The 70,549-nt window shown below is 37.2% G+C and overlaps 9 protein-coding genes and 2 pseudogenes across 9 annotated transcripts in view; 4 read left to right on the top strand and 7 right to left on the bottom strand.

Moving 5' to 3' along the window:
• The window catches only part of LOC107646032 (Transducin family protein / WD-40 repeat family protein), an 8,677-nt gene extending 1,528 nt beyond the window's left edge, over window positions 1–7,149 (bottom strand). The window contains exons 1-17 of the mRNA XM_016350217.3: window positions 6,591–7,149; window positions 6,364–6,481; window positions 6,187–6,269; window positions 5,810–6,030; window positions 5,598–5,712; window positions 5,418–5,500; window positions 4,863–5,063; window positions 4,383–4,742; window positions 3,719–3,890; window positions 2,719–2,910; window positions 2,394–2,600; window positions 2,182–2,274; window positions 1,820–2,034; window positions 1,179–1,745; window positions 990–1,070; window positions 807–892; window positions 1–476 (exon numbers count right to left, since the gene is read on the bottom strand). The exon at window positions 1–476 is cut by the window's left edge and continues 265 nt beyond it. Of these exons, the coding sequence (XP_016205703.1) occupies window positions 1–476; window positions 807–892; window positions 990–1,070; window positions 1,179–1,745; window positions 1,820–2,034; window positions 2,182–2,274; window positions 2,394–2,600; window positions 2,719–2,910; window positions 3,719–3,890; window positions 4,383–4,742; window positions 4,863–5,063; window positions 5,418–5,500; window positions 5,598–5,712; window positions 5,810–6,030; window positions 6,187–6,269; window positions 6,364–6,481; window positions 6,591–6,971 (3,651 nt within the window). The 5' untranslated portion in view covers window positions 6,972–7,149. The remainder of the gene's footprint in view (window positions 477–806; window positions 893–989; window positions 1,071–1,178; window positions 1,746–1,819; window positions 2,035–2,181; window positions 2,275–2,393; window positions 2,601–2,718; window positions 2,911–3,718; window positions 3,891–4,382; window positions 4,743–4,862; window positions 5,064–5,417; window positions 5,501–5,597; window positions 5,713–5,809; window positions 6,031–6,186; window positions 6,270–6,363; window positions 6,482–6,590) is intronic.
• Window positions 7,150–9,168: 2,019 nt separating this feature from the next.
• LOC107646033 (RING/U-box superfamily protein) lies at window positions 9,169–14,372 on the bottom strand. The gene is made up of 8 exons (XM_016350218.3): window positions 14,323–14,372; window positions 13,128–13,575; window positions 12,316–12,618; window positions 11,984–12,192; window positions 11,829–11,877; window positions 11,624–11,713; window positions 11,392–11,454; window positions 9,169–11,265 (listed from the first exon to the last, which is right to left on the bottom strand). The coding sequence occupies exons 2-8, from the start codon at window positions 13,293–13,295 to the stop codon at window positions 9,661–9,663; spliced, it is 2,487 nt and encodes an 828-aa protein (XP_016205704.1). The 5' UTR covers window positions 13,296–13,575; window positions 14,323–14,372; the 3' UTR covers window positions 9,169–9,660.
• A 9,963-nt stretch (window positions 14,373–24,335) lies between these two features.
• LOC107648035 (protein rolling protein) lies at window positions 24,336–26,858 on the bottom strand. Its single transcript, XM_016352063.3, has 8 exons — window positions 26,417–26,858; window positions 26,089–26,122; window positions 25,824–25,991; window positions 25,494–25,583; window positions 25,275–25,340; window positions 25,081–25,172; window positions 24,833–24,880; window positions 24,336–24,684 (listed from the first exon to the last, which is right to left on the bottom strand). The coding sequence occupies exons 1-8, from the start codon at window positions 26,755–26,757 to the stop codon at window positions 24,567–24,569; spliced, it is 957 nt and encodes a 318-aa protein (XP_016207549.1). The 5' UTR covers window positions 26,758–26,858; the 3' UTR covers window positions 24,336–24,566.
• A 761-nt stretch (window positions 26,859–27,619) lies between these two features.
• LOC107646585 (uncharacterized) lies at window positions 27,620–29,551 on the top strand (annotated as a pseudogene).
• Window positions 29,552–29,716: 165 nt separating this feature from the next.
• On the top strand, window positions 29,717–32,895 carry LOC148554608 (uncharacterized). Its single transcript, XM_088490402.1, has 3 exons — window positions 29,717–30,542; window positions 30,783–32,081; window positions 32,303–32,895. Exons 1-3 carry the CDS (start codon window positions 29,717–29,719, stop codon window positions 32,893–32,895), a joined length of 2,718 nt encoding a protein of 905 aa, XP_088346528.1.
• Window positions 32,896–38,029: 5,134 nt separating this feature from the next.
• Window positions 38,030–38,925, top strand: LOC148554607 (uncharacterized; annotated as a pseudogene).
• A 340-nt stretch (window positions 38,926–39,265) lies between these two features.
• On the bottom strand, window positions 39,266–39,955 carry LOC148554606 (uncharacterized). Its single transcript, XM_088490401.1, has one exon. It carries the CDS (start codon window positions 39,953–39,955, stop codon window positions 39,266–39,268), a length of 690 nt encoding a protein of 229 aa, XP_088346527.1.
• A 30-nt stretch (window positions 39,956–39,985) lies between these two features.
• On the bottom strand, window positions 39,986–41,754 carry LOC148554605 (uncharacterized). Its single transcript, XM_088490400.1, has 5 exons — window positions 41,735–41,754; window positions 41,057–41,525; window positions 40,860–41,008; window positions 40,340–40,607; window positions 39,986–40,285 (listed from the first exon to the last, which is right to left on the bottom strand). Exons 1-5 carry the CDS (start codon window positions 41,752–41,754, stop codon window positions 39,986–39,988), a joined length of 1,206 nt encoding a protein of 401 aa, XP_088346526.1.
• Window positions 41,755–43,376: 1,622 nt separating this feature from the next.
• Window positions 43,377–44,732, bottom strand: LOC107646034 (short-chain dehydrogenase reductase 3b). The gene is made up of 2 exons (XM_016350219.3): window positions 44,427–44,732; window positions 43,377–44,348 (listed from the first exon to the last, which is right to left on the bottom strand). The coding sequence occupies exons 1-2, from the start codon at window positions 44,438–44,440 to the stop codon at window positions 43,553–43,555; spliced, it is 810 nt and encodes a 269-aa protein (XP_016205705.2). The 5' UTR covers window positions 44,441–44,732; the 3' UTR covers window positions 43,377–43,552.
• A 17,401-nt stretch (window positions 44,733–62,133) lies between these two features.
• Window positions 62,134–63,120, top strand: LOC148554604 (uncharacterized). The gene has a single exon (XM_088489667.1). The coding sequence runs from the start codon at window positions 62,134–62,136 to the stop codon at window positions 63,118–63,120; it is 987 nt and encodes a 328-aa protein (XP_088345793.1).
• A 6,700-nt stretch (window positions 63,121–69,820) lies between these two features.
• Window positions 69,821–70,549, bottom strand: part of LOC107646035 (short-chain dehydrogenase reductase 3b) — a 1,455-nt gene continuing 726 nt past the window's right edge. Inside the window, exon 2 of the mRNA XM_021103934.2 lies at window positions 69,821–70,549. This exon is cut by the window's right edge and continues 334 nt beyond it. Coding sequence (XP_020959593.1) covers window positions 70,103–70,549 — 447 coding nt within the window. The 3' untranslated portion in view covers window positions 69,821–70,102.

Raw genomic sequence — 70,549 nt, 5'->3', positions numbered from 1 at the left:
TGAAACATGGAGACAATTGACTCCAGATTGGTGAATATTTTGCAAAAGGCGTAGAGGCTGTATTTCACATATTTCCGCCACGGAATTATCAGTTTTAATCTCCGACTTAGGGGAAGCTGTTTGCGTGGTTTGGGAACAACCCATTTTGCTGTCTTCAGATCCATTTGTTATTGAAGAGTCACCACTAACAGTGTCAGCATGACAGATGCTCTTGGTTTCATCTTTGGCTTTTGAGGTTACCTGATCACTGTGCTGCCTTTTCTTTGACAAACCACTGCTCAATGATCTCCACCATCTACCACCCTGACTTCCTCTCCCTGATTGTGGGCGTTTCTGACCATCAAAGAAATTCTCTACATTACAAACAGAAATCCTCTGCATAAAAGCTTCAACGCTATCAGTCAGGTCCCAAAAAGCAATACTCCCATCAGTAGATCCACTGATTGCAATATAAGCATTTCCAAATTGAGTGTTTTCTGCAGAAGAAAGTAAAGACACAACGCAAGCAAAATTAAACCAGGAAATTAGATATTTGACAAAAAGTTGTACAAGGACATCTAAAATTATTCTAGTGTGCAGAGTGAAATGTGAGATAGGAATGCCATAATCTTCTTAATTCTAGTTTGGCATTGTCACACACTAAACATGCCACAAAATAATACCTAATTACAAAACAACTGCCTAAATATTTATAAAAGACAAACTAATAAAGAGTATTGTAATAAACAAACTTCCAGATTCACAATAAAAGAAATGAAACAGGTGGTACAGAACATTTTCCAGCCTCACATCAAGAAAATACTCACCTTTAAAAGGCCTAGATATGGGGAAAATGATATGCTGCAATGACAAAACTGGGGATAGTAAAGGAACTAACAAAGCAACATCAAACCTGCCAACGGAAAGGGAGCCATGTTAAAACATAACAAATGATTAAAAAGCATGGAACAACATTATGATAAGAGTTAGGTAGGAGCAACTGTATATACCATAGGCGGAAGGGCAAAACTAAAGCCCGTAACACAAGTGTAGCATCTGAACAGGCAACAACAACAAAACAAACAGATGTCCTGAAAAGTATACAACATGGAAGTAAGTTTGAGATTTTTTTTCCCCATGAAATTATGTTCAGAGTTCAGCTGAAATAGAATCAAGTATCAAATTGGTGTTTCTTCTACCTGGAACCCACACATTTAACAAGAAAAGCAGTAACAGCAAGATATCTCCAGTCATCCTCATGTTTATCTTTGATTGAGTTCATCATTCCCCTTTCATCCAACAGAGATCCAGGTCTACCATCAACCTCTGTATTAGAAACTTGTTCAGCAGCACTTACTACATTCTTGAGAGCATTTTCTGGATATTTCTGGGTAATCGAATATCTTGCTGGCATATCAGTAGAAAGCCACTGAAATGTCATTGATGAGGGCAAGCTTGACAAAAATTGATCATCAACTCCTTTTGAATTATACTGATGATCAATTAAAAGGTCATTTTTGTCACTCTGCTTCTGATATTTCAGTAGCCAAGAAGTTACCACACGCTTTGCACCCACAGATATGAGTAAGGTTAGATTATCTTCACTCTCAGCAGCATTCAGTTCACCATTTCCACCAGGTACATCAGTAGTACTTGGTGAAAAGGTATGCAGTTTTGACACACAACTAATTGATCTTACAGCTGATCCTCCGACATGTTCACCAAGCAGTTTTGACATGGACCAATTTTCAATATCTGGAGAGTACCTAAATCAAATAGACACATTAGGTGTTTAATAAGGTATTCAATCCAGCTCAACCAGACAGCAGACAGTACTTACAAAGTCAATCTCACAGTTCCATCTTCACATCCAGTTGCAATCCAACTTAATTTAGAAAATAAGGTATGCTTATAAGAATCTCCAGGGAGTATATCTTCAGAGATAAAGCACAAGGAATGTATCTCTCTCCCATGAAATTGCAAATGTAACCTCTGAGGATATATCTTCTCATCTTTATCATGAGTCCAGTGTCTATGGATATGTATCATTTCATCCTGTAATAATTGTCATCGTTGACTGATATGTTTAAAGAAAGATCTGATGGCCATATTCAGGTGCTTTAAGACACAAAAATGTTTAAAGATACGTAAGTTGTTTAGTTGTGTTTCTCAATAATTAAGAGTTCAAAGCATCAAGAAAACCTTGACAAAGGCAAAGCAATTTTCCTTCTCCGGTATATCACCTAGATAGTAGGAGTGAGGACGGCGCCATCCACCGCATGGAATTTTCACCACCTGCAGACAATGTATGCAGTTGATCATAACAGCTAGAGCAAGAAGTAATGTCATGCGAAACAGAGAAACAAAAGCAAATATTAATTGACCAGACTAGAGGAAAAAGATAGTCAAAGTACCTTACTCTCGTTAACTAAGTTCCACACTATGAAATCAACTGATGCAAAACCAGCTGCATAACCGCCAGATAATGTACCAACAGAGTTGTTATTCACAGAAACATTTTCAATCAAACTCAACTCTTTCACCTGTTTCAACCCCATGAATTGCAAAGTACGCATATCTCTATCATATTCTAGATAGCATATACATCCGTCTGCTCCGGTCTGAACATGAATAAAAATCAGAAATTGTATTCAAATTATGGCTAGTCAATATTTGCAGTTGTGTTTGGTCTGCATATTAACAATACTCTTCAATAGGAACCTGAATAATCAAACTTACTGAGCTTATCTCAAGCTGATTGTGACCAAGCTTAGTCACAGAAACACTAGACACACTTGATATACCATGAATCCCTTTGAAATGATTTACCGGAGTTATCTTCCCTTCTTGTACTAATGCTGTGCCAAGCACCAGATTCTTTGGCAAGGGGAACACAACCATATTACCACGTACATCTCCACACACTAGGATCTGCATAAAATTTGATATTCAGATTCCAGATGAATTTTCTATTTTTAAATTTGGTAACATCTCAGTGAAAATGAAAAATATCCGACGATGTCCCAATTCCTTATGGTTCTTGAAATTTTGAAAATGTCATATAAGGTACATTTGTTTTCAGATCCTGGGACTCAGTATTGTGTTTGGTGGTCAGAGACTGGAAATAAACTTTCAGTCCCGAGACACAATTTCAGTCCCTTCAGTATCTCCAGAAAGTGGGGAACACAGGAAACTGAAATTTTTGGGAACGGAGAATGAAACTTTAATAACATTTCTTCTAAAAAATACTCTCATTTAACTTTTCAAATTTCAAATCTATCATTCAATCTCCATATTTATCTTAAAGTAAACATGATACTAAGACATAACTCAGTCTAATATATTTTACATCAAACACAATACAGAAACTTAATTTAGTCTCTGTCTCCCAGTCTCAGTCTCTTAGTCTCTGTCTCCCTTCCAAACGCAACCTAAAAGTCCATCTCCATCTCTACCCAAAAGTTGTTATTTTCATTTAATGCATTAAGGGTCACATTCTTATTATATATATATAAGAAAAAGGGAGACCAAATAAATGCTTTCCTCATAAGTTATAAGAGTTCGACGGAAAAGCTATATCATAAAAGCACTATTTAAAAGCTTAAACAAATGAAGACGAAGTCAGAATGTCAGATTCTACCAATTAGCTTATATTCTACCAGACAACATGAAGAAGCAATGCTGAACACTTCAAACTCCACCAAGTTACCCCTGGAAGACAGGAGACAGATAATCATACCTCTTCTTCCACGCAAGCATCCAAACACATTATCCGCATTCCAAAATTTGATATGAAATCTGCTATATGTGACGCACTATTACTCTTCATGGAGCCTGTGAGGCTAGATTGTGGGGGATCAGGCAACCTCCATAGTTTCAATGTTCCTCTAGGATCAGCTGTGAAGACATACCTACAAATTTTTGTATCATCATGTAAAGATAATCCTTTTATTAACTTGAATTTGAAACACAGTGAAAGGAATAGGAACACAAACAATATAAGTATTTATGCACAAGTATATGCAAAACCAGAAGGGGTAAACTAAGAATATTATAATGTTATCAGGATCTCCAATCTAATTGCACTACACAATATGCATGGTAAGATGAAACCATGGGATGACTATGTAGCTTAACACATATGATACCAGGGCCTGTTAAGTGTGAACCAAAGAAATTAATGAAGTCATGCAAGTTAACTTATCAAAAAGTAAATTTCTATTCCCTCATTGAAGTTTCTTAATATAGGTTATTCCTAATAAATTGCAAGGCCAGGATACTTGTCAAGGAGTGACCAAAGAAGCAATGGTTAACACCTCATTAACTAGATTCATGTATCTCTGCACTGGCTCCTAATCTTGTCAGTAGTTTACACAGTATTGTTTAAAGATACAGGTCATTACCTGCATCCCAGAGATTTGCACCAATAGGTACCCAAGAGCCGTCTCTCCATGTCAGCTGACCAGGTGAAGTTTAGTCTCACTGTAGGAGTACAACCATTATCAGTAACTCCAATAACTGTCATATTTCCTTTACCATCTCCAATAGCAACCCAATTGTCAGCACCGCAGTCAAGTTCAATTGAGTCCTTAGACAATAAATCCATACAGATAATTTGAGCCCCATTGCTGACCTGAACAAGTTGCTTCCACTGAGCACCTCTTGCACCAATGAATTTAGCATGGTAAAGAAAACCATGATTTGTGGCAACATAAAGACTGTCCTGAGAGGCAAGATGTAAACAACGTACATATTCACTCTTGCTGCAACAAACAAGATAGGAAAAGTTAAACAATACTAAAATTGGTAACAAAGGTGTCCCAAATTGAGTTGACAATTCTGAAGTAGGTATCTAAGGTGAGCATCACATTTAACAACCCTACCTGTCCATGAGTCCAATACGATCCAACACATTAGGGATGCAAATGGAAAATGTCTCTGCCCTGTCAGGAGGGCCTGGTGCTGCTGCCAAGCCCCTGGATACAGAAGCATGAGGCTGATGCACTCTGATAGCTGAGTCAAACCCAGCAGTTATGAGAAGTGCCGAATTTGGGTCATACATACATCTCCATATACCCCTCCCTCTACATAACAAAGAATTCACACACTCCATTATTGCCCTATCTTCATTAAATAATAACATAAGAATTTGAAAGGCATGCATGAAAGGAAGGAAAAATTTGGTTTCATAAAAACCAAATAGATAAGGCAACCTAAGTAGTAGTGTAGCGCTCATGTATAATTTTTTGTGAAGCGGTTGCATGCTAATATTGCAGGGTATAACCACTAAGGGTTATGGAAATACTACAGTTCACAGAATTCAGGAGTTAAGATAATCAATTATCTTCAATGGCTGTTTGTTTAGAGCCACACAAAACCCAAAAGGCAACAATTAGAAATTTAACTTACAAAGATCAAGGATTGGTGTTTTAACTTACATGTGCTCCTTAATGACTTGCAGTTGTTCACCATCAACTCCCCATAGACGACACGTACAATCCTCACTGGCAGTGACAATCAACTGCACAAACCCATACAAAAAAAGGACCATTGCATTAATTTGCTTTGCCTATGTAGCTTGAGAAAGATTGAAAACTGAACAACAATGATTAGTTTACGTGATCAGCAATACAACAATCCCAAACTCGAGCATTATGTCCGAATAAGACAAGGGCAGTGGGATCATGCCGCGTAAAATCTTCCACTTCAATAGGAACAGCCCAGACACGTGCACTACATTAAAGAACAGATAGACTAATCATGAAGTGCATTGTTTTCAAAGAATAAACATAAAAACGTCCCACAATAGGACTTAAAGAGACAAACTCACCTACGGTCATCAGAGACAGATACCAGTTTAGAGCCACAAGACGACCATGCTATTCGGAAGATTGAACCTTCATGTCCAATAAGTTTACATACATGAACAGCCCCATAAAGTTGATCTTTGAACATACAGCAATTGCATAATGAAATGCTCTGACGATCATTGTCTTCTCTGAAGCTTGATGAACACTTATCAAGCTGAGGGGCCACTTTCCAAACAATAATCTTCCCGAACCAAACATTTTAGAGTAGTTAAAATAAAATAAAAATCCAAAAACATTAAGCAACATGCCAAAAGAAATTTTCATCAGGATAGTAGCATGCTTTATGCGAGATTTTGCGATCATGAATGTTCAACATGAATCAATCCCTGATCCTTACCTCATTAAATATTGTGCCAGATGCAACACGGAGAGCTTGAAGATTGTGACCCCATAGTCGCATCGAGTACAAAAGGCACCGCACTATGATCCAATTACAGATATAATCTCATTAGCTAAAAACCAAAGTCAATAAAGAAAGGAATCAAAGCCATGTCGTAGTAGTAAACAAACCAACCTGAAGATTGAACCTTGAGAACCGTACAAGAGTTGGAGATGTCCCAAACGTGAACTGAATTGTCGCTAGATCCTACAGCAAGAAAATGGCTTCCCACATTGGAATGAGCTAAACAACCCTACTACCCAATTACAAAGAGGCAAGCAAGCAAGAAAGGAAGATAAGTAAGAATAACAGAAATAACTACGAAGACATTAACGAAATGCTAGAAATGTGGTGGAGAGTACCGTGAGAAAGCAAACATCCAAAACCCAGTGAGGAAACTTGGGCAACAACTGAATCAGGTTCAGCTGCGGGGACTCAGAAACGGCGTCGTATGAGAAGCTGAAAAGCTTGAGCCTCGTTTCGCCAAACACGGCAACTACAGAGGGAAGAGTGTCTTGAGAGGTGGCGATGCCATGGACGCGGATGCCTTGGAAGACAGAGAAGGATCTCAGAATCTTTGCGAGTTCTAAGTCGTAGAGAAGAATCTCAGATCCTAAACCAGCTAGAAGAAGAGGAAGAGAGTGATTGGGGATGCGAAGTAAACACAGAGCCGAAATGTCTCCGAGGTAAGGGCCACGCTCCAAGCGCCATTTGCTCAAGTTCTGATGCTCCTCTTCCACCATTGATGAGTTTCAGAACCAAGCTTTAAGCGTAGTAAGTTTTCTTATTTCTTTTATTGCTCAGGGGCTTAGAAAGGGTTTTAAGAGCGAGTGAATTGAAGAATTCAGGGTTTTACAAGTTTGGACCATTTTTCCCTCGGCCATGAATTTGTAAGGTGGCTCCGGTTACGAAGCAAGGAGCGACTTTTTTTTTTTGTGTTTGGGGGCACATACTTGTTTTTAATTTTTTATATTTTTAAAAATAATTCTGATATATGTATATTTTTTATAGTAATATACTAAAATTTATTTTGATATTATTTTTTTAGTAATTAAATGGGTTTTTTAATTTTGTTAATTAAAAATAATTTAAGAATACAATTAATTTGTACTAACTATATTTTTATACAAATGTCAAAATTGTTTGGTATATGAATAATATTTTTTTTTAAATATTTTAATCCCATAAATTTCTCATATTCTTATAATGACCCTTCAAATAGATTTTGTTCTCACAAATCAGTTGCAATGTTATATTTGTTTCTTCTATTTTTTCAGTTTAATTCTGCGACCCCAAATTTCTCCTTGCATGTTATACTATGTAAGTTAATTTTCATTTTATATATAATAGTAAATACTAGAATGGATTTAGGATATACATTTGCAAGTAAAAACTATCTTTTATCTGATATAATTTGTAATGTTGTAGATGCAGGGAAAATCATGTTACTCTGGGTAATAACTCAAATTTAAAGAGCCAACATTTGAAATAACAAAATCTAAAGACACAATAGTTATGATCCAAAATTTATAGATTTGGATAAATTGGTTTTTTTACTGAAATGCGCATGGAAAATTTTTTAATTCCTAAAATGCGCATATATGAAAACATTTCTCAAAATGCGCCGTGCCAATTCTAGTATGGCAGGCACGAAATGGGTTTTCACACCATTTCTGACATGGTGGCCACGAAATGGGAGGACCATTTCACTTAGGGCAGACACGAAATGGAAAAACCATTTTAAGTTTGTCAGCAGCAAAATGGACAGACCAAATCAGGGACAACAGACACGAATTGAGGGCACGGCAGTGATAAAAACCATTTCAAGTTTGTCAACAACCATTTTAATAATATTATTTAATTTATTATTTAATAATAAATTATTATTTAATAAATTATTATTTAATAATAAATTAAATTTTTTATTTATAATGTATGCATATAATGAATTTTCTATTTATTTTCTATTTATGTTTGTTAAAAGTTGAGTCCGAATTGCAAGTCAGAGTACAGTACAGTATATCACAGAGTACGTAGTGAGTACTAAATCATATAAGTTAAGACTATTTTTTTTTCTCTTCATCCCTTCTAAAGTATACCTTTTTTTTTTACCTTAAAAATCGCTTCATTCTTAATTTTTTTATGTAAACCATATGAATGCAAAAAAATATATACTCCATTTACTCTTAATCTTTCTTTGAGTGCCTTAATCCAGTATAAATAAACATCTTTCATACTATCACAAATTGTTAAAAAAAGTTATAACCACTTTTCTTATAATTATCATAAAAATGGAAGAATTTTTGGCATGGTTAATTATGAGTCATTTTTTCTTGCAATTTTATAAAGAAAAAAATAAAAGTAATACATAATTAATTTAATAAATGGAAAAAGTTATAACCAAGAAGATCCAAGAAAGCAACATAAGAGATTATGGGAGAGATTATGGGTCCATTTCGTGTGCGTGTGCTTCATATATGTATTCCACTATTTCGTGTGTGTCATAGGCGAGGTCTCCCATCTCGTGCCTGCCTTCATATATGTATTCCACTATTTCGTGTGTGTCATAGGTGAGGTCTCCCATCTCGTGCCTGCCTGCTACAGAAGATATGCACTCAATGCACCATTTCGTGTTCACCATGCTTGACTTGTACATATAATGGGAATTAAAGATTTTTCATGCGCATTTCAGTAAAAAAGCCTGGGTAAATTTGCATAATTAGTGTTCTAAGTTCTAACAATTTGTAATCTGAACATTACTCTAATATGAAAAGATTAAGTCCTCAAATAATTCTATTTCTTAAATTACAATGTTATAAATAAGTGATCTCATCCATTAAAACTTTCAAACAAAAAAGTGAAAACAAACAAGAGAGATAAAAATTAATAGGTGAATGATGTAGAGAAAGGAAAATATTTACTCTATGGAGAAGATAAGAATTTCTCTGAACAAAAATCCAAACATAGAAGTATCATCATCTCGTAATTTTGGTTCCAACAATATATTCACCGTTCTTAACTACTCAAAAAATCCAGGCATTTATCTACTAGTTCTACAGAGTGTACAGAACTGTAGATGACAATTCGATGGCAGAAGATAAGAGGAGGCTGCTGCAAATTGCCACACCAAAAAAAAAAACGGCACCCCACTTACATACCCAAGTATAGAGGGCACTCGCCATTCCCCCATTTCGATCAAAATGTATACCCTAAACGGCCAAACCAAACAAAAAGGGCTCACCCATTAAGGCAATGGTATTAAACCTTCAACAAAAACAAGAGTCATATCCCAGCGTGCTATACTTGGGAATCCCACTCAAATTGGACCATTGAAATCATCACTCCTGAAACTAAAACTGGAGTCTCTGTTTATTCCAGTTTTATGCTTGGAGATACTTCACATTATAAGGCCTTGGAGAAACAGACGAGTATTCAGTTGAAGAGCCTCTGGCCTCCCCCCTTTCGCCAAACACCTCGCACAGGCAGACCTCCGGAGTCATTCTTGTTACCTGGCAAAGGGTCTGTTCCAGGATCTGGCTCAGTCTGAGAGTTATCAAAATCAAGAAGGGCTGAAGCAGAACCATCGCCAAGTCGCACTCTAAGAAATTTGGAAGTTTTTTTACGTTGTTTACTGCCAACACCAGCATCCTCCTTTTTCTGATTTGATAAAATTCCACCCGATGCCTCTGTCTGCCCACTGATTCTCAAAGGTTGATTTCCCGAATTGGTATCAATCTGCTGATTGATTTTTGACTTGCCCTTGTTAGTTCGATAATCACCCCTTGATAGCACCTCCAAATTCTCTTCTGAAGATTTATAGCTTGACTGTAGTTGATGTACTGTGCTTAAGAAGCTATCTGCTAATCTATTTGTGGAGTTACTACCACTACCATCTACAGACTTACCTTTACCCTTCTTGGAAGCATTACTACCTTTAGACGGTATGCCAGAACCACCATGGACCCATCCATTTTCTGGAAAAGCATTCCTTTGCAAACTACTGTTGTACGACAAAATGAGCTCTTCCTTCTTCTGAGGATCAGGCAATAAATTAGCCATTTCGGGTACAAGATGAGACAAACCAAACTGCTGCACACAGTCCAGATATGTCTCCGTATCAAGTGTGCCTTGACGATATTGACCAGATATGTCTTTAAACAAAGTGTATCTATCTTCATCAAAATCAAGAGCTCCACGAATCTTTTCAACCAATGACTTGTTAGCAGACTGAACATTTTCCACATTCAACGGAGTCTGAGTGCTTGCAGATAACTTGCTCACTAGTGAAGCAGAAACAGGAGGAAACTCGGAAATTGAAGCTTCAATGGGGTTGCTCTCAATGAGATTTGGAGCAGATGCAGAGTGAACCATTCTTCCGTTATCACGTGTATCCCGCGAAGAACCAACAGATGATTGTGCAAGGGCAGTTCTGGGTGTAGGTTGAATAGAACTAGCATAAGTTGAGGGTGAAGGTCCAATGTTATTTGCTGTCTTCATCTGACCAGAATTACGTGGCACTCCAGGAGCAGCATTTGATTGCAGTCTAGCTTGGGTAGAATTACGACCTGGTGCAGGCCAAGCATTACCAGCATTAATTACAGAAACATTTCTGTTCCCATGCCGACGCAAGCGTGCTGCCATGGTATTACTGGATGAACCTTCCAACTCCTGTTTGGACCTTTGCTGGTCATTGCTGGAAGCTAGTGGGAGTGGAGGGAATGATGAATCTGCTAGTGCTGCATTCCTCGAGTTAGGTCCTAAGGCTTGGAGGTATCGTGCAGATGCTTCAGATCCCGATGTAGCTACTGATTCAAATGGCTGAATAATAGAATCAACATCAGCATTACCATCATCAACTGCAACTTGCCCACTACTTGAAGATGATGGATCATGAAATGTTTCCGCTGCATTAGCCATCTGCAGGCTGGCTTCAATGGCCATAGAAAGTTGATTTTCAGAAAAATCACGACGAAAGGAGCGGCCTCTTCCACGGCGTTGGTCTTGATCATTACGCTTATACCGAAAGCTGGTCGGTATCTGCAGGGGAAGAACAAAAAGCTAGCTTAGAGGAGTAACAAAGAAAGGAATATACTATTTGCCGTAGCAACGCCAGATTGCCATTGAGAAACAACAACAAACAGAATCGATTGTCACTGTACATGCCTGAAGAGCAGCATTACGCTTTGACCGTGACATTCGCCCTCCATGTTCAATAGCATTATGCCTCTAAGCCAAAAACAAAGAAACAGAGATTTAACAATGAGAAATAATCTCACAACAGTAAAGCAACTTATAATTTTATTTACAATGTTAGATAGAAATAGCAGAGCCAACCACCCTAAATAAAACCTTGGGATAAAAAACAGAAAAAAGATCTATTTGTCATAGGAATCACCTTCATTTCTGCTTCAGATTGAAACACAATAAACTTCTTAGCAAGGCAAGCTTCATCTTCACATAAGAAGTGCTCATTACGGAAATGGATCTGCACCAGCAGACATTTGATCATACAAATTCTTAAGATTGAAGCAACAAAAAAAATATTGTCAAGTCACCTTAATTAGAAAGAACATAAAACAAAAAAATAACAAATATCTTACCTCCAGGTCATCATAATTCTTATAGTATTCATATTGTCCTGGATGCTGCCTGCATTGAACATACAAATTGCATGAAACTTATATTTCAATCCATTCAGACCAATATAAAGGCAGGGATATTCCCCACTTGAATGGCATAGTTCCTAGTTTCCTACCTTTGGCATATATGACAAGTATAATGTTCTGTAGACATGTGTGTGTATAATTCATTATCCCCATAAAATGGGGTTCTACAGAACTCACACATAGGATGCCCCATAAAACCACCTCTCTCACTCTCACTTCCATCCACTTCTGAATCACCTGTGCTTATATGCTGATTCAATTGTGCTCTGGTATAAAGCTTTTGCTCGCATATAAATACCTATGCCATAGACATGATGGTCAAAAACTTCAATATGAAAACAGATTACAAATTCTTCCATCAGACTACACATGTTCACGTTTACAAACATTTATATGAACCCAATAGTATTTTATAGTTCACCTTCCTCCCCTCCAAACATAAGCTACACATAAGCAACTTATGACGGTGGAATAAGTGACCCTTCAGCTGCTCTATATTCCTAAACCTCTGCCGGCGCTTTGAGGCATCATGTGGTTGCTCCTCCATCCTGTCACATACACTGCAGGAGAGCCTGCACATAGCCTTGATCATCCTGTAATGGTCCATATCATCGAAATATGCATTTGTATCCTCATGGTACCAATATGATCCAACCTTACCCTCCCTTGGGTCGGAGGGTAAGGATGAAAAATCATTAATCGTCCGTGTATAGTCTCCTAGAGCCTGGAAGAATGCAGTAAAAATGAGTATCAACAACATCGTCAAACTCAAAAGGTAACAACACTTAAAAGAGCATGGAATTAACAAATCAATCCCCATATTTGAAGTACATAATTTCCAATAAAAAACGGCAGTGTCAATCTATCTCTTCCGAACAGTAACAGCAAATATTACTTAAAATTTTACTACATTAGTTCAACGGCAGAAATCCATAAAACAATAATGCCATGTTTGAATTTCTCATCAGATGCTCATTAACAAAAATTAGCTGAGAACAAGTCATGACAGCAACAACGGAAGTGGCAGTGATCATAGTAGACAATGTACTTGGAACTTAGAGACTTGACTAGCATTTGAATTGCAACCAAAACATGCCAATGTGGCGCAATTAAGATCTTAATTCAGTGAACAGAGACGAACGAAAAAGAAGCAATACGATAATACGGCAACAGACGGAAAATTCAAGATTCATCCAGTTCATGGAGGAGTGGCAATACTAATTTTATGTATACCTTGGTAACGAATACGGTGTCGCATTCGGTCTTGCAGATGCAGCAACGGCGATCGTGGCATATGAATCGGAGGCGAGAGACGCACGTGGAGCAGACATCGCGGTGCATGCAAGGTCCATAAGCAACCCATTCCAAGGGCTCGGCGCAAACGGCACAACAATCCTCCATCGCGAAGAAAGATAGAAACCCTAAATCTGCTTGATCACAAAGCAAGGTTAGGTGCGTTTTTTCTAGGGTTTGAAATTGAAGGGGAAGCTTTATGTTCTTGGTTGGAATATTTTAATTCAGAGATAGGCGTGGGGGCGAAGAAAATTTTGACGAGGAAAGGAACAGAGAAATTGAAAATTCCGAGAAGGACCTTCTTGTTCTGTGGTTGGTACTTGGTACCAAAACGCAACGCTCTGTATTGGGGAATTGCCACCGCCACAGTAGACCCAAACCCAACTTACTATTTGTATGGCACTTGATAAAAAAAAAGATATTTTTTATTAATTTTTTTTTTAGCGTGTTTGACCAATTTTTAGTAATAAAAATAAAAACACTAAAAAAATTAAAAATAATATATTTTTTTGAGAAATTGTAATTTATATATTTTTTTAAAAAATCTTTTTTTCTTAAAAAAAAGATATTTTTCATATAATAAATAAACAAAAAAATATTTTTATATTATTATACCCAAACATAGAGCTTGTTTGGGTGAATTTTTAAGAAAAGATTTTTTTTTAATTATCTTTTTTTTAAAAGATCTTATGGAAAAGTAAAAATAATTTTATGTTTGGGTATCCCATGTAAAAAGATCTTTTTATCTATTAATTATGTTTGGGTATAACGATATAAAAGTACTTTTTTGTTTATTTATTAGATAAAAAATATCTTTTTTTTTTAAGAGAAAAATATCTTTTATAAAAAGATGTAAATTACAGCTTCTCAAAAAAGATATTTTTTTTTATTTTTCTAGTGCTTTTATTTTTACTACTAGAAATTTGCCAAATACGCTAAAAAATAAAAAAAGATCTTTTTTATTGAAAAAGATCTTTTTTTTATCAAAATAATGACGTCCAAACAAGCACATAATTAATAAATAAAAAGATTTTTTGTATAAGATATCTAAACATAAAATTACTTTTATTTTTTTATGAGATTTTTTAAAAAAAGATAACTCAACAAAAATCTTTTCCTGATTCACCAAACAAACCATGAGCTTAAATAGATTTTTATTAAATATTTAATCCATCATTTATGGGTTGGTTCGATTGATCTTCTATTCTATTTCTATCCACTAAAAAGTAAAAATGACTCAAACATCCATATGGGAAAGTACTGAAAATTAATTTTTAATTAGTTAATAATTATTTTTTTATTATAAAAGTTTTTATTTTTTAATAATAATAATAATAATAATAATAATAATAATAATAATAATATGCATCGTGATCTAGATTCGATTAGATTAATTTAATCTAAATTATTTAAGTCATAATCTAATATAATTTCGTTCTCTATTGATTTTGGATGGTTTTAACTGGTTTTTTATAAAATAATACATTTTATATTTAGAATATTAAAAATAAAAAATGCCAAAAAATAAAATAAATATAAATAATTCATTATATATACCTTTTAATAAGGAATTTCTTTAGTATCATGTTTGTTTTTGTAATGGTTATATCTTTCGTATATTTAATGGAAAAATTTTAATGTGAATTTCTTTCTATATGGTTTTAAATATATTAAAAATACTTCAAGGTTTTAGAAAATATAATTTATTTTTTTCCTCAAATTTTCTAATAAATCACAACCATGAATTGTTTGTTATTATGAAACAAGAAAATTGCAACACCGCTTTTCTTAAATTGGTTAAAACTAAAAATTTGTAGTAGTTCGATGCAATTTATAACTTAATAAACTGTGGCCTATTAACTAACGATGGAAATAAACCGAGCTGAGTTGAGCTTTAGTTTTGATGAATATATAAATAAAGGATCCATCTAGTGTACAGATGCATTTTGGTACAGATTTATAGATTTTTTTTTTATTTGGTTGTTTATTAATTTAAAAGTGTATCACTAAAAGTGTTGCTTAGAGAAAAAAGTATTACCCTTAATCGTTAATTTGGCTCTGATACCAATTTTTTAACATTCGACTTTTCTTTCTTTTTTGAAATTAATTCTTCGTATTTTACTTCAAATAAGATTATAATTTGTATAGATTCAATTGGTGGTGCAAATTTATAATCTAAAGTATTGATCATTTCTATTATTTTTCTTGTGTGATTATTTATTATTAGTCCTTGATTTATAATTCTGATTTTTATAGTTTTTCAATCTTGTTTTAGTTTATAATATTCTTTTTTGCATGGATTATTGTATATAAAATCTTTTATCTGTTTGTCTTTTTTTTTAATATAATTTCTCAAATCCTCAAGAACTTCTTTTATTTCTACACTTTCTGTTGTTTCTAAATATCTTTTTAATTTTTCAACTTCATTCTCCATTTTTTCTTTCAACAGTTTTAATTCTTTTAAGTCATAATATGGTTTTCCAGGCATTTATAAATTTTTTAAGTTTAATTCCAACTTGTTTATATTTATTCTTATTTTTATCCTTTTTATTATAAGGTCATCAATTTCGATCTGAAGATTATTTAATTCCCTTTTATATTCCTTTATTTTACTTTTTAATTTTTCCGCCCTTTTTCTTTTTATTTTATTTTCTGGTTTTTCAATCTTTTTATGCTTCATTATTTATTTTAGAATTTCTGCAAACTCTATCATCGATTCAACACTATTTTTCAGAGATTCTATTAATTTCTCTAGCTCTTCAACTTCTCTTTTCAACTTGTCATAAATTATTTTTAGAGCTTCAAATGCCCTTTGATTTATTCCAGAAAACTGTAAATAATTTAAACGATTTTCTCTTTCAAAGAGCTCTTGTTTCTTGTCTTGATAAGTTACATATATTTCTTCTTTATTTATTGTCATAATTTAGTGTTTAGGGTTTCATTTAACTTTTCGACTTTTTTTGTTAATTCTTTTATTTCAGAATTTTCTTCTTTAATTTTTAACTTAGATAAACTTAAAGGGCTATTAATTTTAGATTCTTTTATTTGGAAATTCGATGAAACTATTTTTCCTGATGGTTCTTTTAATAATAGAACTGGGTTTTCAATAGCTTTATATTTTGGTATTTCTGTTTTTACAATTTTCTGAAATAATTCATCGACATAAATTCTTTCTCTGTTTTTAAATATTATACTATGATGGCTATTTGTTAAAGCATAATTTATTGCATATGTAATTGAAAATGGTTCATCGTCTTGTTCCATTAGATTCTTTCTGTGAAATTTATAAGCTAAACTTATAGATCTTCCAATATTTTCAGTTGATAAAGGTATAGCATATCCAAGATAAGCATTGAATTTAACATTTACGTTTGCCAAGTTTCCATGAACAATTCCAATTATTTGATCTATTGGATCATCAGTAATTCTTTTGTCACAGATTGCTAAGCTTATTGGTGAATTAATTCCTTTCATATATGTAGATTTGATTAAGACTTGTATAGTACTAATATGAATCCATCCAATTTTAGATCTTTTTTGTTGATCCTTAATTTTCTCAATCTGTTTACTTAATTCTTCATCATTTATCAAAGCTATTTCAAGTTCTCCATTGGCGGATTTTATCTTTATAGGGGCTTCAAGTTGAATTTTTCCATAGTATATTATATTTTTTCTATTAAAAACTTCCTTTAAGAGATTTTGTTTATTAAAGTTTTCATTTGATTTGAGATTTAATTCTGTTTTTAGAACAGCCTGTTTTTCATTATCTAATAAAGCAGTTAATCTATAATAATCAGATTCTTCTGTTAATTCTAAACTTTCTAAATAATTCATAATTTAAAGATTAAGATGAAGATGTACCTTTTTGGAGAAAAACTTCCTTTATTTAGTATATTTTACATAAGGTGTTTTTATCTCCAGAGGGGAGATTGTAGATGCTAACTCCAGAGGGGAGTTTAGAATTATTTTTCTCTAAGGGAATTCTTCCTCAGGCTATAGAATCGCCTTGGCAGCTTCCTCCTTGCTCTCCTAGCATATGAGTGCTCTTAGCCTCCTGCTTTTTATTGTCTGATCCTTTTACAATTGCCTAAGCAACCTATTTATAATAGTTGGGTTTGATGGACAATTCCCATCCTTACCCTTCTTATGACGTCATTGCTTACGTCATTGTTTGTTCTTTTGCACCAGCTACATTGTTGGTGCTCTATGACCTAAGTGCTTACGTCACTATGCAATAATGTTGAGAGATGCTTCGGATGCACTGTCCTCCTCTTTTATCATGTGACCCTCAGATGCATTGTCTCCTTCCTTCATCATGTGAGTTGATTCCGTTTCATTATTGCATTCTTCAGATATCTCTGAGGCACATAGCTGGCACTTGTGGTCTTCTCTGTCTTTTATTAAATAGCAGAGATTCCTTTTTATCCCTTCAGGGAGCTTTTCTAAAAGTCCAGATAAGTTGTAGAATGCTGATTCAAATTCTACCAAGAGTCTCATCTCTCTTTCTTCAATTTCATTTCTTTTACTGGACACAAGCAGAGTATTTCTACTTTTATAATTAATCCTTGTGTGAGATTCCTCGTTATTTTTTGAGTTCTTTCAAAGACCCTTGCTAATGTGCTGGCTAACCTTCCTTCATGACTGTAAATCGTTAAATCTTGAATCTGATCAATTGGTTGAAAATTTCTTGGGAAGACGGACATGAATATTACTTGGTGTGCTGGAACCAAACATTCTTCTTCTTCATTAAAAATAGGTTGACTGTTTATAAATTTTAGGGATATATCCCTTGGATTTACATTGTCAATCATATTTTTAAATCTCTTTACTGCATCAACGAATCCTGCAGGAAACTCACTAATAATTTTTAGATTATTAAAAATTAAAATTGTATCAATTAATCCATATTGGAAAAACTGATAGGTGTCAGATGGGAAAGCATCTGGGAATATAACCAGCTTTGTTAGCTGTTCTTTGGCAATAGGATAATATCCCAAAATTGATCTACAGACCAATTCAGGACTATGTTAAGGGTTTCTCTGAGATTTGATCTACAGACCCTTTTCTTTTCCTTGATTTCAGCCCTTGTAGGAATGTTTCTTATTATCCCTGTTCTCTGGGTTTGAACTGGAGCTTTATCTGCTCTTTTTAAGGTTTGCTCTAGATGGAGAGCTTCATATTCCCTGAAGGATTCCTTTGCCTCTTCCAGTGTTAGAAACCCTCCTTTATGAATTATCCTTGATTGATGTGTGAATGGTGCTGCTTTTTCCCAGGCATCATATACTCCTTTCATGGGGCTATTATAAATTACATAATATTTTTTATCTTGGGTGGATTTTTTAATGATTTCAGCAATTGTTTTATTTTCTGAAATTTTTTCTTCACCTGATTTGTCCACCACGCTTAGCTGGCTGAACTCTGATGGTTTTGCTTGTTGTGTTGATTTCATTGCTTCGATGGCCTTCTTGAGAGATTGGATCTGTGTCCTTATTTGTTGACAATGCTTGCATTTTTCGAGTTCTTGCTCATATTTTTGAATTTCTTGATCTAATGCGTTGTAGACGAACTCCATTCTCTTGTTAATGTATCTGCAATAACATTTTTGTCACCCTTAATATATTCAATTTTTATTGGATATTGTAACAAAAATAATTGCCATCTTATTAATCGTCCATGGTTATAATCAACTTTTAAATTATATCGTATGAAACCTGTTAGGTAACTTGAATTTGTCCTTAATATAAATTCTCTGGGTAGTAAATCAATTTTCCATTTTTTAAGAGATTTAATTGCTGCTAGAGTTTCCTTTTCATGAGTGGTATATCTCTGTTCTGTTGGAGTAAAAGTCCCTGAAATATACCTGCAAAGTAATTCCTTTGGGGAATCTTTAGAATCTAGTGATTCTTTTTCTTGTTCCAAACTTTTTATAGCTTTCTTAGCTTTTAGACATCCTAACCAGGTTATGTCTAAAGCATCTGTTTCTACTATTAAGTAGTCATTTTCTTCTAGAATATAAAGTTCTGGAAGTTTTTCACATAATTCTTTAATCCTTTGAATTTGCATACTATTTTTTTCATCCCATTTCCATTCTTTTTTAGTACTTATTTTTGGAAATAAGCTTTTAGTGCATTCTGTTATATTTTTTAAAAATCCTTTATCAGAAATATAATTTATACACCCTAAAAATCTTTGTAATTGTTTTCTATCTTCTATTTTATTAGGAAATAAATTTACCTTTTCTAGGACATTTGGTTGAAGTTTTAGCTTTCCTTGAGTGGATAGAATTAATCCAAGAAACTCTATTTCTTGTTTTGCTATTCTTGCTTTCTTTTTGCTAAGAACTAATCCTTTTTCTTTACATCTTTCTAAAACTATTAATAATTTTTGAAGATGATATTCTCTATCCTGTTTTGTAAAAATTAGTATATCATCAATGTACACTAAAACAAATTCATTTAACTCTTTTAGATTTTCTTCCATAAATCTTTGATAAATACCTGGGGCTTGTTTTAATCCGAATGGTAATACATTCCATTCATAGAGCAACACACTTGTTGATTCTTTTGTTGGGCAAGTAAAAGCAGTTAATTTCTTTGTTTCTTCGTCTAAACGAAGTTGCCAATATCCTGATTTTGCATCAAGAGATGAAAACCAAGTTGCTCATTTGATTTTTTCTAAAATAGAATCTTTTCTTGGAAGTTTATGAGCATCACCAATAGTTGCTTCATTCATCTTCTTATAGTTAATAACCATTCTTCGTTTTCCCCTTTTAATTTCATTATTGCTTTCGACATAAAAGGCTGGAGCCGCATGAGGACTTTTACTTAATCTTATAATTCCCTTTTCCAAAAGATCTCTACATTCTAGTGAAAACTCTTCTCTATCTCTTGCGGAATAAGGAATTTTATTTGGAACATTTATCTCTTTTGTAGGATCTTTTAATTTAATACTTACTAATTCGTTATTTGTATTTTTAATATCTAAAGGATTTTCAGCACAAATTTCATCCAAAAGTTCTTCTATCTTTATTTCAAGATTATTTTTTGGGATATTTATCTGAAAGTATAAATTTAAATAACATGTCTTTAATATAGAAAATATTTTAAATTTTAAGATATTATCTATAGTAGTAGTCGGTATTTTTATACGTTTTGATTTTTGATTTATTGAAGAATCGTGTGGAGCTTTTAAAACTATATATGTTAATTCTTGAATGAATGGATGATATAGCTTTAAAAAATTATTTCCTATGATAAAATCTATTCCAGAATCTAACATATATATAGATGGAACAATGAACCTATAATTTTGAATAAAAGTTTCAACCATCTCTGCTTTTTGGTTAATTTTATGTATTGATTTGTCTAACTCTTAATGGTTTCTTTAATTTTTTCCAATCAAGTTTTATATTTGAACTAGCAAAGCATTGTGTTGCTCCAGAATCTATGAAAGCATTTATAAACTTTTCTGTTATTTTTATAGTAATAAATGTAGCATTATTACTCAGTCTCTGAGTCTGTTTCCGAGACATATTCAAAAATATAGTCTAAGTTATCATCAGATTCCTCTAAAGGTTCCATGAAACAAGACTTAGCAATTTCTATTTGTTTAGTAAGATCATTTTTATCCTTCTTTTTCGGACATTCATTTGCATAGTGTCATTCTTCTTGGCAATACCAACATTTACAATTTTCTTTTTTATTCGGACAATAGTTATTTCTTTGTCTTTTGTTTTTATTATTATTTTCCTTTCTAAAATATCTCTTTTTTCTCCAGTTTGGATAGTATTTTCTTTTTCTAAATTGATATTTTCTTTTTCTTTGAAAATTTTTATTAAGACCATATTTTTGAGGTATCTCTTCATTATCTTGACAACAAATTCTAATTATGTTTGCAAATCTTTTTTGAGTTGCTTATTGCATACAACGTTCTTTTATTTCCTCTCTTATTGCAAAAGTTGCTCCACCAAAGTTATTTTCAATTGTTCCTCTATTTATTTCTCTTATAAATCTTCCCATTATAAATTCATTAGCAGGATATGGAAGTTTTGTTATATACATACTAAGATAATGATTTTTATCTTCTTCTTTTAATTTGTAATAATGTATTCTATATTCACATATATAAGACTCCACATTACATAGATCATATATCTGAATATTAGCTAAATAGTTTTTTGCTTCTTGATATTCTTTATTAGAAACTTCTTGTCTATGATCTATAATATTTTTTCCAAAAAATTCTTTATATAGAATCATCATTATATATAATATCTTATCATAAGCTGTAGTTTTTGTTGCTAATTCTTCTATTATTTGGTTTTCTATTGATGTCATATAATCTCTTATAGTTCCTTTAGTATGAAACCCTATGTAATTCCAAATATCTCTTCCAGACAATTCACTAAGTTTTGGATTAGTAAAGGCTTCTAATAAAAAGGAATTCAACCAATTTTCGAAAATTTCTTTTTCGTTCTTTTTGCAGTCTAAATCGAGCATTCTTTCTCCTTCCATTTCCTGGATTTTAGGAACATATTTTGATGGTATTTTTGTATATTTTGAATCTTTATTTTTAAACCCTTTTTTAAAAGCATAATTATCAAAACCTGTTTCCCATTTAAATTGAGATTGATTATCCTTAGATGTTCCAGCTTCATTTTTTACTTGTATTGGAATTGCTGGTTCTTCGTCACTTGAATAGTCTAGAATGTGTTTTTCATTTTCTATATTTTCAGAATTTACTAATTCTTCTTCTATTTGAAAACCATGTTCCATAATATTATTTTCTTGAGCCATTTTTAATTGTTTAAAAAGCATTGTAACTTCTTCTAATTTTTTTTCAATATTCATAATTTCAATGGTGGTTTTATTTTTAAGTCTGTTATGTTGATTATATTTTGGAATTTTTCTTCTTTGGGATTCTCTTTTTCCTTATTTCTTTGAAATTTTATGGATATTAATATTTCTTCAAGCATATCTACTATAGAATTTAATTGTGGGTTAAAAGTATGATAAAGATGTAGGGAATCATTTCCATGGTAGCATTTTTTAGAAGTTCCGTGTGAAAAATAAGTTTTTTCAGGTTTTTGAAGTCCTTCAATAAAACTTATAGTAAAATAAAGATTTTGAGAAAAATCATTTTGTATTGATTTTAAGAATTTGGTGTCATTACAGTTAACATTAGTTAAAATCATTAATTTTTGATCTATTAATTTTGATAATTTAATTATTTCTTCTCTTAAATCTTCTAATTTACTTTTTTTCATTAGGTGACGCTTTTCTTTGTAAAGAGTTATGGTTTAAAGTGAAAAGTGTGACTTTTAAAAAGTGTGGTGTAAGCAAATCTTTAAATCTGTATGACTTTTTGATCTGTATACTAAAATTCACCGTAAATAAATGGTATAAATTTAGATCTATTATTTTTTATAGAATTTTTTTTACCAAACTCAAGCCTCGAAATTTAAATCTCGATAAGTCTACAAATCTATTTAAAAAGTTTGTTTTGTGAATTAGAATTCAAAAAATCATAGACTTAAAATATCTAAATTGGTATTAAATAAATTTTAAAATTTATAATTTATAATTTATAAAAAAAGTATTTATATATTAATCTTTAATTATATATTATAACTATATTTATAATTTATAAATTTTTTATTTAAAAAAACTACAGTATTAATTAGTATTATTATTGATTATTTTTAATTTTGTTTAATTTTGTGTTTAAAAAAGATATAAATTACAACTTTTTAAAAAAAATGTTTTTTTTTTTTAATTTTTTTTAGTATTTTTATTTTTACTACTAAAAATCTGTCAATCACGCTAAAGAATAAAAAAAAATATCTTTTTTTATTGAAAAAATATCTTTTTTCTATCAAAATAATAACGCCCAAACAAGCACTATAACCATAATTTATTTGATAATTCAATTAACAGATCGTGTATTCTTACTTTTAAAATAAATTAAATTACCACTCTTTAATGCAACTTAAGTGTTTATTAGTAAATAGGTTGTTGTTATTGTAATTTACTAAAAAAAAATATCTGTACACAAAAATTAATAATAATATATTTATATATAAATATATATTATTTAATTTAATTTTAATACATATTTTATATTAATAATTACTGATTTTAATATACACTTAATATTATTATTGATATTTGATATAATATATTAAAAATAAAACATATACGATTGCATTAGAAGAAAGGTATTTAAAATTTGTAAAAAAAAAAACCTTAAAAACAGATGATTTGATGTATTAGAATATTTTTAATATTAATTTCAATTTTAACTTTATTTTGAACATTTATAGAACTATTTGTTATAAATAGTGATTTAAAATTAAAAATAAAACTTATTCTTTTAATGTTTAGTTTTAATTCAATTAAAATTTTATATTTTTAATTATTTTATTAATATAATTATATGAATATCAAAATTTTAATAGTTATCTATTAAACTAAGATTATATCACTAAGATAATACTAATTTTATTTGATCAATTAATTTTAATATAAATTTTAATTTTAAATTAATTCACTTTTTAAAAATACACCCAATTAAAAATACTCTTAGTTTATTAATCGAGTCAATAACACTTTATATATAAACCCCCCTGTTTGAGACCACTCATATTGAATTCAACGTGTGGAAGTACCTAATAAATTGCAAATATGACCTTTTTGGGGGGATGAAATTGGCGTTGCTTATGAAATAAAAGGACAGTTTGATTTGCGTTCAACTATAAAGCATGGACCATATTTTGAATATGATATTTATTTGATATTTATTTAATATATGTATTTTTTATATTTAATTGTATTTTAATAAAAAATATAAAATATTTTTTAAATATATATTGACATATTTAAATATTATTATATATTAATTATATTTAATTTTATTTTTAATTTATATTTTTAAAATAAATTTAAAAATAATATATTATTATTTATTAATACAAAAAATATTTTAAAATTAACAAAACATTAAAAATAGTTAAAATATATAATTTATATTTTAATATAAATACAATATTAAAATGTTACTATAAATTATTTTAAAAATATTTTATATTTTATACACATGTGATGTTTCTTATCTTAAAAAAAATTAAAATTTGCGCATCCACATATTTCATATTCTATATTGTATTGTATCAGTATCACCGTCCATGCCTGATGGGTGTTTAACCAGCCATAGTTATCAAATTACAACTTTAATATCCATTTTTTCCTCTAAAGGTGTTCGTGAGTTTTGCATGATAATAAATTGCAAGAAAGAAACACCTATCATGTTTACTTGTGCAAGAGTCGATTGCATAAGATCCCCAACTACAAGAGATTCTTGATGTGAGACAACCTAATCGAACTAGTTTGGCCTGAAGAATGCATGAGGGAACAATCTGGAAAGAAGTGTATTTTTGGCTTTCACAATCAAGAAATACACTCCATAACAGGGGATGTGAATTACCGCCAAGCAAAAATACCTGCATTATTGTAAGGATAAAAAATAATGACTGGGTTTATATCAATATAGTATTGGAGAAATGATAATACTACTCAATTAATACTATAATATAATACTATTTACTTAAAATTATGTAGTATCATAAATTCATAATACATGATACTCACCAGAGAGGAGCCCACTTGTTATTTAGCTCAAGAAATGGGTATGGCCACCTGTTATATAAGAAAGAAGATTACAACACAAGATAATAATTTAGTCCAAATTTTTAAATTATTTAATAAATTTTAAATATCAACTTCATATCAAAATAACTATAGGTGATTTTTACTATTTAGATATCATATTTTTAAAAGATGCGACACTAGTTGTAATAATATACAAAAGAGAAAAGACACATCAAATAATAAAGTACCATGGAAAACCACATGCGTGGATGGCCCATTGGAAAATAATGTAACCACAGCTCCAGATTACAAAATATGAGAATCTAAACCAAGGAAATGGCTAAAAATAAAGAATATGAAATATCATTAGTCCTTAGACAAATAAATGATTTGACAATTATAGAATTTCCTTTTCTTTTCTGGGCATATGATATACACTTACGAGATTATTCAGAGCTGTATCCAAGAAGAGGAAAACTACATTTAAAGCATGCATGCAACCCATCAACTGCCAAGCATACAACAACAAAATTATTAAAAAAAAAATATCCTTTATTCAACAGAGATTAATTAAGATGTGCAATGACTAGATAATTCCCAATTAAGATTGAATGCACAAATACACATCAAATGAAAGAAAATTTAAAGTCATCACACTCACCATGTTTAGTCTTAAGTGAGATATAGATAAGAATGGGACTATAACAACCCAAAATACAACGTCTGTTAGGATCACAGCCCCTGCACATGTCTGTTAAAATATGCAGAATATCAGTTCAAAACTATATATATATAATATATTAGCAAACTCATTTAATCACTATGTTTTCAATGTGATTATTTCTGTCAACAGAGTCACGTTTAGATCTTCAAGGGCAATCTAGCATATCATCAAGTATCAATTTTTATTGGAATATTTTCCAAAACAAATATATATATATATATATATATATAAGACCCAATGTATGTTGATTAGTTGACTTTGATCAACCTGATATGTGGTTTGCACTAAGTAACCCAAGAAACCTGCTCTTTGTTGAAACTCCACTTTTGCATAGCGGCTTTCTAACTTAACAGAACCATTTGTTTGTTTCACACTGTCAATGGTTGCTTTGCTACAGAAATTCCAACATCCATGTGCAGAAACTATGGTCCCCATCTAATGCATATGTAAAGTTCAAAGTTAGATGCTAATTAGATGCCTTAATTATCTTACTTCCATTAAACAGATGGGATTGACATTATTCTTGTCATACCCCAAAATATATGATGACCAATGTGAAAGTCCACCTGAAAAAAACATACAATAAGATTCTTTATTTGTCTCAATGCATAGTATAAGAATAATGTAAGACACTAAGATCAGTACTACTATATGCTTGACATGTAATGAATGCATTTCTTAAATTTTTTTATCATAAAAACTCTGATATCATATAATCATAATACTATTTGTCCCAAAAATTTAAGTTCATAAGAACAGATACATGAATGGTTGATCGCTAATTCTTTCAAAATAAATCCAACAATACTTATAAAACATTGGAGTACATAAATTGGAAGGAAAAGAATATAGGAACATACTCAGTGTAGTAAACAAAGATGGTTGCATCGTACGTGACAACATCCCAGGCTAAGAAAAGAACCATGATCACAAACGAAAGGAAACGTGTGAGTAAGAGCCAGAAAGGGTTCAATCCAACCCAACAACTGGTCCATAACTGAGAGGTGCTAACATGGCCGGAGGGCAAAACGGTCACAACAACTTCATTGTCAGGTTGAGTCACAAGAAGGCTCTCATACATGCTCTCAAAAACTCTATTGGAGGCACCTTCATTCATCCACAGCACCCATAATGCACCTACAAAGGCCACACAAACAATACCAAAGCACACTATGTCATACCATTCTATCTCTAGTGCCATCTTTTTGATGAATAAGCATTTTCTTCAACTCAGAGGACTTGGTTTTGTGAGCATGTCTTGGTTCTTGAATTTTCTAAGTGGACTGGTAGATTTGAATTTGACCATCAGGTTTGAGACCTTTCAGTATGAACAAATCAAATAGCAATGTTATATAGTCAGCCAATATTATTATTTTAAATTAATATTTGACTAGTAATAATTTATATTTATATTTATTAGAATTTATATATCTAAATTAACATAATTTTTATCTATATTTATTAAAATTTATATACATAAATTAATTAAATTTATTAATTAAAAATAATATAACATTTATGCTAACTAAATACTAGCTAAAATTACTAAAAACTGCTTGCCAGCAAATTTTTTTTTTCAGATGAAATATTTACTCATAATGGAAAGCAAAATAATAGAGTCGGAAGTTCGACCTTATAAATGGTGATTGATTTTTTTTTGTTTGTCCTTTTTTTTTCCTTTCATTCAATTTATGATAAAAACAGAACAACAGAAATATTCGCCACTTAGAAGTTAAAATACAACACGTAATTCTGTTTTTGTTCATGAAATACAACACGTAATTGATGAAGTGTATGAGAGTTGAATACAGAACTCTCGTTTTCGTCTTTTTGGTAATTTTTGAATACAGAACTCTAAACCCACTAGGCTAGTAAATTGAACTTTGGGCTTATGATTTTAGGCCTTTTTTGACAACTTTTTATTACTCTACATTTGTGACCAAAATTACAATAATTACAGTATTCATTCCAAAAACCAAAAATACAAATACAAGAGTGGAGAAGGTAGAAAATTTCACGAACTTCGTGTGTGAACTGTCGGGGAAAGCACGATTGAAAGGCGGATGCGAGACGGCTTTGTCCGGGGAGGTGCGGCAAGGCCGCATGGACCCAGAGAAGAGGCAAGGTCAGAGGGGGAACTCCTCCACAGGTCCATCAAAAAAGTGAGAAAGCTAGGGGAAGGAGAAGAATTCACAGGAGGCACGGCCCCAGTACCTCGAGTTGAAGAATGGATGGAGGAAGGGGAGTGTCAAGTGGCCAACTCTGCTCCAATCACGTTGAACCCACCAACTGGAGCTTGGGGGGAAGGCGAGAAACTTCGTTCTTTTGCCTAGGCAGTTAAAGCGGAAAAAAGTGTTGATAAAGTCGAACAGGAGGCAAGAGCCATGGAAGAAGAATCAAGCGAAGATGAAGAAGTCCATCCTGATGTCACCATTGAAAAAACTGCTAGCGGGATTTATAACTTGGTGATCAACGAAGCAGTTAAAAGAGAAATATGCAAGGACTGGTGGGAATCCATCATCGTAAAGCTTCTGGGCAGAAAGATCTCACTACTGGCTCTAGAGAGGAGACTAGAATCAATGTGGGGTAAGTATGGGAGCATTGATGTCATTGACCTGGGGAACGACTTCTTTCTGGTCAAGTTCTACAACTCTGAAGACTTAGATTATGCTCTCATGGAGGGACCATGGAAGATTCTAGACCACTACCTGACGTTAAGACTATGAAAACCAGAGTTTAACCCTCAAACAGCAACCATTAACAATATTGCTGTGTGGGTAAGACTTCCTGGTTTGGCGATAGAATACTACAATAGAACAATTCTGGAGAAGATAGGAAGCATTGTGGGAAGAACTTTGAAGGTGGATACGAATACGAAAAGCGTCTCCAGAGGAAAATACGCAAGAATATGCGTAGAGGTGGATCTAGACAAGCCCCTGGTATCCCAGTACCAGATTAACGGAGCCACATATCTGGTGGAATATGAAGGCCTACATTTGGTGTGTTTCCAGTGTGAAAAATTTGGACATGATAAAGCTGTTTGTCTAGATCTCAAAAACCTCCCAAATGCAGGAAATAATGAACAGATGAACAGGATGGAAGATCAAGCGACGAGAGAGAAGGTTGAAGGAAAGGGCAATAATGAAAAAACGAAAGAAAACAAGGGTAAGGAAGTCACTTCTGAAGATCCACACGGCTATGGCCCTTGGATGTTGGTACAACGTACACAACGTGAAAGGAAATCTGCCAAAAACAGTGAATGTACAAGTAGTGGGAGTGCACAAAAAGGAAAGGAGAAGGATGATAATAATGGTAGACAAAAATCCCGCTTTGCAGTGCTGCAGGAGGTCGTTATGGAAAAAGAGAATGAATCAGAAGCATCCAAAGAAAACAACAATACTACTTCACTGAGCCAAAGAAATAACAACAAAGAGAATGAAGAAGGGAGAAACCAGAGAGAACCTAACAGAGAGGCAAGTCTGCAACCCTCAAAATCTGCATCCGGCCCTAAAATCATTAGCCCAAAACCTGCACATGACCAGACCAAACCAGCAACCCAACCCACTATAAATGGCCAACCCAAAATTAATAGCCCAAAATCTGCTCACAATCTGCCCCAAACACTGAGCCCAAAAGAATGTAACCCAATAACAGACCCAACCATAACCCAAACAGAAAAATAACTTGAACATACTACAGAACCACACACCATTGATCACATGAAAATAATGGAAGAACCTAAGCATTATCAGGAGAATTAGGCATATACTAATCCAGAACCAGCTTCCCAGCAATCTGAGATGATTACTTCTGGGTTGGTGGTAGAGGAACCCGAAAAACCTCCAGACCCAACAGACTTAACACACATGGATTTTGGATCAGTGAATAGCAATGTGCTTGTTGAGGCTATGGAGATTTTTGAAAAAGAAGTATGTGAAGCAAAGACCCATGAGAGAACCTCTCCACGCAATGTGGAGAAAATGCAATGCCAATGATAGGACCTAAGGCCCTTTTTGAGACTTTGGAGCTGAGAGCTAAGTGGTAGTTATCTATCCCCCCTTCTCTTGATCATGAAAATCCTCTCTTGGAATATTCATGGAGCGGCTAATAAGGCTACTATTCGCACGCTCAGAGAACTGTGGTTCCAAAAAAAACCTGATATGGTGATACTAGTAGAAACAAAGTGCAGTGGGTCCAGAGCAAAAGAAGTTATCAGGGAGATGGGGTTTGCCTATTACGTCATTGAAGATGCTGAGGGCTTCTCCGGAGGTATATGGGTTTTGTGGAAAATCAACTATCTGAGGGTGAGAGTCTTGAAATCTCATAAACAATTCATTCACATGGAGATTACTGATCTGGATCAGAAAAACTGGAACCTCTCAGCTATTTATGCCAGTCCACAGGAAGGGAACCGAAAGGAGCTATGGGAAAACTTACAAGCTATAGCTACACATATGAGACATCCTTGGATGTTGATAGGAGACTTCAACGACATCGCAAAGGAACACGAGAAAAAGGGTGGCACAGGATCGAACGAACATGCGTGCAAGAGATTCAAAAGGAGAATGGATAGTTGCAACCTGATGGATTTGGGGTATGTAGGAACAAAATATACTTGGATAGGTGGACAAAAGAATGGTCAGCAATGGGTCTTCAAGAGGTTAGACAGAGCTATTGCTAACCCAGACTGGAGAATGATGTTTCCAAATGCACATATTGAAATCTTTCCCAGAATTCAGTCTAATCATCACCCAATCTTGGCGATCCTGAGCCCAAACTGTAACACACTTGGAGAAAAACCATTCCGTTTTGAAGCTATGTGGTGCACTCAAGAAGACTTCTCTAATTTTGTAGAGCAAGTGTGGAAGGAAGACATTAAATTTCCAGAAGCCCTCAAGAATCTCACTGATTGCTTGAAGAAGTGGAACACAGAGGTTTTCGAAAATATTTTTCGTAGAAAACAAAATATCCTAAACAGACTCAGTGGTATACAAAAATAAAATACCTACAGCAAAAATAAATTCCTGTAGAAACTGAAAAAGGAACTTAATGCTGAATTAGAAGGAATTTTGGACCAGGAAGAAATTTTATGGCTTTAAAAATCTAGGCAACAGTGGATGGTGGAAGGCGACAGGAACACAAGATTTTACCACACAAAGACTCTAGTGAGAAGAAGAAAAAATAGAGTGCTTAAAATCAGAAATGAGAATGGGTGCTGCATTGAAGACCCTGAAATGATCAAGAAGCTAGTTATGGAGTTCTTTGATAAGTTTTATGAAGAGGAGAATTTCAACCGACCCATCATGATAACCTTCCACAACCCTCCTAGTCTTAATTGCAACCAAAGAAGAAATATGGAAATCATACCTTCTCATTGGGAGATTGAAGCCGTTATTTTCAACATTGGATCCCTCAAGGCACCTGGAGAAAATGGTTACCCTGCACTTTTCTATAAAGAAAACTGGAGCCTTCTAAAAAGTTCGGTGTGCAACTACATTCAATCTTTGTGGAGAAAACCGGAGGCCATCAGACACATAAATAAAATCCTCTTGACACTGACTCCCAAAACAAACCAGCCTGAATTTGTTTCTCAATTTCGCCCGATAGCCCTTCGTAACGTCATCTACAAGTACCTTGCCAAGATTCTTGTCAGCAAAATTAAACCAACCTTATCAGAGAGAATCTCCCCCAATCAATCCAGTTTTGTCCCTGGACGCTTTATACATGACAACATCATAATAGCTTCTGAAATGATCCATAGCATGAAAAGAATGAAGGGGAAGAATGGTTTCATGGCAATCAAGATTGATTTTGCCAAAGCTTATGATCGTTTGAATTGGAACTTTCTTCATCAATGTCTAGTGGAGTATGGCATTTCAGACAGGATTTTAACTCTGATCATGGCATGCGTATCCAGTACGGAGTACCAGATACTTTGGAATAGGGGAAAAACAGAAAAATTCACACCAACTAGAGATATTAGGCAGGGAGACCCTATATCTCCCTACCTTTTCGTCATCGCCATGAATAAACTCTCAATGCTCATTGAAGATGGAGTTGAAGAAGGAAATTGGAAACCCATGAAGGCTGGTAGAGAGGGACCAATCATATCCCACCTTCTTTTTGCAGATGACCTCCTATTATTTGCAGAAGTCTCAGAAAATCAAATCAGGAGAATTTTGAGGATGCTCCAAATTTTCAGTAAAGCATCAGGTCTCATTATAAGCAAGGAGAAAACATCTATTCTGTTCTCCAAAAATGTGGAAATGGATACGAGAAATAAAGTTATGAGAACATGTAGCTACAGAGAGGTTCCATGTCTAGGAAGATACCTAAGAACCCTTCTAACCAACAGCAAAAAGAACAAGGACAACTATGGCAACATTATTGAAAGGGTGCACAGCAGAATAAAGGGCTGGAAAACCAGTTGTCTCTCCTTAGCTGGTCGTATCACTCTTGCACAATCAGTCATTAACCCAGCTCTAAACTTCAATATGCAGCATGGAAAATTTTCTATTGGAGTGTGTAAAGAAATTGAAAAATGCCAGAAAAAATTCATTTGGGGGGGAGAACAAAATACTAGAAGGATTCATGACATCAGATCGAACACAAAAGATTAAGATCTTCATGTGGCTAGTTGTTCACAACAGACTCATGACATCAGATCGAAGAAATCGAATGTTTGGAGCCAACCCAAACTGTCATATGTGCACTCAAACCATTGAAACTATCCTTCATACTCTCAGGGATTGTCCAGCTGCATCCAGGATATGGTCACAACTCAAATCCGGTGCACATACTAGAGTTCTTCAGAGCTCCCTTCGAGACCTGGATCCGCTGGAATCTAACCGTGGAAGCAGTTTCAAATTCCAAAACCCAATGGAAAACCATCTTTATGGTTACTTGCTGGTGGCTATGGTTCTGGAGAAATAAGAAAATTTTTGCTCCCCCTTTTAAAAGGCCACCGAAAACAGAATGCATCATCATGGATTACATCCAAAGGTTGGATAAAGCTTTCAAAAAAGAAAATCTCATCCAAAACGTAAGAAAAAGGGAGATTCTAATAGGCTGGTCTCCTCCCTCTGAACTATGGATAAAGATTAATGTGGACGGCCCTGCCTGCGTAACCACTGGGAGGGCTGGCTGTGGAGGCATTATTCGAAATTATCAAGGAAGATGGCTAGCAGGATACATGATGAACATTGGAACATGTTCAGCATTTAAAGCAGAACTTTGGGGCGTTTTCCAGGGACTTAAAATGGCGTGGGACCTAGGATTCAAAAAAGCTATCCTGGAGACAGATTTTAGAGCAGTGCTGCAAACTCTGCAGAAGAAGTAAGAAATCCAGAATCATCCGGAGGCTCTGGTCAGAAGCATCGGTCAGATCGTGAAGAGAGACTGACAGTTGAATATAAAATATATCTATAAAAAAGCCAATAGAAGTACAGATTGACTTGCTAAGAACAACTTAAAAACTTTTTTAGGATTTCACTTCTTTGACCTTCCCCCACTTGAGTTAAGGCACATTATTGATGATGATAGTAGAAGAGTTTTATTACCTCTTATAATCTCTCGTTTAAAGTTTTAGTTTTTGTTTTCTTGGGCTCTAAACCTTTTGTAAACCAAAAAAATAAAAAATTACAAATACAATAATTAGACGTTGCTGGATTTTCTGCCGATATTATGATTATGATTCTATTAAAAGAAAAGTCGCTTAGTCGTTGTTGTTATCAATTATCGTTGTTGAACCCCTTACATATATAAACTTGGATTATTAAGTTGACCAAATAGAACATTTTTTAGATATAATTGTCCTTTTCAGGAAATTTAATAAGATAATTTATGTAAAACTCAGTTACACAAAAGATATATTAGGAGATAAACTTCAAGTCAATTTTCATATTTTTAAAAGAAATAGTTATGTTACGTGTACATTAAAATTAGTTATTAAAATTAGTCATCAATATAAAATACATATTATAATACAAATATATATTAAAAATAAATTAAATTATATACATACACAAATATATTAGTATCTGATTTTAGTGGCTGACTTTAGTGTACAAATAGCATTATTGAGGAAAAAAAAAGACACACGTCGTTTTTACTGTCTTCATCATCCTTTTATCGCAAAATGTAAAAGATCTTTCTGTATGTGTTAATCGTTTGGTTGACTTTAATATTCTACAATCTACACTACGAACTGCAGTACTAACAGCATTTTTTTTCCTCGGTGCTAAGTTCATGTTCAATTTTTCTTCTGCTAATGATGTATTATTGGATGCATAATTCATTAAATTATTATATATAAAAATAAATAATAAATAGGTTCTTGATTTTTTATTTTTTAAAATATAAGACATTTAAATTTTTTTGAAAAATTAATTTATTTTTATATATTTTAAATAAAAAATTTAAATATTTTGTATTTTAAAAGATTAAAAATATTTTTATATTTTTAATTAATTAAAAATTTATATGTTCTTAAATTAAAAAATTAAGAATTTTTTTTTCTTATAATAATCAACTCTTTAGGGTCAACTATGGCTGCTATATGTCCCTTCATTTAAAATTCACGTGCTTCTGGGGTTCAAAAATTGACAAATAATGATTAATTAAATTATACACAAAGTCTCATCTCATCCCATAGCTAGTTTCAATAGTGTAGTATAATGTCCAACATGTGCATGTGACCTTCGCATGAAGTAGGGTTGGCAAACTGATTGACTCATCTCATTTAAGTCTGTTTAAATTTGTGGATTAAACAGTTCGGATGAATTATATATTAAGTATATACGAATTTTTTAAAATAAAAGTCTAATTCATATAAGATAAATTTGATTGTCTAAGCGAATCGATCTGTTTATTTTTTATTTTTATTTTTTGAATAGACAATTTTTAATTAAAAATAAAAATTTGAGCTAAAATATTAATTTTGTGCCAATTTTTTGTCCATTTAATAAATTATTAGTTAAAACATGAGATATTTAGATTGGATTTTAAAAAATTAAAAAATAATGAAAACTTTAAACAAATTAACCCACTTAATCAAGAGTTGATTGACTAAGTGTTAGTTTAGATTAGCTTTTTTAGTGAAAAAAGTACCTTTCTTTTTGTTAAAATAAAATAATTTTATTCAATTTAAAATTTATTTAGAATTTGGATACGTCTTTTAAAAAAAATTATTTTTATTAAAAGAAAAAAATAAATTTTTTTAAAAACTAACAATATTTTATAAAAATAAAAAATAAAAATGTTTTTAATATTTTATTTTTTTTATTTATTCAAATATAAAATAATTTTTTGTCTGTTAAAAATTTTTTTTAAAAGAATAAAAATACTTTTTTTTAAAATTAATCTAAACTAACCCTAAACCTATTAAATATCGTATTTTGTGGTTTTATTTTTAGAATCAAAACTCTTATATTTAATAATAAAAAAATTAATTAAAAATTATTAAAAATTATTTTATTTAATATTTATTATTTATTATTAAAATTAATAAATATTAAATAAAATAAATTTAAACTTTTTTTTAGGTCTCTTACAATTTTCACTATTTTGAGCGTCCTAACATAAAGTGGTTTAGAAGTTTGAAGCTAAATCTAACTGGAAAAACATATTCGGAATAACATGAATATAAACAATGTTAATAAGAGAAAATCTAGCCACATACACATATGCTAATTATAATTGGACAGTTTGTATTATTTATTAGTTATATTACATTATTGGGCACATTGGGATTTTAATAAACTCTAATAAATAATGTACATGTGAAGTGATGTGTACCTTATGGACAGATAATATGTGATTTGTCCCCCTGCTTCCTGGCCTTTTGTACTTCCCAATGGGCTTTTGTACTCTTACAATATAACAATTTTCTAGCTTTATTAAGTTATTAGAAGTATGAGATCATCACTTTACATAAAAAATTATTTGGAGAAGATTTCTTTGGGGGGTAAAAAATCCCAAATGCGCCGAGGGGAGACCATTTTTACCCAAATCCGTCAAATAAAAATCTGAGATATCAATCTACCAAAGAACACTTTTATATAATTCGAATTAGAATTACACATAATTCGAATTGATACACTTCGAATTACTTTCAAGCACTATTCGAACGTAGTTCGAATCAACTAGCATCGAATTATGCATGCATGGTTCGAATTATATTAATTCGAATTACTTAGATCACGTGACTTAGGGGAGTTCGAATCGAATTGATTCGAATTACTCTCAGATTGCAACAAGTTGTAATTCGAAACGTATTGATTCGAATTACTCACATTTCGGCACAATAGGTAATTCAAACCTTATTGATTCGAATTACAAGTGAATGCCCTATAAAAGGAGTTCGAACCTAGTTCATTCGAATCAGTTTTCCAATCTCATACCCCACAAAATTCCAGAGAAAGCGACCCAAAACCGGCCCGAAAAAGTCTGTAGCAGCATACTTAGGCGATGGGGGACGATCCGGGAAGGCTGTATCGACTGGATGGAGTCGCTCATATAGCCGGGGTGATCAACGACGAGGTTGGTGGTTTATGATGGTGGTTTATTATATTTGTATATGTTAGTGGTATTGTAAATCGGTATTTAATGTGGTTTATGATAGCGGTTTTAAATGCGGTTTTATTGGGAGTTTATGTCAGTGGTTTTGGTTAGTTGTAGTGCATGCGGTTTATGTAAGTGGTTTTGCCCGTGATTTTTGTAAGTGGATTTTCCCGTGGTTTAATGAGTGGTTTAATGAGTGGTTTTGCCCGTAGTTTTATTAAGTGGATTTGCATGTGGTTTACTTTTCTAATATTTTGGATTCGGTTTGAGTGTGCGGTTTTGCTTGCGGTTTTGCTAGCGGTTCAGTAGAATTTACTTTTGCATGTGAAATTTAGATGCGGTCTATATTTGCGGGTTTTGTTTGCAATTTTTGTTGTGGACTGATATATCTCCAATTGCATTTTTTTTGGTTACTTGGTTACGTCGTGAATTTTATCCGTTAGTGGTATTGTGAGTCGTTCTAATTATGCGGTTCATGTAATGCGCAGCCTCGGCGTTGCATATCGAGCATGCAGCGGCAGCAGGGGATGCGACTTGATGAGAGGTACGTTCCGTACTTGCAAATGGCAGGACTATACCATCTTGCGAGACTGAACGACAGATGGTTCCGATTGGACGAGTCCCTCGTCAGTGCATTCGTGGAGCGGTGGCGTCCGGAGACGCACACGTTTCACATGCCCTTTGGCGAGTGCACCATCACACTTCAGGACGTCGCGTACCAGTTGGGGTTGCCAGTGGACGGACATTATGTCAGCGGTTGCCTGACAGACTTCCACGTATACATAAAGGGTGGCAGGCCAGCTTGACAGTGGTTCCATGAGTTGCTTGGTGTGTTACCTCCCGCGAACCAAATACAAAAGTTCGCAGTGAACTGTACCTGGTTCCAGGAGACTTTCGTAGAGTGCCCCGAGGGGGCAAATGAGGAGACGGTCAGGCGCTATGCCCGTGCCTATATCATGATGTTGTTGGGCACCCAGCTGTTTGCCGACAAGTCCGGCAATCGTATTCATATCAGATGGTTACCGTTTGTGGCTAGGCTTGAGGAGATGGGTGGCTATAACTGGGGGTCGGCGGCACTAACATGGTTGTACCGGTGCATGTGCCGAGTGGCCAACAGACATGTAGTGAAGTTAGCTGGGCCGTTACAGTTACTTCAGTCTTGGATCTTTTGGCGTTTTCCTGGTTTTAGGCCTGCTGGGTATGATGCGTTTAGCTGGCCCCTTGCCTCGAGGTACGACTATCGTATTGTACTATTTATCTTTATTTGATTTATTGTCAATTACTCATGCAATTTTATGCCTTTTAGAATTATTCACTAATGCAGTACCGTGTTTAATTTCCTACGCAGGTGGTCAGGTTACAATCCTGGGATTAGCGAGAAGGGACCTCGGGTGCAGATGGCTCGACTGAGGATCGACTTGTTACAGGCTCGGGATGTAAGTAAGCTATTCTCGTATGTATAGTTAATGCTTCTTTCAGTTTATATGGTTTAACGAATTCGTCAAATGGGTTTGACTTGCTTTTTTCAGTTTATATGGATGCCCTATAGCACACCCGACGTCCTCCAGGTTGTCCATCTGGAGGTCTTGGAGCCTCGGCATACGATGTTATGGCGGTGTGTGACGTTCCTGATATATTTTGCGGTGGTTGAGTGGCATCAGGTTGATAGAGTGTTACCGCAGTTCGGCGGCGTACAGCCTCCCCCGCATCCCGCCCTGAACATCGACTTCTTGATGTCGAAGGACGGGAGATGTGGTGACCGTTGGTTCCCGTCCCATTTACAGCATTGGCACCTTCACTGGGAGACACGTGCGGACCACGTGTTACGATTCGACGTTGTTGCTGACCCGGGACCTTCACATGAGTTCTTGGCCTGGTGGCATCAGCATGGGAAGAGGTTCTTGTCACCTGAGATGTACCTGGGGGATCCGAGAGGTATTCCTATTCTGGTTGAGGCGACGCAGAGGGGTGCCGGCCGAGTTCCAGATATGGACCGAGTTGACGGCGTTCCTGACAGGCGTCGGGTTGAGAGGAGAGCTCGAGTCGGGACACGTCGTAGCCAGCGTGAGTGGAGATGACTGGATCAGGCTATGGAGGAGGGTGATGAGGCCGGGAGGGGCGGTGGTCGACGACGAGGGCGTGGAGGCAGGCGGAGGGGGCTGGTTCTAGGCAGGATATGCCTGATCGTGTTGATCATGCCGTTGGAGTAGGGGCTGCAGTGGGGGGTGTTAGGCCCGCTCATGGCGGACTTGGTGGAGAGTGGCATGGGTCCGATGTGGGACATCCATCGAGCCATGCTGACACCGGGCTTGGAGAGGGGCCTCTCGGAGATTACTTCGTTGGTGTTCCAGCTGATGACCAGGCTGGTCAGGAGACTACCCCATGGGTCATTCCGGGATCCATGTTTTCAGAGTTTCTTGCCGGTGATGGGATTGACGCGGATTTTGGTGTATCACATTTCCTAGATGAGATCACCACCATCATGCAGGAGGATGACGCTGCCCGTCGACGGGGACAGACATCGGGGACACAGACAGCGTTAGATGTCGATCTGAATAAGCCTCCCTCCATGGACCCTGTTCAGCCTTTCGCCTTGGGTGGGACCCTAGCATCCGCACGCACTGGTGCGTCACATTCAGTCGTCGGACCATCCTCGTCCAGGCCCATACATGTCCAGCCTATGGGGCCTGCCCAGCCACCCCCGGAGGACGAGGAGGACGAGATCGAGGACGAAGAGCCCCTTATCCGTAGAGGTCATAAGGCACGAGTTCCACGCCGTTGTGGCACGGGGTCGCACCTCTTTAGATGATTTGTGTATCGTTGTATATGTTATTTCCTGATCTTTGTTGTATGTTATATCGTTTTGTTATCGTTGTTGTATTTTATTTTGTTTGTCCATCAGATCATGCAAAAGTTTGTTTAACATTGCATTATTGTGTATTAGTCACGGTGAGAACATGTGTATTTTCCTTATGTATTTTATTTCCATAATAGCAAAACACGTCTAACATACATGTCTTCTACGAGACGGATTTTTCAACACTGAAAACTTACTAGTTAGGAAACCAAGTACATCTTTTTCTAGAAAAAAAGTACAGATGATCAAAGTAATACAAAGTAGAACACAAATCCAGACATAACTGTAAATATCACACTGGATGACTGGGTCCTCCAGCCTGTGGACAACTTCGGCGAGTGTGTCCGGGTTGCCTACAGAGGCCACATCTCTTGGGCCGGTTCGGATCTGCCTCATCCATATTGGTCCGTATCCGAGTGGACCTCGGACGACCCTCCCTTGCACGCCTCATATTCGGGTCCGGTATAACGATCGGGCCGTCATAAGGTGGCCAGAAACCCTCCGGGATGGGAGGAGTGAATCCCATCTGATATACACTGAAAACCGAACTAAGTCGATACACCGGGAGGACGTATGGCTGCCAAGTAACACGTGAGTAGGCACAGCATGCCAATGCGTGCGGACATGGAAAATGAAGTTCCTGGAAGTACCCACAATCACATGTCTGAGAACCCAGTGAGACCCTGTAGCTTCCCAGTGAGAACGAACCAGTCGGAGTCGTCTCTGCCACCGTGTACTCCGAGTTATCCCTGTCATATACAGTCACCGTGAAGTACCTAGCCGTCTTCAGATTGGCCTCGATACACTTTACCAAGTATTGACTGAATTGTTGTTCGGTACCCAGCTGTGCCTGTGCCTCCTTCCCCTTGCGGACAAATAGTTCAGCCAACCTGCTGTATGTGGCCTTCACCAACGAGCACACAGGGAGGTTCCTAACACCCTTAAGGATTAAGTTCACACACTTAGAGATATTGGTCGTCATGTGTCCGAATCTGCGCCTCTCATCACAATACTATGTCCACAACGAATACTCAATCCTGTTCGCCCAGTCACACATCGCCGGATTCTCAGAGCGCAGAATGTCAAACCAGTAATCGAACTCCACTTCGGTCTTTGCATATGCGGCATTCACAAGAAGCCTCCGAGCATCCTTGCCCTTGAAGGTGAGGGCAAAATTGGCTGCTACGTGTCGAATGCAAAATGCTCGGTATGCAGCCGGAGGTAGCCATCCCCCATCAGGAGCCTCAAGCGCGGCCTTGATGCCGTTATGCCTGTCCGAAATAACTAGCAGACCTGGCTGCGGTGTCACGTGCTGACGGAGGTGAGAGAGAAAGAAGGACTACAAATCAGTATTCTCACCCTCAACTAGTGCAAATGCCACAGGGAGTATGTTGGAGTTCCCGTCCTGTGCAATTGCGACAAACAATGTTCCCCTATACTTACCATATAGATCGGTGCCGTCAATACTCACCAACGGCTTGCAATGACAGAATGCCTCGATACAAGGTGGGAACGTCCAGAACAGCCTATGAAAATAAGCCTGAGACTCGTCCAACTGGCCCCCAACTCGAACAGGGCATGTCCGAAGGACTGCTACTGAACCAGGCATGGTCAACTGGACTCCTAACACCCACCTAGGGAGCTCGTTGTATGACTCATCCCAGTCACCATAGATGACGGCAACAGCCTTCTGCTTCGCCATCCAGACCCTCCTGTACGTTGGCCTGAATCCAAAGTGTGCGGCGGTGGCATTTAGGAGCACCTTGATGTTGACGGATGCATCAGCCCTCACCATTGGCATAATGAATGTCGCTATCACATGATAATCCAAACTCCTATGGTCGCTGGAGATAGAGGTGGCGAGACACGTATGCAGTCCGTTGTACCGTTTCACTTCCCAGATGCCCTTGCGCTGTCGGAGACTCAACCGAATCAACCATGTGCACCCATTCCCAAACTCAGAACACTTTCCCACATACCGGCGATAGTCAGACTCAACTACCTTATACTGTACCCCTCGGCGGATGTTGTAAGTCTTCACACTCAACAGGGCCTCATCTTTATCCTGAAACTGCTGACCAACCTGGAACTCTGTCATACCAGCAGACCCGTCCACATCTCTAGCGCCAAATCCAGCAGCCTGCCCAGGAAGCCCGTCCTGCCTCATGGCATCTAGGTCCAATGATGAAAAATGGGGTGGGTACTGTTGTGTCCCAGAACTAGATCCACCTGCAGCCCCTCTCGGGTCACTCGCTCCGAGATCATCGCCGCTGTCATCGACAATCAGATCCGGCTCAACATCATGGACCTCTGGATTATCAAACAATCCGTCTCCAACACCAGCTGGTGTAGCACAATGTACTGAGGTCGGAAGATGTTCCCCTGTACCAACCTCGTCGCCGACATTACCGCTGAGATCAACAGCGAACGAAGGGAAGGCAACAGGCTGGAGCGGTGGCTCGTACACAGGGACGGAGGAAGAAGCAACGGCAGGTCTCGAGCTAGAACCGGCAACCGTGGCTACAGCGCGTATTCCGGTTCGAACCTCCGAACTGGAAACCACATCAACCAACTTTGCCAACAGCTCTGGTGTCCTCACCTCCGAAAACTGCCGGCGACAATGAAACATGACCTGCAAGTCCTCATCACTCCCGATCGTGAAACAGTCATACTTCACGGTATCTTGGAGCACGGTAGTTGGAATGCAATAGAAAAACTTCTTAACCCTTTTCACACCATCCAGACCAAGTTTCAGCAATACAGAGCTAACAAGGTTATCATAGCTCGTCGTAGGCCTCGCGATAATACAGAGAGGATCCTTATCGGTGAACTTCACACCGGATCGAGTTTTTCTCTTAATCGATCTTCTGTGGTGAACCAACACTAGAAAACTATCCTCACCAGCTATCTGACCCCTCTATTGAGAGCAACTCACGTACACCTCACATATATAGAGCTATGCCTCACAGTAATTCGAATCAAGTCAATTCGCACTATATATACGTAATTCGAATTAACTCAATTCGAATTACTTTGAATTACCAAATGAGAGTAATTCGAATCAATTCGATTCGAACTCCCTTAAGCCACGTGATCTAAGTAATTCGAATTAATATAATTCGAACCATGCATGCATAATTCGATGCTAGTTGATTCGAACTACGTTCGAATAGTGCTTGGGAGTAATTCGAAGTGTATCAATTCGAATTATGTGTGATTCTAATTCGAATTTTCTTGATTCGAATTATATAAAAGTGTATTTTGGTGGATTGATGTCTCAGATTTTTATTTGGCGGATTTGGGTAAAAATGGTCTCCCCTTGGCGCATTTGGGTTTTTTACCCTTTCTTGGGGCTATACCAGATATATTATATGATTAGTTTTCAATATTACTATGTATATTTTTTATGACATTTTTGAAATGGAATAATACAATTAGGCTATAATTTTTATATATGAATAATTTTAATGTGAAATATAAAAATATTTTATTATTTTAATATTTTATATGATTGTGATAGTAACATATGTTCTATAATAAAAAAAATTTATTTATGAAAGAACAAAATATTATTGACATTTTATAATAAAAAATATTATTTTAATTGTTAAAATACAAAATATTAGTGACATTTTGTAAATGGCTATAGCAGTGTTTAACACATAACTTAGTTTATCATAAAAGATTTCACACTTAATAATACAATATAATAAAAAAAATTCATACAATTACAAATATATTAATAGTAAGCATTATTACATGAGTAATATCATTAGTTCATTATATGATATATTATTTTTCTGTATATATTTTTTATATATTTTATTTTTTATATTGAAAAATGATTAATAAAAAATAAAAATTATCTTTCACATTATAAAAGAATATACAAAAGATATATATACAAAAAAATAAAAAAATATTTCATCTTGTTATATTGTCCTGTCAATAAAATGATAATAAAGCTAAGATATGTTAAGCTAAAGTACATTTACATTACACTAAAAGGTGGGTAGAAAAAAAATTATTTTAAGAGAAAAAAAAAAGTTGATCTAGGTATAAAAAAATTAATTTCCTACCATTTTTTGTATTGTTGTTATTATTATTATTATTATTGATTTGTCCAGTATAACTCTAACGTTGTTACTAATTTTGAATATTCTAATTCATTTTTAGATGTTCTTTTTAGTAGGATTTTAAATATATCTTTAATATATAATTTTAAATCTTCATTTTAATGTTAATGCAATATTAAAAACAAATATTAAAAAAAAAAACCACATTGATTTATATTGATAAATAATTAGCTCATTCCTAATCAAATTCTTATCATTTATATATTAATTATTTCAAAAACTTCATCTATTCCAACTCATTTCTTAAAAGAAAATTAACTACAACAATAATAGTAATAGTAATACCTATGATATGAAAATCATTACCTGAAGCATATATGAAGATACGTGAATTTATAAGAAAGAGGAGGAGACAAAGAGAGAGAGAGAGATTTGCAGATGGAAAGATACAGCGAACAAGAAAGCTTAAACACATGCCACCGTTAACCACCGTGAAGCTACAACTAACTATTCGTGAACAAATTATAACTTGCAGAGAAGCTGCCATTAACCACCGTGAAACCACCGTCAACCACCAAGTTATGCCCACTCACGTAACCAGATTCATCTGAAGCAAGGTACAACGCCGCCTCCGCAATATGCCGAGCCTTCAACACCACCCCTTTCAGATTCGCATATTCCGAAGTAGAAGCTTCTACCTCATCAGGACCAAGATTAAACGGCTTACATGAAAGTGGCGTTGCAACTCCGTAAGGCGAAACACTATTAACTCTGATTCCATAACCGCCAAGTTCACTGCACGTCGATCTCACCAGCCCCAAGAGCGCGTGCTTCGACGTCGTGTAGTTGTGAGGACCCGTTCCGCCCAACGTGGCCGCCACGCTCGTCGTGCATATGATGGAGCCGCGGGTTTTCTTAGCAACCATGGCGCGTGCCGCGTGCTTTATCGTTGCCGCCACTCCGCGAACGTTGATGGCAATGGTGTTATCGAAATCTTTGAGATCAAGGTCGAGGATACCGGAAAGGGACCCAAGTATGCCGGCGTTGCTGAAGAGGATATCGATGCGGCCGTGCTTTTCCAACGTGAAATTGACGGTCTCTTCAACCTGATTCTCGTCTCTGACGTCACAGTGACGGTAGGTGATTCTATCTGAGCCTATTGAAGCTATGACTTGATGACCGAGATCGTCTTGAACATCGGCGGCGACGACATAGGCTCCGTTTTCGGCGAAGAGTCTCACCGTTTCTTCTCCGATTCCACTGGCTGCTCCGGTGATTAGAGCCACCTTACCCTCCAACCTATTGCAAGGTCAAAAAGTCAACGAAACAGAGATAGAACAGAACTAAGAAAGATTTGGGGGGGTTATTATTAATTACCTTTGCTTCTGCATTTGGACTGTGAGTTTCCTGGTTTGATGGAAGAGCTTTTCGTTTCCCAAAACCTGGAAACAAAGCTATTAGCTCCTGTGATATATGTTAAATATCTTTTTTATGTTTTTTATTAGGGTCTCTAATGCTACGTAGCCTTTATTTATAAGAATAGAAGAGCGCAAAGCTCTAGAAAAATGATGCCCCGCTACTCCTATGTGCTCCATTGTTCATTTAGAATCATCATTAAGTACAGCAATTTGTTTTAATCTTAGTAATCAATATCAATATTGTACTATTAATATTTTGTATGCATCTCTTTTTACACTTTTTGTACTTTTAATATTAAACGTAAGGGTTAATGTTAGGGAGATAAAAGAACGGTTAGAACTTGTCTTATTAAACATTCATTAATTATCGCAATTATTAATGAATGTTAAATAAGAAAATCAGCTAAACACAATCATAACTTATCTTATTTAGTATTCATTAATGATTGCAATAATTAATGAATGTTAAATAAGACAAGTTTTAACTGTTTTTTTTGTTTTCCTAACATTACCGAAATAAAATTATATGAAGTGATGAGAGAAAATTTAAAAAATTATACAATAAAATATATAAAAAAGTCTGTGTCAAAAATAGTACAAATAATATTTTAAAAAAAAATTATATCAATTTTATTTAAGGCTGGAAGTGAGTCAAGTCAGCTCATGAGTCAATTCGAGTTCGACTCGTTAATAGTTCGATAAGCTAAACTTGTGAGTTAGTGAGTCGAACTTGAACCTGAAATTAAGTTCATAAATTAAATTAGTTGAGTTTAAGTTTAAACAAGGTATGCTCATTAGCTCGTGAACTGGTTTATATATATATATATATATTTTATAGTAATTTTTTATATATAATTTTGATGTAAGATATAAATAAAAAATTTATAATTGATAGATAGTCAATATATAAAATTGATATTTTTAAATATATCTAAGTTATAATTTGAATTATAGATTATGTTATGTTATTTGAGTTAATTTATGAGTTCGAGTCAACTCGTAAGCTTTTGATGAGTCGGACTTGAATTTAAAAAATAGGCTCAATTATTAAAAATTTGAGCTGTAAACTGAACTTAATTTTCATGAGTCAAATTTAAATTTAATCTAACTCGATTCAACTCACTTCCAATCCTAAACTCTAAAATAATTTTAGTAAGATTTAGGTACGTTTAAGTTTTTTAAGAATATAACACGAAAAACTAAGGTTGCGATAAATAGGATTTAAATTTTATCCTAATCTTATTCAGTTATAAAATTTTTCTAAAACTCTATATTTTATTTGAAAATTTAAAATTTCTCCACTCGAACCTACTAGTAATAATAATTCTCCATTTACTGGTCGAGTCTATCCAACTTGTCTAACCAATAAAAATAATAAATTTATTCTAAAAACAAACCCATCAAATCTTTTAACATTACACAAACATACTTAAGAGAGAGTGATAGATAATAAATGACCATTTTAAATAACATAAACAACTATCAATCAAATAAAAATATATTATATTTTAATGTAATATTACTAATAAAATTTAAGATTAATTTACTCTTTTAATCTTATTAATTCATATTATTCACGCATTATTGTTCAAAAATATTGTTGGTTATCTATAATTTTTCTAATTAAAATTATTTTTTTATATTCTAATAACATACACGTAGAGGTGGTAACGGGGTGGGTAGGAGCAAATTTTTACTCTACCCGATCCCACCCCGCCCTACAAAAATTCGCATCGAATCCGTCCCCCTCCTACCTGTAGGTAGTTTTTTTTTGAAGTACATAGAGCTCAACACCGCCAGGTGGAACATTGGAAAATAAATAAACTAGATACACAACACGTCAAAGACCTCAAAGAACCTAGTGACCCCGAGTCATCTTCGACATTGTCATCAACAACTACAAGATGCATCCCCAATTCATTCATCAGAAAAGCTAAAAGACCTGCTTATAATGTCCACCACTAATGCCTGATCCTTGAGATTCAGGCATTTCTTTCTTGCCAAATTGCCTAAATAACTGCAAAGAACCCAACAAACCACCGCTTTCGGTCCATCTTTCTCCTTGAAGCGTTTGTCCAGTTTTCAAAGTGTTGCTTTAGAGAATCTGGCACTGTCCAAACCCTCCCAAGAGCAAATAGTCAAACACACCACACTTGTCAAGAGAACTCACAACCAAGAAATAAATGAAATGCAGACTCTACAGACTTGTAACATAAAACACACATATCATTATTCCGGTCAAGGACCCCCTAATCTACACAGGCAGTCCTTAGTCGTCGCCTTGCCAACCAACACAAACCAAGTAAATAACTCAATCCTTGGTGGGACGAACCCTCTCCAAATAGTGCTAGTGAAGCTATAGCTCTGGATTTCCCCTGGAAGAGTTTCCGCTTGCAACGCCTGCACAAAAGAGTTAGTCGAAAAAATACCTGACCTATCAACCTTTCACAGCACACTATCCTCTCTCTCCTGTATAGGCCTCACTGACCATAACCTCTCATGAAGTTGGTTTACAAGCTCCAACTCCCATTAGAATAACTCTCTTCTCCATTGAAAAGTCCAAACCCACTCTATCACATCCCAAAACCCACAATCCCCTATAACAGATCCATTAAAGTTTGAAACCGACAATCTTAGAAACTCATCCTTCAACGCTCCACTAGGTAACCATCTATCCTCTCAGAACCAGATTGTTCTACCATTTCCCAGCTCCATAGATAAGCCGCTGATCATCTTCTCCCTCACCTGTGGCTCCGAAATTTGTAAACGGCAAATATTCTTCCATGGACCCCCTCTCGTAGGCACACACTGGACACTAAGCATCTCAGACGGATTTATGTGATTACACGAGCAAATTACTTTCTTCCATAAGGGACAGTCCTCCTTTGAAAATCTCCACCACTAAGCATCTCCTAACCCGCCCCTACAGATACCCGCCCCGCCCTTACCCGTCCTTATAATTATTAAATCTAACAAATAAAATTAAATTTTAAAAATGATATAACCATCATTTATATACATAATATATAAATTAAAGTAAAAATTTAAATATGATATAATATTATTAATTATTTTATTAATTATTTTATATATATTACATATATTATATATTAAAATATATATATATATATACTGGGATGGGTAGAGGCAAATCTAACCTAAATCCGCTCCATCAAAATCCGCTCCGATTTGGGGCGAGTAATTACCCGCCCCGAACGAGTAGGGGTGGGATGAGTACTCGCGGATTCGAATAGTGTTGCCACCCCTACATACACACCGAGTTTATATTTTCAGGAAAAAATTGGCATGAGTTCGAAAACACACCTCTTTCACAACATATATATATATATTTTTCAACGTATTACGTGTATATACGAGAGTGTATTGAATACGGTTGATTTTGCACTCGAATCTTACTTCATCCACACAACTACATTCAATATTTATTTGACGAGAATAACTAGGGAACCAAAAGCATATCAGCCAAAAACCAGCTAAAATGTGTTTGGGCTCCATAAAAAATTGGGTTTTGGTTTGTGCTCCGTGATCCTAGGAGCAGTTTTCAAACATATTATTCAAAAAGTAATTCTAATTAAACGGTTTTGTTTACTTTTTGGCTGATCACCTTTTGGTTCCATATACTTTTCCTTATTTGACTAGTTAAAATGATAAAATGGACCTAGATGATATAATAATTAATGAAGTTATTTGTTAGTTACGGCGTACAAAATTAAACTGCATGGTAGTAGTGTGGTACCGTGGGAGACCATGAATGTTAGGCGTTATGCTTAATAATCTTTGTCTTCTGATGAGTTGCTTCTTGATGGCTAACTTAGAATAAAAATAGCTTGCTATCCTTAAATTGTGTAATATCCTCCTTAGTCCTTAACGCTATTAGAAGTATTAATCGTGATTACTCTTTCATTACTGTTCATGGTCGGCAGAATGCATTTCTCCTCTAATAATAATAAGGTACCTTGATCATCAAACATGAACTTGGCAAATTTGATTGTGAATTAATTATTTGTGTGAACTCAACGTTTCCAACTAGGTAATACCATATATAAAATTCATTACACCCTGTTTCGGATCACATGGCCTTGATAATACTTTTATTGTGCAGTTGAAGGGTCAAGTCTTACAAGTCGTATAAGCTACACGCAGAACATAATGAAAAATTTTTATATGTTACAATCTAAAAACTAGTATTAGTGGCTAATTTTTTATTATTTCATATATTTATCCTGAATCTAACTGTCCGAACGATTAATTTATCCTAGCTAACTAGGTTACATATAATAGAAACAGAGAGAAATCAATTAAAGTAAAATTCTTTAAAGTATACGTTATTATATGCGTAAAGTGATAGTGAGACACTGGTCTTTGAAGAAACTGAGGTTGTTCTTGGTTAAGTAAGCATTATACACCCTTTACAAAGTTGAATTTAATCAGTAATATAATCACTAGTGACAAAGTTGATTGGAATCTTGTTTCCTCGTGGAGTAGCCGAAAGGTGTTTATCTTTTAGGGTGGCTATATTGTAGATTGATGATTTGGAGTTTAAAGGTTGGGATTGAGAAAAGATAGTAATTAAATTGGGACTGTAATGTCTATTATTGGAGCTTATTAAAGAAGGCGACAAGACAAAAGCCTAACTATGGAAATAAAAGACTCAAGACTAGACTGGTAGAGGCTGACGCCAATCTCCAAGGCCCGAAAGTTCTGCCTCCTCCTCTGTTTCCATTTTGAATTTCGTTGCCAATATTGACCCCTACAACTCGCGTATAACTTGGATCAACTTCATCTTCACTTGCCAAATTGGTTAGTCATACATTAAGACCTATTTTTGTCCAAGAACGGTTTGGTCCCATCAAAAAGTGACTTTTTATCTATTGTTTAGAGTAAACACTTACACTCCCTTTGCATCAAGATAATATGGGGGAAAAGAAAATATAGGAAAAGAAATTGGGTGAGAAATTAAGTTTTTCTTCATTTGGATCATCAAAGAAAATGAAGAGAAAAGGAATAGAGTGGAGTGTCTTATAGCATAATATTTTCTCTTCTCCTATGACATGAAAACGGATAAAAAAAACAAATAAAGACACAATTACGTATTTGCTCTTAGTAAACAGAGAATTAAAAATTTTTCATTTTGCTTTCTTCCAAATCTGAAAATCTATCTCACGTCTTCTCTCCATTTTGTGACTATCGCTTTTTAAAAAGAATAATATATATTTTTATTTATGACATTAAAAGATAATAGAAAAGAATAAATTCAAAAAAATAAATTTAAAAAAATATTATTGTTGATAAAGATAACACGTTAAAATTCAGAAATATAATTTGGATAATTGTTTTTTATTAGAAAAATAATTTAAATACATTGGTATATTATAATTTATATATAATATAAAGAATGGTATTAATGTAATTTCACATACTAATAATTTTCTCTCTTCTTACTTTTCTTCAAACACAAGAAAAACTTCCTCTTATTTTCTTTTCATTTATTTTCTCTTCAACCAAACAACATAAAAAAAAATCAACTTTTCCTTTCATTTTCTTTCCTTCTATTTTCTTTCCTCTCATTTTCCATCTTCCATCCAAAGTGTTAGTCCCGCTCCTTACCATTGTTCCGAGGATTTTTTTTAAAATAAAATAAAAAAATAATTATTTTTAAAAATTTTATTTTTTAACTTTGATTTTTTAAATATAATTTTTTTTTTAAATTTAGAACAAATTTGCCACACCTCCAGCGAACGCTATAATTTTTATAGAGTTCGTCTAATTCCCGGTGAATTTCACTTCAAAATATAAAAAAATGGTTAACTCAAATTCTTAAGTTTTACAACACATAATAACAACTATCATCATTGTCTCTAGAGTGTATAAGAATACATAAGAGTACACAAGAATAAGTCCTGGTCCGGCCATTACAAATCCAATATCATAAATCGGCTTTATCATTTATAACTCGGCATTATTCACATTATTACCCAGAAAATTGGCGTTATAGGTTCGGCATTGCAGTCATTAATCGGCATTCAACATCATTAATCGGCCACTTCCGGTACAACCCAGCCTAACGGGCTGATTTATAAAAATGAAACGTCCAACCTAACATTTTACGTTATTATTGCTCTTTAATACATACAATAAAGCAGAATCATAACGGACTAATACATCTTCGCCTACAAAAGGTATGACCTCTTATCCTAAAGACACATTGAATTCTCAATACTGACTTAAGTTTCGGAGTGCCTTTGCAGGTACACTCCCCCTGTTTCTTGCTCAAAGCTCTACGCGATTGGACATCCTCTTGGAGTAAAGCTCGGATTACCACAAAGCTCAAAGGTCGGCACCGAAGATAACAACTCGGCATCGATTCCTAGAGGCTGAGCTCTCCCTCCAGGTATCCATACAAGAACAATTGGCGCCCACCGTGGGGCCGAAAATATAAACCTCTCCATATATCATCGGCCTCGAGGTTCCCGTTTGAAGTCATAGCTGAACAACCTCCACCCACACCATCTGAATTACTCCGGATGGTGACTGAGTTGCGGCAAGCCGTGGCCGAGGAGAACTAAAGAATGAAAAATCAAATTGCCAACTTGAATAACACTCGAACCGAAAACAACAATGACCGACAAGAACGGACAGAAGAAGCCGAGCAGCAGTCAGAGCCAACACATGTCTCAGACACTGCTCGACAGGAAGAGGAGCAACCCGAACATAATGAGGAAGCTCAGAAAGACATAGAGAATGACGACCAGGAAAGCTCCCCTGGACCATTCACGGTGGAGGTGATGAACTTCGTGCTACCCCGAAGGTTTACTCTGCCGACCACCCTAACTCCCTATGATGGGTTAGGTGATCCGAAGAAATACATCAAGAAATTCACCTCCATAATGATAGTAAACGATGCATTTGATAAAGTTTTATGTCGTTGTTTTCCATTTTACTTAGACGGTCCTGCACTTGATTGGTTTTGCTCTTTGCCTGCAGGTTCTATTTCTTGATTTCGAGACATATCAAAGCCCTCTGAGGAGCACTTCGCTGGATCAGCCATCTACCTACATGACTCCGATTACCTGAACACAGTCAAGCAAGGCCAGCACGAAAGCCTCAAGGACTACATGATGCGCTTCACAAAGATAGCCATAAGTATACCCGACCTCCACCCCGAGGTGGAACTACACGCCATAAAAAGCGGATTACGACCAGGAAAATTCCAGGAAACTATTGCTGTGGCCAAACCAAAAACTATGGCCAAGTTCCGTGAAAAAGCTAAAGGATAGATCGACATCGAAGAACTCCGACAAGCTCGAAAAATAGAAAAGCCTCACTATAGAGACGACGACAAAACACGGGATAGCAAGAAGAATTTCAAACCAATTCCACGATATGAGACCTACACCAAATTCAACACCAAGCGCGATGATATCATCAAGGAGATCTTGAATTCGAAATTAATCAAGCCACCAAGAAAAGCTGGCAGTTACCCAGATTCAAAAGGCACCGACCGATCAAAATACTGCTCCTTCCACCAGAAGCACGAATATAATACCGACGACTGCGTCATCACCAAAGACCTACTGGAGCGACTAGCTCGGCAGGGTCACCTAGACAAATACATCAGCGGCCACATGCAGCGGCGAGCACCTCCTTCAGGAGACCAAAGCTCGGTTACATAACATGGCCGAGATAGAGACCGACCGAACAATAGCCATCCCGAACTACCAACACGTACAATTAACTGTATTTCCGGAGGTTTTGTAGGTGGATGAGCCACAAGCTCGGCAAGAAAGAGATCTTACCGAGCTATACTTTCCATCAACGCCGATCAAATTCAACAGCAGCCGCTGCCGCGATCTCCACAGATAACATTCCAGACAGCCGATCATGACAACAGTGTAGCAAATCTGGATGATTCCATCGTAATCTCCCTATAGCTCGGAGATCTCCTAGTTAAAAAGGTGTTGCTCGACCCAGGCAGCAGCGCTGACGTTCTTTTTTACTCAACATTCCAGAAAATGAAACTGAGCAATAACGTCATCCAACCTTCCACTGGTGACTTGGTAGGATTCTCAGGTGAGCGAGTCCCGGTTATGGGCTCTGTGTGGTTACAAACCACACTTGGTAAGTTTCCATCGTCAAAAACTTCAGACATTCAATACTTAGTTGTTGATTGCTTCAGTCCCTATAATTTAATACTTGGCCGACCTTTCTTAAATAGGTTCAGCGCTATAGTATCTACAATTCATCTTTGTGTTAAGTTCCCTTTGCAGGACAACACAATTGCAACCATTCACAGTGATACCCGAGAAGCCAGGGAGTGCTACAACAATAGTCTCAAAAGACCTAACCGTAACACAAAAGCCCAGGTTCACAATATCGATAACATGAACGACCAACACATGCTGGCCGACCTTGATCCCAGAGCGGGAACACTAGAAAGGCCAACCCCAACAGAAGACCTAGATAAAATCTATTTCACAGAAAACACAGACAAATTCACATACGTCGGCTCAACATTATCCTCAGAAGAAAAATCATCATTCCGAGCATTCTTACTGCAAAATGCCGACCTGTTTGCTTGGACCCCAGCTGATATGCCAGGCATCAATCCATCCATCATATCACACAAGTTAGCGTTAGATCCATCTGTCCGACCTATCGCACAGAAAAAGAGGAATCTCGGCCACGACCAAAAACAGGCTTCCCTAGAAGAAACCAAGAAGCTCATCAACGCGGGCTTCATCCGAGAACTCAGATTCACAACATGGCTGGCGAACGTCGTCATGGTTAAAAAATATAACGGTAAATGGCGCATGTGTGTTGATTTCACTGATCTCAACAAAGCATGCCCCAAAGACTCCTACCTTTTGCCCTCTATTGATTGTTTAGTTGATAATGCCTCTGGTTTTGAAAAACTCAGCTTTATGGATGCATATTCTGGCTATAACCAGATCCAAATGCATCCATCCGATCAAAATAAGACAGCCTTTATTATTGAATATGGAAACTATTGTTATAAGGTCATGCCATTTGGCTTTAAGAATGCAGGTGCGACATATCAACGTCTAATGGACAAAATCTTCGCCAAACAAATCGGCAGAAAAATTGAGGTCTACGTCGACGATATGGTCGCCAAGACAAAGATCGGCGAAAATCACCTTGATGACCTCACAGAAATCTTCGGACAGCTAAGAAAATACAACATGCGGTTAAATCCCGAAAAGTGTGCATTTGGTGTTCAAAGTGGTAAATTCCTCGGCTTCATGCTCACTAGCCGAGGTATTGAGGCAAATCCAGAAAAATGCCGAGCTATTTTAGACATGACAAGTCCACACACCATCAAGGAAGTCCAACGGTTAACAGGGAGACTTGCTGCACTTTCTAGATTCATACCTTGCCTAGCTTCTAAATCCTCATGTTTTTTCCAGACTTTAAAAAACAAAAAAGCTTTCCAATGGACTAATGAATGCGAACAAGCATTTACAACTATCAAAGAAACTCTTTCAAAACCACCAATTTTACAAACCCCCTACAAGGGGAGCCATTATTCTTATATTTATCTGTTACTAACTGGGCTATAAGCTCCGCCCTTGTCGCAGAAAGAGAAAAGAAACAATTCCCGATCTATTTCACCAGCAAAACCTTACAGAATGTCGAGCTTCGATACTCGAGCATTGAGAAACTGGCCCTCGCCCTTGTCTTCTCAGCCAGGAGACTCCGACCATACTTTCAGAGCCATGAAATCCATGTTCGAACAGATAAACCTTTGCGGCAAGTCCTGCAGAAACCTGAGCTGGCTGGACGACTAGTAAAATGGTCGGTGGAGCTATCCGAATTTAATATCAAGTACGAAGGCCGAGCATCCATCAAATCCCAGTTTTTGGCCGACTTTATTGCCGAATTCTCAGTACCGAGTACAACTGAAGACTACATCGAATGGTCTTTATACGTCAACGGGTCCTCCAACCCACAGGGATGTGGCGCAGGTATCATACTTGACGATGGCCACGACAACGTCATCGAACACTCCCTTAACATCTCATTTAAAGCAAACAACAATCAAAGTGAGTATGAAGCACTAATTTCCGGCCTTAGACTCGCTGCCGACCTAAACATCACCGAACTTAAGGTATATTGCGACTCCTTGCTTATCGTCCAACAGGAAGCAGATTGGAGATCCCCATACATACAGTATCTCCAAACAGAGATCTTGCTAGACGACATCAAAAATGCTCAACACTTCCGCCGACAAGTATCCTTTTTTACAATTTATAATAATTGCCTATATAGACGGGGATTCTCTCGTCCATTGCTTAAATGTCTTTGCAGAACAGAAGCCGAGCTTGCACTTGCTGAGGCACATGAAGGGATCTGTGGAACACACCTCGGAGCCCGAAGTCTGTATTCAAAAATCCTCAGAGCTGGATTATATTGGCCGACAATACGACAGGATTGTCAAGAAAAAGTTAAAAGCTGTAACAATTGCCAAAAACACAGTCCGATTACACATCTCCCGGCCGAACTCCTACACTGTTCTGAGGTTAGTTGGCCGTTCAACCAATGGGGCATAGATATCCTCGGACCTTTCCCCACAGCAGCAGGTCAGGTAAAATTTCTTGTGGTAGCAATTGATTATTTTTTCAAATGGATAGAGGCACAACCTCTAGCCAAGATTACATCACAACAAATATTTTCTTTTGCTTGGAAATATATTATTTGTCGATTCAGCATTCCTCGGCACATTATCACAGATAATGGTCGCCAGTTTGCCGATCAAAAATTCACATCTTTTTTGCAGAACTTGAAAATCAAACAACACTTCTCATCAGTAGAGCACCCACAAACAAATGGGTTAGCTGAAGCCGCAAATAAAGTAATACTACATGCTCTAAGAAAGAAACTGGATGATGCAAAAGGCCTCTGGGCCGAGCTTATCCCAGAGATCATATGGGGATACAATACAACAATTCACTCAACCACAAAGGAGACACCCTTCCGTTTAGTCTACGGTTTAGACGCAATGATACCAGTGGAGATCTTCCAATCCTCACTACGCACATAATTGACCGACCAAACTACACAAGACACAGCTCGGAAAACCGAACTTGATCTCATTGAAGAACTCAGATCGTCCACAGCAATCAAACATTTAGCTATGCAACAGCACATTGCCCGAAGATATAACCAACGACTTCATCCAAGATCCTTCCGTGTAAATGACCTTGTGCTTAGGAAAACAGAACAAGCTAGGAAACCATCACCACATGGCAAACTAGCAGCTAATTGGGACGGCCCTTACCGAGTCACAGAAGTAATCGGCAATGGAGCCTACTGACTACAAACCCTAGAGGGTAAAGATCTCCCTAACACTTGGAATGTATCTTCCTTAAAGTTATATTACAGTTAAAACCAGGGACATGCCAGTACTCTTTTTCCCACTATCAAGATTTTTTCCACAAACGTTTTGCTTGGAGAGGTTTTAACGAGGCTAGCCTACCTGAGCCTTTGGAATCAAAGGTTCTTTAATAAATATTTTATTTTATCAACTCATCACTTTCTACATTTCTCGCTTCATGCATAAACATATAATGCCGATCTATACTATCAATCCGATCATTCAGATACAATCAGTCATTCTGACTGCCGACCTTAAAACGAAACCCGATCACTCGGAAACAATCAGTCAATCCGACTGCCGACCTTAAAACAGAACCCAATACTCGAATACAATCAATGAATCCGATAGCAGACCTTATAACGGAAATTCATTCAAACAAATATCCGATCTTAATCGCAAGCCGATCACACAGAATTTACCAAACAAATTACCGATCTAAATTGGAATCCAGTCATTTCGAATTCAACAAATCCATCAAATCTCTTAGTAAGAATCAGAATACTATGATCCTAACCCGACTATGCCACAAATATTAACAAATAACGGGTCGGACTAACAAACTGCCGAACAAATCCTTCGCAACCGAATACATGTTAGCCGATTTTAAATCAAAATCATAGCCGCTCACTAAAACACAATACAATTTTTATTATATGATTCGGCATCACAAATTCGGCCTAATCAGGCCTCTACATGCTACTTCTCCATCAAATTAATAGCATTACACCATTAGCACCACTACTATATTTGGCATCAATGCCACATTCACAAACCAGAAAACCACCCACATATCATACAAACAACAATATCATATTATAGTCATAACATGCAGAAGATAGCATGTAACCTGAAAAACCAAGAGTTTGTTGTTCACAAAATAGCAGCATACATAATATCACAAAATTAAGCTCAACTCAGGAGTAAAATAAGTCTACAAAACAACACACAAACTAAACATTTTCATCTCCTTGCTCAGCAGCACCATCATCTTCAATCATAACGCCATCCTGCACTATTTTGCCTGGATCCATTGCTGAGAAATCCACCTCGGAAGCCAGAAATCTCGCCTGAAGAACAGCCCTCTCAAAACCTTCAAGGAAGGAATCAAGAATTTCTCCTTGCTTGTTCTTCTCCACCTCCTTCAACTGAGCAGTAAGCTCGATCATACGGGTACTCAAAGAAGATAAGTCAGCTTCTTTCTTCTTTAAATCTTCAACATCTTTGGCATAGCTCTCCTTCCCCTCTTTCAAATGTTTCTCAACCTCAACTAACTTCACCTCAAGCTCAGAAACCTTAGCAACCTTTATAGCCAACTCTTCCCTCAAACTCGGATCCTCCTTTTTCTCAACCAACTTCCGATGAATCTTTTCACGGCTACGTCCTAAACTCGCCAGCCGCAGACCCACCACCTGAGGATCAGACATTAACACATTACTTTTCCACATAACAAAAACACAAATACAAATTTTTTACCTCAAAAAATAAAAATCATTTGCATATATTGATCAATCGCCACATCCCCCACCTCTTCCGCCAAACTAACATCGGACGGGGTCTGGCATACCTCATCAGCAGTGATCATGAAAGGATAATCTTTCCCCCAGAGCGACGACCCCTCACTCCACTCAACAAAACCATGCAACTTCTTCTGGTTATCACAAAACCTATGAACCTCCTTCATCGGAACATCATCCTTCTCACCATCAGAAACGTCGGACAAATCCACCACATCACCCTTTCTCTTCTTAGCAATAACTTTCCTCCTCCCCGGCCTTGGCTGATCAACCTCGCCAACACCGACCTTATCCGCCTTCGACGAGGATACCTCCTTATCCAAATCTTTGCTCTTCACCCGAGACCTCAAACTCGCTGCAGATACACCTGGGTACTTACCACCTGAAAAACAAGAAAAACAAAAACCTGTTCAAAAAATCTCAGATATGATACAACATCTACAATTCAAAATCTTACCCAAATAATCTATAACAGCAGCCTTATTTTCCTCCCATTGCAGCAGAGCATAAACAGAAATCAACTCCTTCCGATCAACAACCTCAGTCAAAAAAATCAATTATGCACTCATCTTTTGGACTTATAATTTCAGGCCCTAAAATGTTTTGAGGCTCTGAACATCACCAGAGAGAAATTTTTTCCCCCAAATGCTCGTCCACATAGAACGGAAAGTCATCCTCGCAGCTACTTACCTTAAGGTACATTTCCTTAAAGTTCTTAAAAGACGATTTGTATAACTTGAACACACCAAACCCCGAAGAGCTGTTCAAGTTTACCCAACCACCCTTCCAAACACCCTTCGCCTGAAACAATGAGAAAAACAGCTCCACTAATGGATTTTCTTCCAAAAATTCCATAAGAATCTCAAACGCCCGAAGGAAAGCCCAACCATTGGGGTGAAGTTGTGAGGGCGCACAGTTCAACTGCTTCAGAACTTTACACTCAAAATCACTGAAAGGAATTCTCACCCTTAGTTCCTCCAAAACACAGCTATACATAAAAAAAAATGCTCAAAACCCTCCCCTCTATGAAAAACCCTATCATCAACCGTACAGGGGAGCAGCTCCAATCAAACCCCAGAATTAGCCCTAACAACCTTAGACTTATCTATCTCATTCACAGCACCAACATCCAAAAACAGAGAAACACGATTCCTTACATCATCATTCACCCAATCATAAGACCAGTCTACCTCCCCTTTCGTTTCTTTCTCATAACCCATTGGAAAAACAAAAGCAGAGAAGGAGAAGAAGAAGAAGAGAACAAGATTAAGCAGAAAAATCAAAAAGAACTAAGAGACACTCACCTCTTTTACTCATGTCTTGGTTGAAAACGCTTGAGAAAAATAAAACACCAAGCATGCAAACCTTCATAATTCCTAAACTTTAATTCACACACTTTAACTCAAAATCTCGCTTCCACTTCCCATCAAATCAGTCACGTCAAACCCAATAAACCCACCTTAGAAACACGCAAACTCATTAATACCTTCATTTAATTATTTCTCTATCCTAATCATGAATGCCGATAGTCTTAGTAACTGTTCAATAAAGCACCTTGACCTGGGGGTTACAAGGCAGAACCACACGCCGAACTGTTCAGCAGCCGACTCATACATCATTAAAAGCTCAACCTGCTTCATTAAACATTTTCCCAGGCTAAGCTTGGGGGCTGTGGTCCGGCCATTACAAATCCAATATCATAAATCGGCTTTATCATTCATAACTCGGCATTATTCACATTATTACCCAGAAAATTGGCGTTATAGTTCGGCATTGCAGTCATTAATCAGCATTCAACGTCATTAATCGGCCACTTCCGTTACAACCCAGCCTAACGGGCTGATTTATAAAAATGAAACGTCCAACCTAACGTTTCACGTTATTATTGCTCTTTAATACATACAATAAAGCAGAATCATAACGGACTAATACATCTTCGCCTACAAAAGGTATGACCTCTCATCCTAAAGACACATTGAATTCTCAATACTGACTTAAGCTTCGGAGTGCCTTTGCAGGTACACTCCCCCCTGTTTCTTGCTCAAAGCTCTACGCGATTGGACATCCTCTTGGAGTAAAGCTCGGATTACCACAAAGCTCAAAGGTCGGCACCGAAAATAATAACTCGGCGTCGATTCCTAGAGGCTGAGCTCTCCCTCCAGGTATCCATACAAGAACAAGTCCTATTTTTATTGGGAAAATAATGGTTTTTTTTTATTTATAATGAAAAAATTTCTTGTTAAATATGACTTATTCCCGTGTATACTTGTTGTCTGTGTATTTTTTTTTACTCTTATATATTGTTGGAGACGATGATAATGGCTTAAAAATTGAAATTTTTGAAATAATATTTTTTATTTTATATAAAAAAAATTCTCATTACTTCGAAGAACAAAGTGTTTTTTAATAAAAAAAAGGGTTCAATCTAATTCTTGTTCCTTAACATAATAAGATAACGCTATCTTTCCCTTGTTTTTGTCCTTAACTTGTATATTATGACACTTAATATGTCACCTAAAGAATTTCTATTACCAAGTAAAAATGACGAAAAATTTACCTATTCAATTGCTCCTTTTTGTGTCAAGAGACACTCTATCCTTCAAAATAATAGTTAGAAATCGAATTAAATGTTTACTCTACTTTTAAAAAAAAGGTATGAAATGGTGAACAAATCCTGTAATTAAAAGAGATCAAATATAGAATGTTGTATTATAAAAAAGCACGCTTCATAATATTAGGAAATAATTAAAATGATCAATTTCCTTATTTTATAAGGATACATGGAGTAAGTAATTAATTAGGTTTGTTACGTTGGGTAACCAGAGATTGGTGGGCCGGATGACGTTGGTAGGCCCAAACGTGTGAGGGAGGAGACTATCGCGTTTGCCCGAAACTCGGTGTTCCTCCGTCCGACTTGCACGTGTGAAAGAATGGGGGGTGGTACCTGCAAAGACACTCCGATGCCTAAGTTAGCAAGGGTATAAGCAAGTTTAGAATGTATTGGACTTAGTGATACCTGAGGGAAGTCAGGGTATTTATAGTGGTGAACCAATAACCACCGCTGAAGTAGTGCCACCTTTTTAGGCGGATAACCGTTCCCATATCTTAGGGAGGTTAAGATATGGCTCTATGAAGTGGTTAGAGAGTTTCTAGGGGCAGTTACTCATTCGAATGAGTGTTATCTGCCAGCTAACCCTCGTATCCGACTTCTTTGGAGCAGGTCGTGTTTAGTACCGACTTCTGGGACGAAGGCTGGTACTGGAGGAGGGCCAACCCTTTGGGTTGGGCTTCTTTGCTTAGATCTTGGGCCCTATTTATTGGGCCAGGGTATGAACAGTGCCCCTACTCGAGCCCAATTTCTTTTTAAGAGTTGGGTTCGAGTATTCAACTCGGGGTTTTGGCCGATTTGCAGGAGGACCGACGTGATGGTTTAGGAACCGACGTGATCTTTCTTGACCTTTCGGTTCTGACAGTTACGTCTAATCAAGCGTCGTGTCCGTTAGGGGTGTGCGTAGAGATTTAATGGCCTTGGTAACGGTGCATCTTCATTAATGACTGCCCCCATTTTACCATTATGCCCCTAACGTCTTTATAAATACTTTCCCTCTCTTTCGTTGTTTCGTTTCTGCAATCTTTCAAATTTCCCTTGCATTTGTTCGTGCTGTATTGTTGCGTTTCGAAGGTTCTTACTTCCTCCTGTCTTGATTTCAGACTCAAAGGTTAGTTTTTTCCCTTCTGTGACATGTTTTCTATTTGCGTGCCTTTATCTTGTAGGTAGATTTGGTTTGTAGGCTTTAGTTCCGTGCCCCTTCCCTTAGAGACCGTGTGTTGATTTTTCTTTTCTTTTGTAGGTTTCTTGTCACCCCCTTTTTTAAGAAAAGAAAATGGCTTCCGTAGATGCTCTCTCCCAGTGGGTAGACGTTACGGTTCTAGGGGAGGAGCCCTCCGTTGACACTGAATTTATCACCCACCTTCGTACTCACTATAGAATTTGTACTTCTGAAGAAGATGAGCCCAAGTACGAGTTGGTAGTCCCGGGTCCAGAAGACCGGGTTTGTTTCGGGAGGGCTGACGAGACGGCCCCTCATTTCTTTTTTATGTATGAGAGTATGGTCACTCGTTTGGGCGTTTTCCTCCCTTTTTCAGAGTTTGAAATGTCTGTATTGCGTCATTGCCGAGTGGCTCCCACCCAGCTTCACCCCAACTCTTGGGGTTTTCTAAAAATTTATCAATTTATCAGCCAGGCTCTAGAGTTTCCGACTTCTCTAAGGATTTTCTTTTACCTTTTCCATATGACCAAACCCTTCAGTGGGCTAAATAATAAGCAACAGTGGGTGTCCTTTCGAGCCATTCAAGGTCGGAGGCTTTTTACCCTTTTTGACGAGTCCTTTCACGACTTCAAGAACTACTTTTTCAAAGTGCAAGCTGTAGAGGGTCACCACCCCTTTTTCCTGGATGAGCATTCCTCTCCCCGATTTCCTTTATATTGGCTGGAGGCCTCCCCCTGCGAGAAATATGGTCTAGATGACCTAAATGAGGTCGAGGTAGCCATTGTGGGGTTCCTCCGAGAAGTGTGGGGGAGGGCCCCATACTTGGATACTAAAAAATTTCTCCAGGGGTCGCCGGCCTTTGTCCAGCCACAATTAGGTAGCTTTTTGCACTTCTTGCTTATTTCCGACTTGCGATTTCTTTTACCGACTTTGTCTGATTTTAGCTATCATTTTGTTTTTGCAGAGATGGCAAAGAAAAATGCTCAAGAGTCTTACCAAAGGGTTCAGGAAGCCAAGGCAAAGTCTCGAGCCAGGTCTGGAGGTGTTAGAATGGTTGTCTCTCCCCCTCCTCCTCCTCGGAACGTCGGGACTTCCTCTCAACCTATTGTAATTTCTTCCTCTGCTTCTTCTCTGCCGCCCCCTCCCGTCCGACCTACTCCTGAACCAGAGCCAAAGAAGCGCAAGACCTTAGAGTCTGGCGCTACTGGTGAGGCGGACGCTCTTGCGTTCGTCCGAAAGAACATCTATCCTCATGCTCGTATGAGTATGGATGATGTCTCTGTTCGGCACTACCTCACTACTGTGGTTGAGGAGAGTCTCAAGACGGCGGGGGTTTGTGGCAAACTCTTGGATATATTTGAGAAGACTCCCATCAGCTCTTTAGGGACGACCTCGAGGGTCGAGGAGCTGGAGGGTAGGCTTCGTATATATCAGGAGCATGAGAAGGAGTTGGAGGGGAAAGTCGCCAAACTGACGGAGGAGAGGGACAGCCTCAGAGAGAAGGGGAAGAAGTTGCAAGCCCAGTGCAACATGGAGATGGATTTGAGGAAAGCAGCGCAAGCCAGCTACAACAGTTTGTTTGCTGATCTTGTGTCTGTAAAGAATGACTTGCTGAACGCTCGGAAGGCCTATACCGAGTTGGAGGACTCTATTGCGGATGGTGCTGAAGAGGCTTGGAGGATTTTCAAGGAACAGGTCGGAGTTATTGCTCCTGACTTGGACCTTTCTCCTTTGGACCCTGATAAGATTGTAGTTGATGGTGCCATCGTGGATCCTCCTGTCCCCGTGGTGGAGTCTGAGTCTGATTTAAAGACTCGGGGTCAGAGGATCATAGAGTCCCCTCCTCGTTCCAAGGATGCTCCGAGTTCCTCTACCGCTCCTCCGACTTCCTCTTCGACTCCTGCTTCTGGTGTTCCCCCTGACTCTGCTGGTGGTGATCCTCTTGAGAAGTGATTTTGGCTATTGGGGCCCGGCCTGTGGGCCCCTCTTTTTTAAACTCTTTATTTATTTTGGTAGTGTTTGAACAATTTTTTGGCCTTTTAGGGCCGTAAACAAAACACTTTATGATACCCCTTTTTATAAGGGTTATTGTAAGTTAAAAAATAAGTACCCTTTTTTGGATAAGGGTTTTGAGTTACCTTATGTGCGCATGCTTTTTCTGTTCGTGGTTCTTTTGACTCCTTGATCTTTTCTAAAAAACCTTTTCTTTGGGGCTTGCTTGCTTTTCTGAATTTCCTTAAGGCAGCCTTGCTATTCTTTCGTAGTTTTTCCTTATCTCTTTTTTGTTATTCCTAGTACTCAATTTTGTTTTATTGAGTTTTTCGTGACTTAGGCTACTTTTGCGATTCATTTTAGCTTTACTCGGCTTCGTTTTCCGACCTATGAGTCGGATTGCTTCCGAGTTTATCATGATCGACTTCTATAGCCTCTTTACGCCGACTTGTACCTCGTCGTTTTATCCTGACGACCATCTAGGTCGGTTCATGGGATTTTCACGTTTTGTCGAGCTTAAATCGGCGCGTTTCGTAGAAGGAAAAATAAAAAGGGAATTTAAAAGAGATATTTAAAATGAAAAAGATCTTTATTAATTGAGGAGGTACCTTATTGCTACTAAGGGCTTTTGATAATTTATTTCCCTTAGCCCCTACTATGATGCCTCGTTAAAAACCCTTCTCCAGAAAAAACCCTTTGATTCTGGGAAAAAATCATGAAGCTGGGAAAAGAGTACATCAGGGAGTAGAGTTCGCTTCTTAGCTGTAGTACCTTTTCATATTACAAGCATGCCATGACCTTGGTAACTCGGTGCCGCCTAAGTCGGTCACCTTATAATAGCCCTTTCCTAAGACCTCCTCGATCTTGTATGGTCCTTTCCAATTAGCAGCGAGCTTTCCCTCCCCAGATTTGTTGACTCCAATGTCGTTTCTGATTAAGACTAAGTCGTCAGGGGTGAAATTCCTTCGAATGACTTTTTTGTTGTATCTTGTAGTCATCCTTTGTTTTAGCGCTGCTTCTCTTATTTGAGCTTCTTCTCGGACTTCAGGGAGCAGGTCGAGCTCTTCTTTGTGCCCCTGTATATTCCTGATCTCGTCGTGGAAAATCACTCTTGGGCTTCGCTCATTGATCTCTATTGGGATCATTGCTTCTACGCCATAGACTAGTCGGAAGGGCGTTTCTCCAGTGGCGGATTGGGGTGTTGTTCTGTAAGCCCATAGTACTTGTTGGAGCTCTTCAGCCCAAGCTCCTTTCGCATCTTGTAATCTTTTCTTCAGTCCTGCCAGTATGACTTTGTTGGCTGCTTCGGCTTGCCCGTTGGCTTGTGGGTGTTCCACCGAGGTGAACTGGTGTTTTATTTTCATACTGGCTACCAGGCTTCTAAAGGTGGAGTCAGTGAACTGGGTCCCATTATCTGTAGTGATGGAGTAAGGTATCCCATACCTTGTGATGATATTTTTGTAGAGGAACCTTCGACTTCTTTGTGCAGTGATGGTGGCCAGTGGTTCTGCTTCTATCCACTTTGTGAAGTAATCTATTCCCACTATTAGGTATTTAACTTGTCCTGGCGCCTGGGGAAAAGGACCTAACAGATCCATTCCCCATTTTGCAAAGGGCCATGGAGAAGTGATACTAATGAGCTCTTCTGGGGGAGTCACGTGGAAATTTGCATGCATTTGACATGGCTGGCACTTTTTCACAAATTCTGTGGCATCTTTCTGCAAGGTTGACCAGTAGAATCCTGCTCGGATCACTTTCCTGGCCAATGACCTGGCTCCGAAATGATTCCCGCAGATTCCACTGTGTACCTCCTCCAACACCTCGGTGGTTTTTGAGGTCGGCACACACTTTAGCAATGGTGTTGATATCCCCCTTCTATAGAGAACATTTTTCACCAAGGTATAGTGTTGTGCTTCCCTTCGGATTTTTTGGGCTTCTTTTTCCTCCTTAGGGAGGATGTCGAATTTTAGGTATTCGACTAAGGGGTTCATCCATCCGAGGTTCAATCCGACCACTTCAAGGACTTCTAGTGTGTCTTCCATTTTTACCACTGAAGGTTCCTGGAGAGTCTCTTGAATCAGGCTTTTGTTATTTCCTCCTGGCTTGGTGCTTGCTAGCTTGGATAGGGCGTCTGCTCTGCTATTTAGATCCCGAGTTATGTGCTTCACCTCGGTTTCTGCAAAGCGCCCCAAGAGTTCCGAGGCTTTCTCCAAGTACCTTTTCATAGTTGGGTCTTTTGCCTGGTACTCCCCACTTATTTGAGAGGTCACCACTTGGGAGTCGCTGTATACCATCACTTTCGTAGCACCGACTTCTTCAGCCAGCTTCAATCCTGCGATCAAGGCTTCGTATTCTGCCTGATTATTTGAAGCTGGGAATTCGAACTTGAGGGAAACTTCTATCTGGGTTCCCCTTTCATCTACCAATATTATGCCTGCGCCGCTTCCTGTTTTATTGGAGGATCCATCCACATAGAGTTCCCAAGTAGTCGGTTTGTCCTCTTGATCCCCTGCATATTCGGCGACGAAGTCGGCGAGGCACTGGGCTTTAATCGCCGTCCGAGTTTCATACTTTAAGTCGAACTCGGAGAGCTCTATTGCCCATTGTACCATTCTTCCTGCAATATCCGTTTTTTGGAGGATTTGCTGCATGGGTTGATTCATGCGGACTCTTATTGTGTGAGCCTGAAAGTAAGGCCGTAGCCTTCGAGAGGCTATTACTAAGGAGTAGGCGAACTTTTCTAATTTGTGGTACCTTAGCTCAGGGCCCTGTAGAACTTTACTGATGAAGTAGATTGGGTGTTGCCTGACCTCCTCTTCTCTTATCAAGGCTGCTGAGACAGCCCTGTCTGCCACGGAGAGGTATAGGATGAGGTCTTTTCCGGCTATAGGTCGGGTCAAGATAGGAGGCTGGCTCAAAAACTTTTTGAACTCCTGGAACGCCTCCTCGCATTCGGGAGTCCACTCAAACTGATGCCCCTTTCTCAGTAGGTAGAACAGCGGAAGGGATCTTAGTGCTGATCCTGCCAAAAATCTGGAGAGAGCTGCTAGTCGGCCATTCAGCTGTTGGACCTCTCTCAAACAAGTCGGGCTTTTCATCTCTAGGATAGCTCTACACTTGTCGGGATTGGCTTCAATCCCTCTTTGTGTTAGCATGAATCCTAGAAATTTTCCTGCCTCCACTGCGAAGGCGCACTTTGCAGGATTTAGTCTCATCCCGTGCAACCTTATGGTGTCGAAGACTTGTGAGAGGTCAGACAAGAGGTCGACTTCCTTCTTGGTCTTTACCAACATATCGTCGACGTATACTTCCATTAAGTTTCCTAAGTGAGGGGAAAACACCTTGTTCATCAGCCTCTGATATGTGGCCCCTGCATTTTTCAATCCAAATGGCATGACCACGTAGCAAAAGTTAGCTCTGGGCGTGATGAATGATGTTTTTTCCTGGTCTGGTTCGTACATCGGGATTTGGTTATATCCCGAGTAGGCGTCCATAAATGATAAGTATTGATAACCCGAGCTAGAGTCTACTAGGGCATCAATGCTTGGTAGTGGATAAGGGTCCTTGGGACATGCCTTATTTAAGTCGGTGTAGTCGACGCACATTCTCCATTTGCCATTTTGTTTTTTGACTAGCACTACATTGGCTAGCCATGTTGGGTATTTGACTTCTTTGATGAAGCCGGCTTCTAGGAGCGCCTGCACTTGTTCTTCTACTACTAGGGCTCGTTCTGGGCCGAGCTTGCGTCTTCTCTGTTGCACAGGTCGGGACCCTGAGTAGACCGAGAGCTTGTGAGACATGAGCTTGGGGTCTATCCCAGGCATGTCGGAGGCCTTCCAGGCGAAGAGATCGGAGTTATCTTTTAGGAGCTTAGTCAACCCTTGTCTTAAGGTTTCCCTTAGGTTGGCTCCTATGTGAGTATTTTTTCCTTCCTCTTCGCCGACCTGAATCTCCTCGGTTTTTCCCCCGGGCTGGGGTCGCAGCTCTTCTTTAATCCTTGCTCCACCGAGCTCTATTGTGTGAACCTCTTTGCCTTTTCCTCTCAGGTTTAGGCTTTCGTTGTAGCATTTTCTTGCTAGCTTCTGATCTCCCTTCACCGTTGCTATCCCTGCTGGGGTCGGGAATTTCATGCAAAGGTGGGGTGTCGATACCACCGCTCCGAGTCGATTAAGGGTAGCTCTGCCGATTAGAGCATTATAGGCCGACCCCACGTCGATGACTATGAAGTCTATACTCAGAGTCTTTGATTTCTCCCCCTTTCCAAAGGTGGTGTGGAGGGGCAAAAATTCTAGTGGCTTTATTGGCGTGTCACCTAGTCCGTACAAGGTGTCGGGGTAGGCTCTCAACTCTTTCTCATCTAAACCTAGCTTGTCGAAGGCGGGCTTGAATAGGATGTCCGCCGAGCTTCCTTGGTCTACTAGTGTTCTGTGTAGATGGGCATTTGCCAGGATTATGGTGATTACCACTGGGTCGTCGTGCCCAGGGATTATTCCTCGCCCATCTTCCTTTGTGAATGAAATGGTTGGGAGGTCGGAGGACCCCTCTTCAATCTGGTACACTCTCTTGAGGTGTCTCTTACGAGAGGATTTCGTGAGTCCCCCTCCTGCAAACCCTCCTGAGATCATATGGATATGTCTTTCCGGAGTTTGCGGTGGTGGGTCTCTTTTGTCCATATCATCTCGCTTTCTTTTTCCATGACTGTCCGACCTTTCTATGAGATATCTGTCAAGCCGACCTTCTCTGGCCAGCTTTTCTATCACATTTTTAAGGTCGTAACAGTCGTTTGTAGAGTGCCCATATATCTTATGGTACTCACAGTAATCCCCGCGACTTCCCCCTTTTTTATTCTTAATAGGTCTGGGGGGAGGCAGCCTTTCGGTGTTACAAATTTCTCTGTATACATCCACTACAGGGACTTTCAATGGAGTATAAGAGTGATATTTTCTTGGCCTATCAAGGCCGAGCTCTTCCTTCTTCTTCGCTTCCCTCTCCCTCTCTTTCGTTGAGGGAGGGTGCCCGAGTCGCAAACTTGGGTCTCTTAGCCTAGCGTTTTCTTCCATATTGATGTATTTTTCGGCTCTTTCCTGTACATCATTTAAAGAGGCGGGGTGTCTTTTTGATATGGACTGTGAGAAGGGACCTTCTCTAAGACCATTGACTAGCCCCATGATGACTGCTTCGGTGGGCAGGTCTTGAATCTCCAAACATGCTTTGTTGAACCTTTCCATATAGGCCCGTAAGGACTCTCCGACCTCCTGTTTTATTCCCAGGAGACTTGGTGCATGCTTTACTTTATCCTTCTGGATGGAGAACCTCATCAAGAACTTTCTTGAGAGGTCTTCAAAACTGGTAATTGACCTCGGAGGGAGGCTGTCGAACCACTTCATCGCTGCTTTTGACAAGGTTGTCGGAAAAGCTTTGCATCGCGTAGCGTCAGAAGCGTCGGTCAGATACATCCGACTTTTAAAGTTGCTCAGATGATGCTTTGGATCGGTGGTTCCATCGTAGAGGTCCATATCGGGGCTTCTAAAGTTTCTCGGAACTTTTGCCCTCATTATGTCCTCGCTAAACGGATCTTTCTCTCCTAAGGGAGAATCTTCTCTATCGCCGTGGGAATTCCGACTTTTGAGGGAGGATTCTAATTTTAAGAGTTTTCTTTCTAACTCTTTTCGTCGCTCCCTCTCCTCTTTTAGGTTCTTTTCAGCTTCCTTTTGTCGTTCCCGCTCTTGTTCTAGCTGCTCGAGGCGGCTATGGATTAATCCCATAAGCTCACTAGTGTGGGAGGGTCCTTCTTTTTCTGATTCGCGCCCCTCCGAGGAGTTCACCTTCGGATTTTTGATTCCGGAGGTGCCTTCCCTATGTTGATCATTAGCTTCCTGGTGGAGGTTCTGATCTGCTTCATTGTTTCCGGTGTTCAAATTCTCTTGATCAGAATCTGTCTCCACATGACCTTCTTCAGGGGATCTTTCCGCCATCACTGGTTGATCTCTCGGGTCCCCGGCAACGGCGCCAATGTTACGTTGGGTAACCAGAGGGCCGGATGACGTTGGTAGGCCCAAACGTGTGAGGGAGGAGACTATCGCGTTTGCCCGAAACTCGGTGTTCCTCCGTCCGACTTGCACGTGTGAAAGAATGGGGGGTGGTACCTGCAAAGACACTCCGATGCCTAAGTTAGCAAGGGTATAAGCAAGTTTAGAATGTATTGGACTTAGTGATACCTGAGGGAAGTCAGGGTATTTATAGTGGTGAACCAATAACCACCGCTGAAGTAGTGCCACCTTTTTAGGCGGATAACCGTTCCCATATCTTAGGGAGGTTAAGATATGGCTCTATGAAGTGGTTAGAGAGTTTCTAGGGGCAGTTACTCATTCGAATGAGTGTTATCTGCCAGCTAACCCTCGTATCCGACTTCTTTGGAGCAGGTCGTGTTTAGTACCGACTTCTGGGACGAAGGCTGGTACTGGAGGAGGGCCAACCCTTTGGGTTGGGCTTCTTTGCTTAGATATTGGGCCCTATTTATTGGGCCAGGGTATGAACAAGGTTTAAATAGTAAAAAAAAATCAAAATTATACCACAGTCCACACATCATAAATTGCTAGGAGGTAAAGAAACAAAAACGAACATACATCAAATTTTAAATAATAGGCATAGGAAAAATATATGGTACCAACATATTATCTGTCAATTTATTATCAATAATAATTAATTATTATATTTTAAATACATATATAAAGAGACACATTCAGAAAATATATCTATAAAGACACTTCTATTAAACACAATCATAAAAAGATATTTTTATTAGACACATCTACGAAGACACTTCCATAAAATACAGTTATAAATAAGAGTTGGCAGAAGTTGTCAGCTGTTGATAACGTAGCGGAACTGATAAGCATATAACCCACATCCAACTTATTACTCTGTAATATCAACGAGAACTTCATTTATTTTTTGAAACAGGGATATTAACGGCTAACAAACCTCCGTCAACGACCAAATTGTGTCCACTAATATAAGCAGATTCATTAGAAGCAAGAAACAAAGCCGTTTGTGCAACATGAATTGGCTTCAACACAATCCCCTGCAAATTGGCACCAGCAACACCAGCACTTTCAACTTCGCTTGCTTCCATACCAAGAGCTTCACATGCCAAAGGTGTGGCCATAACATAAGGTGAAATCGAATTGACCCTAATCCCATAAGCTCCAAGCTCACCACACGCCGAACGCACAAGACCCACAAGGCCATGTTTGGATGCGGTATAACCATGACCAGCTCCAGCGCCACCAACCAAAGAAGCTATACTAGCAGTGCAAATTATGGAGCCACGTGTCTTTCTTTCCACCATGACACGTGCCGCGTGCTTAATACACGCCGCTGCTCCACG

This window comes from Arachis ipaensis, chromosome B6, assembly GCF_059453495.1.
Source record: "Arachis ipaensis isolate K30076 ecotype BB chromosome B6, ASM5945349v1, whole genome shotgun sequence".
NCBI classification, from domain to species: Eukaryota; Viridiplantae; Streptophyta; class Magnoliopsida; order Fabales; family Fabaceae; genus Arachis; species Arachis ipaensis.
This window is presented reverse-complemented; position numbering and strand designations above follow the sequence as displayed.

Coding starts and splice junctions, on each gene's coding strand:
- LOC107646033 (XM_016350218.3), bottom strand. CDS start 13,295: ATGGAGGATTGTTGTGCCGTTTGCGCCGAGCCCTTGGAATGGGTTGCT. Junction 11,878..11,983: donor ACTTGTCATATATGCCAAAG/GTAGGAAACTAG, acceptor TGTTCAATGCAG/GCAGCATCCAGGACAATATG. Junction 11,455..11,623: donor AATCTGAAGCAGAAATGAAG/GTGATTCCTATG, acceptor TTTTTGGCTTAG/AGGCATAATGCTATTGAACA.
- LOC107648035 (XM_016352063.3), bottom strand. CDS start 26,757: ATGGCACTAGAGATAGAATGGTATGACATAGTGTGCTTTGGTATTGTT. Junction 26,123..26,416: donor ATCTTTGTTTACTACACTGA/GTATGTTCCTAT, acceptor TGTTTTTTTCAG/GTGGACTTTCACATTGGTCA. Junction 25,341..25,493: donor CTCACTTAAGACTAAACATG/GTGAGTGTGATG, acceptor TATGCTTGGCAG/TTGATGGGTTGCATGCATGC.
- LOC148554608 (XM_088490402.1), top strand. CDS start 29,717: ATGGTGATACTAGTAGAAACAAAGTGCAGTGGGTCCAGAGCAAAAGAA. Junction 30,543..30,782: donor TATCCTAAACAGACTCAGTG/GTATACAAAAAT, acceptor GCTGCATTGAAG/ACCCTGAAATGATCAAGAAG. Junction 32,082..32,302: donor AAAATTTTCTATTGGAGTGT/GTAAAGAAATTG, acceptor TCATACTCTCAG/GGATTGTCCAGCTGCATCCA.
- LOC148554606 (XM_088490401.1), bottom strand. CDS start 39,955: ATGACGACCAATATCTCTAAGTGTGTGAACTTAATCCTTAAGGGTGTT.
- LOC148554605 (XM_088490400.1), bottom strand. CDS start 41,754: ATGATAACCTTGTTAGCTCT. Junction 41,009..41,056: donor CTGGTATGACAGAGTTCCAG/GTTGGTCAGCAG, acceptor TTGAGTGTGAAG/ACTTACAACATCCGCCGAGG. Junction 40,286..40,339: donor TCCCTGTGGCATTTGCACTA/GTTGAGGGTGAG, acceptor CACCTCCGTCAG/CACGTGACACCGCAGCCAGG.
- LOC148554604 (XM_088489667.1), top strand. CDS start 62,134: ATGGCAAAGAAAAATGCTCAAGAGTCTTACCAAAGGGTTCAGGAAGCC.